The 72,089-nt window shown below is 35.3% G+C and overlaps 3 protein-coding genes and 2 pseudogenes across 3 annotated transcripts; 1 reads left to right on the plus strand and 4 right to left on the minus strand.

Moving 5' to 3' along the window:
- Positions 1-380: 380 nt before the first annotated feature.
- Positions 381-1,404, plus strand: LOC139074559 (olfactory receptor 5I1-like; annotated as a pseudogene).
- Positions 1,405-5,480: 4,076 nt separating this feature from the next.
- Positions 5,481-6,422, minus strand: LOC103544227 (olfactory receptor 5W2-like). The gene has a single exon (XM_008511079.2). It carries the CDS (start codon positions 6,420-6,422, stop codon positions 5,481-5,483), a length of 942 nt encoding a protein of 313 aa, XP_008509301.2.
- A 10,192-nt stretch (positions 6,423-16,614) lies between these two features.
- LOC139074621 (olfactory receptor-like protein OLF2) lies at positions 16,615-18,387 on the minus strand (annotated as a pseudogene).
- A 16,549-nt stretch (positions 18,388-34,936) lies between these two features.
- LOC103543870 (olfactory receptor-like protein OLF2) lies at positions 34,937-35,872 on the minus strand. The gene has a single exon (XM_070565997.1). It carries the CDS (start codon positions 35,870-35,872, stop codon positions 34,937-34,939), a length of 936 nt encoding a protein of 311 aa, XP_070422098.1.
- Positions 35,873-52,063: 16,191 nt separating this feature from the next.
- On the minus strand, positions 52,064-53,026 carry LOC103545713 (olfactory receptor-like protein OLF1). Its single transcript, XM_008512285.2, has one exon. It carries the CDS (start codon positions 53,024-53,026, stop codon positions 52,064-52,066), a length of 963 nt encoding a protein of 320 aa, XP_008510507.2.
- Positions 53,027-72,089: the final 19,063 nt, after the last annotated feature.

Raw genomic sequence — 72,089 nt, forward strand, 5'->3', positions numbered from 1 at the left:
TATACAAGTCTTTGCCTGGAATACCAGTGCTTTTATCTGTTGTGGAAATGAACAAAAACAACACAGATGGGAACAGAGGTTATTTACTAAGTGTTTGCTGTTTAGAAATATGGTTAACCACTATCATCTGACACTGGTGGAAGATGAGAAAGTTGAAGAAAGTAAAAGTGAAGCTCAGGATTAGAGTTCAGCAACCGGTTTAATGGTGGTGTCATTTAAAGTGAAAAACAATAGCTTTAAGTAATAGAAGTAGTGAATTATCAATACAATTTTAAAAAGTGAAAATCTATGCCTTACACTATACGAACTGCAGATATGCCTAGGTGCTATCAGGATGCCCAAGTTGATTTAGAAGTACTGTTTTATTTATTTTGATCTTTCTCTTTTTTATTTTTCGTTAATGCTGAGGTTAGTATTAATATTGCCACCATCACTCTGTCACAACTTCAAAGTCCAGGAGCACTGCAGAGAATGGAGGTGAAGAATAGCACTGTGAATACTGAGTTCTTTCTCCTGAGATTTCGTGACCATCCAGAAGTTCAGAGTGTTCTTTTAGCTGTGTTTTTTTTTTTTTTTTTTTTAATCTATTCTGTTATCCTTATGGGGAAACTTGGGATGATTTTATTAATCATGATCGGTTCCCACTTGCACATCCATATATACTTTTTCCTCTGCATATTGTCCTTCATAGATACATGCTACTTTTCTGTCATTGCCCCAAAATTACTTGTGGTCTTGGTTTCCAATAAGAAGACCATTTCTTACAAAGTCTGTGTTGCACACTTCTATTTTTTCTGCTCTCTGGTTGACACAGAATCTTTCCCCTTGGCTGCCATGGCTTATGACCAGTACATAACAACTGAATCCACTGCTTTATACTGTTATAACGTCCAAGAGGATTTGCTGACAGCTTACAATTGGAATATTTGGGGGGGTGACACCATGAGCTGAATTATTAACACTACTAATACTTTACAGCTATCTTTGTGCTCCAAAGAAATTAACTGTTACTTTTGTTGTGTCTCCCCACTCTTCTCTCTGTCTTGCACAGACGCTTACATGCATGACATGGTTCTGGTGGTCTTTGCTAGTTTGGTGGAGGCTAACTGCCTTCTAACAGTTCGTCTCTGCATCAGAGCAGCTATTGTTACAAGTTCTGCTGAGGGAAGAAGAAAAGGATTCTCCACTTGTGCTTCCTGGAAACCAGACTGTGGTCACTATTTTCCATGGAACCTCAATCTTTATTTGTGCTCCAGGACTGATCATTCCTTGAATATGGACAAAGAGACCTCTGTGATCTATACATTTATAGAACTTATGTTGAACCCTTTAATTTGCAGTCTAAGGAACAAAGATGTCAAAAATTCCTTTAGGAAAGTGATTAGACAAAAATTGCTTTCTTAAGAAAAGATGTAACTGAGTTTGACAATATTTAAACCCGTCTGTTTCTTGAATTTTGATTCTAACTGATGGAAAAGTCAGTTTAATACGGATGTTCCCTAATTCTGTGCATAATGAGGCCTCAACCACAGAACAGGGTCAGAGTCTAACCTCAGAACCAGGTCCTCTTACACCACTTGTATTATGTTTAATGCTTTATTGTTTTAAAGTTGACATTTTTATCACTCTTCTTCAATGTTGCTGGATGTGTAATTAGTATTGTATATTGAGGATAACTTGACATTTTCTACGGAGGATAATCCATCTAACAAAGGAAAATCAAATATGCTTGCACCATTTAAATCTTTAATTCCACTTTTAAGAATTGAACCTATAAAAGTTCACCACTTTCAAAAGTATCCATTGCATCATAGTTTGCAGTAGAAAATGATTGAAAATAAACTAAATGTCTATTAACAGTGGACAGGTTAAAAAATAAAGTCGAATTTTTCAAATATTTATTCCAGGGCCAGATTTACCCTGCACATAATGTTCTAAATCTCATATTCTTACTCCTTTTTTCTCTCCATCCTAATTTATTTTTTTGATGAGGAAGATTAGTTCTGAGCTAACACCTGTGCCAAACTTCCTCCATTTTGTATGTGGCACGCTGCCACAGCATGGCTTGATGAGCACTGCATAAGTCTGTGCCCAGAGTCTGAACACACACATTCGGGGCACCAAGGCAGAGCATGAGAACTCAACCACGACCCCACTGGCCTAGACTCCCAATCTAAATTTTTAACAAAGTTACTCCCAATACTGGATAAGCCATTGACATATCACAACCTTCTTTCTGTGACAGAAAATAGATGCAGTTGACTGAGATGCTTTTTCAATTAATTATTCCATGTGAATACATGCACCTTGTAGCTTAGCTGTTCAAATTGTACTCACTCTAAAAAACCTTCCTCAAATACTAACTCCTATATAATTTTTCTGACCACACTTCAATTATAGATAACAGCTCAAGTTCTAAACCTCACTAGAATCTTAAATGTGCTTCTTTTAAGACTGTGAGCTTTTTCTGTCTAATCATAAGTTATTTGTGTCTGTTCTAACCCTCTACTAAATATATTCATTAATTTTTATCCTTTATTTGATCCTTTGTCTCTTTATAACAGTATCTTCCCTAGTGTAGATAATGAGTAAATTTTTATGAAATAAGTAAGAGTAAGTTTACTTTGAATTATTTATAATTTAGATTATATGCCTAGAATAGGCCTAGTGTATATATGTCTCCTGCAGTTTTTTTGGTTCATCCTCCAGAGGAGTATTCTATGCACACATGACTATTACCTAATATTATGAAGTATAGTGAGATTTTTTAAAACTATTTGCATTTATCAACTAAATAAAAGTCTAGCCCTTAAAATATTTTCTCAAGAATATATTCAGAGTGAAGTCTCTTGATTGGTAGGCCAAATGTCTGTGAAAATGTCTGAGGGAGACTATCATCTGAGAGCCAGAGGTTGGAAGTGAAACCAACAAATGGTGGGATGATAGCTTGGTCAGCTTCTGGGGCATGACCCATAGAAAAGGTATGGATGGAAAGACCAAAGTAAGTCTTAACATAAAGATGAGGCTGAATAGTGAGAGAGAGAATGAACTAGAGATTAAAGCCTTCCGATGATAATAATGTATGTTGGCTTCTAAACCTAGACCATAGTTCCATTCACCACGATGGAACTAACTTTAGAAGAAGAGTTTTGTCCATACAGATCAGTAGTGAGGCAGGGCTCTGGAAAATATGGGCTTTCAGTAAGGAAAAATGGAATGGTAGCTTGAGAAGGATAAGAACCAAGTGTTTCTACCTAAACACTGAGCAGGAAATATACTTTGAAGTACATGGGTTTATCACAACAGATAGATATTGGATCATTTGCAGCTAACTGTGCCATTTCAGCCATGGCCTTGGAATAAGAACACACAAAATGATATAAGATGAAGTACTCTCATGTCATGAAGCTCCAAACATGACATGAGGCTAGGATGGAATCTGACAGACTGGGTGAGCAGGCTCTAAAGTTAACATAGATGGATCCTGGAGACTCCCTTTCATCGCATGATGCCATGAATGATACCATGTTTTCCTTCAGCACTAGGAGTTTTGTACCTGATGGGGAGTTAGTTTTGTAAGGTCTGAGAGCTAACAAATAAATTATATTATAAGCATTTAAACTGAGGACAGTCTTACTTCAAAGTCTCTCCCATCTTTATTATTTTCTTAAAATGAATACAAAACAAACCCAAAAAACCTTTGTTTCCTGACCATTTATAAAGGCTATTAAGTCAAAGTCTTTAAAGGAAAAAGTAAAGAAAAAAAGGAATATTGTTTTCTTACACATTTATGTGAAACATGGTCAGTGAAGTTAATTTAACATAACCATAATAGGTTTAACTTTTATAGATATGATTATATTTAATACAGTTTTAATAAAAGATGTTGAGTTGGAAAGAGGCTTGGACAGTGATTGATAGCCCTCATTTGTGATATATTCTATGAATAACAAATATATTATTGATATTGTGAAAGAAATTTTTATGAGATAATGAAATGTTCTTGCTAATACTGTTCACTTCATAATGCAAGAAAATAACCTGTTGAAAATTGCATGTTTTTAATACGTTGTTTCACTCCTTATGTTTTTCACAAGTGGATTAATTACTAATCTGAACAGCATATGTGATTAACTTAATTAGGTTTTTGGAATAGATTACAGAATTACCTAACATCCAACCACTCAGTGATGACCACTATTAAAATTTTGCTTAGAAAATGGCCCCAGTTTATTTCACAGATACAGAGACAGCCAATATAAGTCATTACAGATGGAATTCTATTAAATATTGCTTTTCACATTTTTTCCCCAAGGAACCTGTATTTATGTCAATAACTCATTTACCTCAATAACTCTTCCTTTAAAACTTAAACTGTATCAATAAAGCATTTCATTTTTTTTGAACTAGTATAATACTTCAAACACATCGAGGAGATGCAATTCCGTTTTCCAGCGGCTTTTGGAGAAAGTCCAAGTCCTTTTTCCCCAACTTCTGTTCACACAGTTTCTATATCATTTTCAATACCAACATATTTTTTCTCCAGGGTGAGGGCAAGAAGGGAAATCCGCAGGCTGAAGTGAACTCTGTGGAGTGCAATATAAATCTAGAACTGATAATCCTGGGGATGTCCTTTGATATAACTGAGGCAGAATGTTGAGGAACAGTCTGAGAATATTTTTACAGCAACTAATCCCTGTCCTAGATTCTGATTTCAGCCTAGGCCAAAAGACAACAAGTGCAGATGTATTTCATCTAAAATGAACATAGTTGAATAAAATTAAAGAAGGGAGTTCTTTTTCAGTAAATTTACAGAGGTTTATTTTTGCATCAGATCTTCAGGCCACAACATTCATTGATTCAATAGATAGTTTTGAATGGCATACTGTAGCTGAGCATTATAAATAATAATGCAAAACAAATGGTAAACAAGACAGCCAAGTGCTATCTGGAACTTATAGTCCAGGGAAGGAGATTTCTTTTATACCTATTTATTCATTTACTACTTACTGAATTCTAAGTATTATGATGGAAGATTTACAGGGTGATACTAGTATATAGGAGAGATACAAACAAACATAAATTAATCCAGTAACACTCCCTTCTGGCTGAGCAAGTCGATTAAACACATTGTTTAAAAAATATATATTGAAGCCTAATGGAGGGCAAATTGAATTGACATGAGGGTTGTAATTTTTTTGCCCATTCTATCTCACTGGGACATACCCATGAACACAGAAGGGAAGTATAAAATGATCCTCTTTGCAAAACAGCAAAGTAAACCTATTAGTACTCTTCCTTAGTGTTGAGAGATAATTTAGATAAATAACGACCGCTCCCTACACTTGATCTAGGCACAAAGATAACTAAAAATAGTTATCTATAAGGTGTATCTTTGAGACTACACGAATGTATGTCGAAGTACCTGAACTTTAGCTTTCAGAATCTTTAAATGTATATTTTTGGATGAAAATACAGTTTCACCCAGAACATACTTTAGTGTTAATTGCTTTTTTCAGGACACCTTTCACATCCTTGTTCCTTAAGCTGTAGATCAGTGGGTTTAACATAGGGATGACAACTGTGTAGAAAACAGAGGCCATTTTGTCTGTGCCCATGGAGTATCTTGAACTGGGTCGGAAATACATGAACAGGAGTGTTCCATAAAATATAGCAACAGCGGTTAAGTGGGAGGCACACGTAGAAAAGGCTTTTTGTCTCCCTTCAGCTGAGTTCATTCTAAGGATAGTAGTTATGATGTAGCTGTAGGAGAGCAGGACAGTGACAATGCTGGACCCTACAACACAGCCAATGAAAGTGAACATTATTATCTCATTGATGGATGTATCTGAGTTGGACAGGGCTAGTAAGGGTGGGATGTCACAGAAAAAGTGATTGATTATATTAGAATTGCAGAATGGCAATTGAAATGTGCAACAGGTATGGATTGCTGAATCTACCAAACCAACAATATAGGCAATGGCCACTAGCTGGGTACCGACTCTCCTGGACATGGCAACTGTATAAAGAAGTGGATTGCAAATGGCTACATAACGGTCATATGCCATGGCAGCCAACATGAGACATTCCACATCTGCAAAGGCCCCGAAAGAATACATCTGAATAGCACATAAACTATATGGAATTCTCTTTTGCTCAGATAAGAAATCAGTCAGCATCTTGGGAGAGACAGTGGAGGAGTAGCAGACATCACAGAATGACAGATTGCTCAGGAAATAATACATGGGTGTGTGGAGTCTGGCGTCCACATTGACCAGCAAGATCATCCCTAGATTGGCAATCAAAGTTGTGCCATAAACCAGCAGAAAGAGCACAAAGAGCCCCTGCTGCACGTCCTGTCTGTCAGAAAGACCTAGGAATATGAAGTCAGTAAACACGGTGCAGTTCTCAACAGCCATCATTCAGGTCTGGAAATCCCTGGATGTGAAAGAAATAAAAGGATGTGGAGGGTAACATCATCTTACTATCTTACTAGTTAAACTGCTGGTGCTTTCTATTTTTCAGTAACTACAAAAAGCGGCAAATCATGCTAAGTCTATTTTAGGTAAACTGACTCTCCTGGAAATATATCCAATTTAGTATAAATCAATAAAATAATTATAATAACATTGCCTGCGTTTGTATAGCACCGTAGAGAGTTTGTGGGAAAATTTCATCAAAATTAAATCAGTATGTTTCCGTACTAACCTAAGTATTATGTATGATCATTTTTGCTATTTTTATCTAATGTTAAGATTTGATGTCCTCAGGGTCCAGACAATGGTTCTTGCAATTGATCCGTCCAGACAGCACACATCTTATGACAAGTTTGTTATTTTTTTCAGTGGCATAGGAATGTTGTTATATACTGTAATAGAGAAGTATATTTAAGTGAGAGGTGCAGGTAGTAAATATATTCCTTTGTTATTCCCTCATAATCCAATATTATAGAGTAGGCATGTCTATGGCAGGTTCCTAGATAAAATATGACTCCACTTGTCTACTAAACTCTCAGGTCTTAGGCGGTCTCAATATACAAGGGATAGAGACAGTCTATGACCAGAAGCCAGTGAACCTATTCATCAGCAGATTACATGTGTAGGACACATGATAAAAGTCCTTATGTGTCCATAGTCCCATGATGTCAGAGAGAGTCATATCTGAACTGTGTCCCACCCCAATCCCTAGAAATTGTGATATTGTTATATCGTTTTCTTTAATCATCATTTCCCTTACGTGTTTCTGAAATCTGCCTTCCTTTGGTTTCAAAGAGATGGTGGTCCTTGGGAGGCCAAGTGAATTCTATGTTCCATTGCTATATTTTACCCAAACAAATTATGTTGTATATAATGTCATACATGACCTTCTCTGTTCTATGAGGATATAAGAAAAGTGGAGTTGAGGGTAGACGAAGAACAGAAAAAGAATATATGAATAATGATCTAGCAATCATTGTGCAAGTCTCCAAACCTTTGGCCTAAATTCACTTTAATATCTGTCCCTGAAGATGCAGCATTCAACAATTGCTTTCCTTTAAAACTAAAAATATTTTTAAAACTATATAAAAGTGCAGGGAAAATATTTAAAATGATAAAAATGTCCAACCGTTTTCAGAAACCATACTTACATTTTATCATCTCCCTGCTGTCTATGTATATATGAATATAATATAAATAGATCAAAAAAAGTAATTGAAATAAAAGTTGTAGAATATTCCATACCCTCATTTTCTTTTATAACATGCTTACAGTCAAGAAAGGATAAAAGAACTAAGGAACTATAACATATAAATCAGAGAATCAACAAAAAACATTAGTACCTGGCTCAGAACTACTCTTTTGTTGCATGCAGTTCTGTCTATGGGAGGGTTTAGCATTGTCTCCTGACTGACCTGAGTTATATAACCATCTTTGATCTGGTCCCTGGGTGTTGAACACTTGCTCTCTCAGGAATAAGTGACAGATATACTAATATGGCTTATCATCTGATCTTTCATACAGTGAGGGTGATTATGAAAGAAATACAGAAGATTTTGAAAAATTTTTCTTCTGTCCCTCTCTGCCTTAGTGCCTAATACTGTGCTTATTTTCCAATAATAAAATGACTCCAGTCAATAGTGCATTTTATTTCTAGCTCACCAACTCCTTTGTAAGCATTATCTTTTAATTCCATAAGTTACAAAACAAATACACAACCCACTCATGCTCATAAACTTACACAGACAAACATACACAAACACTCTCCATGAAACACAAAAAAAGTTTTTTGTAAATAAAATTTATGTTGTAAATAAAAACTTTTACAAACAAAATTTTGTAAAAACAGTAAAAAGACTGACTGTATTCACACTGCCTAGGGATAACTTGACTTTTTCCTATATTATTTAATTTTTACTTTTTTGGATTTTTGAGGAAGATTAGCCCTGATCTAACATCTGCCACCAATCCTCCCCTATTTGCTCAGGAAGACTGGCCCTGAGTTTACATCTATGCCTATCTTCCTCTACTTTATATGGGGTATGCCTGCTAGAGCATGGCTTGACAAGTGGTGCGTAGGTCTGCACCCAGGGTCCGAATCAGTGAACCCCGGGCTGCCAAAGTGGAACATGTGAACTTAACTGCTGCACCAGCAGGCTGCCCCGATTTTTACTTTTTAAATAAAAATGATTCCAGAAAAAAAAACATATTCATATACATATACATACTGATGCTAATAGCCACTTGGTTTATATACAGTTCTTCATACCATAAAAATTCTGATATGTGTATAATTATACCTAATTAATTTATCGTAGCCAGGTGTTTCTTTAAAATGGATTCTAACAAATGGCCTTACAGAGCAAAGAGATTTGAATTTAAATAAAGGCATTTTTGACCTTTTTACCATTCTCAGTTGTTTTATATCATCTAATTATCACCACACATTATCATGTTTACATATAGTATCTCATGCGTTCTGAGTTGTCTCTAACAATCTCATACTATGAAACAGAAGTTGGAATGCAGGGTGATATGGAAACTTCTAGTCCCATACACATTGTTTACTTGAATCCATAGAAATTGCTAACAATAGATTCCTGAATATAGTGCAATGAAACAATTTGTCTTAAAGATAGCTCTCTTAAATAATCTCATGCAATGCTAAAGTGTATTTATGTTAAAGTGACATTTGAAAATTAACAAAATTAATGACCCAAGAACTCCTATATTTATGGAAGAACTGAGAGAGCACTCAATTCCCACTTCTAAACCAAGGCAGAATCACAAAAGTGACTGAGGATAAAAGGGTTGGCATATTGGGAGTTAAGCCGTTTTATTTTTCTTTAGCTGGGCATTTGAAAATAATGTCGGTGGGACAAGAAAGTGAAGAGGGCAGCTGCATTGCACAGTTCCAGAAACCAAATAGAAAATCAAGAAATTGGTGCTCTTTTATGTTGTGCAACCTGGAAGCTGTGGCCACAATCTCTGTATTGTCCATTTATTGAGTAATACTTTATCCTGTGTGTGAATCATTGCTCTACTTTTACCAGTGCCGGTTGGATGTGTTCTTTAAATGCCTACAGTTGATTGATATTTCAAGAAAGTGTATAATAATCATGAACATTAAGCTGTACAACTTGAGTCTTAATACAGTTAATTTATTACCACAAAATCTGTAAATACAAAATTTGTGTAAAAAACAACAGAAGTAAGGTGTGCAAGACGTAAGAGGTTATGCATTTAAATCTTTCAGGTAGTTTCATATTTCTTCTGAAACCTCACCTGGAATAAACAGAAACATAGATTTTGCAGTTATTTTTGTTTCCAAATCATGCCTTTGCCTAATTTGTTGTTATGGAGTTTACTGCTGCTTTCTATAAAGACAGATTACTCTTCAGGCAAAATCCAATGAAATTAATGTCTTTTTAATTTTTGGAAAAGTGATAATTGTTAATGCCTTTTCATAATGTGTTGCTGTTATTTATGTAATGACTCCAATACTAAAATGCCGAATGTAATCCTGTGGGAGATATTGTCGATGCAAGTCTCAAACCACCTAACTAATTGCCGATAATTTTCCATCAGGTAAACCTAAGAAAATGACATATTTCTGGTACCTAAGAGCTTTACTACCATTGCCCACTTCTCTGGTGCAAATTTGAAAGAGACAGAGTCATCTTTGGTCACCTTCTTCTGATTCCTTTCCATACTCATTTTCCCTCAGGTCTTTCGTGGCTCCAGGGATGCCAAATTTCTTCAGGCTACACTCTGTTTAGGCAGGATTCAGACTTTATTTTCATAAACATGGTTTCCCCTGCAGACCACGTAGTCTAACTCTCACTCCCGATTAAATCTAGAGCATGAGTAGAAATGTACTGCTGAAAATTGGATAACCTAACTTACTTCCCAAAGAATTTATGTTTTAATAGAGAATAGCTGGTGCCACTGATAACTCTAAACATAATGCTACATGGGTATCTATCTACTTATAAACTCTTTCCTTCAGAAAATAGTCGTATAGCCCTGAGTCACGGGCCATTATGAATATGTTCAGTTCTGATAATGGTATCGAAGAAAACCAGGTTCACTAAATCTCCTTATTCTTACAAACAATATTAGAAGCGCTCATGGCTTGAAGAAGACATCTTTGATTTTAAAAAAAGCAGCAAGTTCTAATAACAAAAGAGATAGTTATTCTACGAAATATTTTATGAAAGTTGCTCCTTTTATTTTACAAAAATATCCTGAAATTTAATATAAGACATTACTACAGTTGAAATTTTGTAATAAGAAAGATCTGAAGTTTCTTATAAACTAATAGTGTATAAATTTTGCTTTTGAAAAAACTTTTTGATATCTAATGCACGTATAGAGAGTGGTTAAATAAGTATACAGCTAGATAAGTTTTCCACAAAAAGAAATACCCCTGTAACCAGGACCCAGACCAAGAAACAGAATATTACTAGAATCTACAATGCCTTCTACGTCATTCTCTTGTCACTGATCTCCTACTCTAAAGGAGTACTTTCTTTCTTGACTTTTACCATGATAGATTAGTTCCTATTTTCTTACCCACACAAAAGTGGATGTATACAGTATGCACTGCTTCATTCCACGCCAAACACTTGTGCTGTCCATTCATGTTGAATGGATGCAATTGCAATACATTCGATCTCACTGTTGTATAGTGTTCTTTTGTACAAATATATCATTATTTATTTACCTACTTTCATGTTGATAGGCAGTTGTTTTTCCTTTTCCTGTTACCAATAATTTTAGTGTGAACATTCTTGTACATGTCTTTTAATAAAGATAGACACTCGTTTATCTTGCTTATAAAATAAGGAGTTGAAATTATTTATGAGTACCAGTGTACACAAAATTTTGATTTAGTAAATATTTAGTCATACAGTTTTCTACGAAGTATGCCAATCTACACTTTCACTATCACACTTTCAGTGTGTGAGTCTTCTGGCTTTTAAACATCTTCACCAACACTTAATGTTGTCTTCCACTTTAATTTTAGCCATTATGTATAGTATTTTACTTCCCTGGTGACTAATAATGTTGGATATCCACTTTTGTTTTTTTGAGGAAAATTAGCCCTGAGATAGCATCTGCCGCCAATCCTCATCTTTTTGCTGAAGATGACTGGCCCTGAGCTAACATCCATGCCCATCTTCCCCTACTTTATATGTGGGATGCCTACCACAGCATGAGTCGACAAGTCGTGTGTAGATTTGCACCTGGGATCTGAACGAGCAAGCCATGGGCCACGAAAGCAGAAAGAGCAAACTTAACCACTGCACTACTTGGCCAGTCCTCGATATCCTCTTTTATGAGATGTCTTGTAATGTCAAAATGCAGAATAGAAAGGCAGTTAAATGAGTTCAGCTTGATGGTTCTGAGGGTCCTGCAACTCATGCTCAACCTATAAGCCATCATTGCCACCTCTATTTGGGGTCAAATGGCCTAGAGATGTAATGTTTTCCATTGATATGAATATATCCCCACCCATCTGCTATTTTTTAATCACCCCAAATAGAAATGAGTATATGCATTGATAGATTTATATTAACATAGGTATAGAATATGATAGCTAGATGTTTAATAAAGAACATTTATTTAGAGCCTCGCTTTCGACAAAGTGGAAACTGAGGCCCAAAGAGGAAAAGTGATTTGTTGAAGGTCACAGTTACAGTGAGTTGAGAGTAGTCATTCAGACCCAATTTTGCTGTCATTGCTTCTCCAGTTCATAGATGTTTCTACAGAAGATTTCAACCTAGGTTAAATTTTCTGCCTCATCAGAAAGAGCCACATACTTATTGATTTAGTAAGAATTATTACTGTTTTATTTTTAAAACGTTGCTAAGGAGCTTTTCACCAGTATGGAGCTAGTTGCTTGTTTCATTATACATAGATCTAGTTGTCATCACTGGTTGAGTTTATGTTTAGGGATATCAATGCCTGAGCAGAAATAAGGAGCAATGATAAAAAACTGATCTATAACACTGAATCATTACACGAATTACTGAGGGATGCTATATATTGAGTGCCAGAGATGGGAAATGGAATCTACAAATGGTAGGATGATAGTTTGGTCAGTGACTGGGGCCTGACACATAGAGAATATCTGGCTATAAAATCTAGAGCAAGTGCTAAATCTGAAAGTGACGTAGAGTAGCAAGACAGAGTATAAACCAGTGAGGAAGACCTTGTAATACTGAAAGTGTTCGCTGGTTTATGAATTGAAATCACAGTTCCATTTACTGCAGTGAATACTATCTTTAAAGTTTTGCCTACGCAGATCTGTGGTGAGGTAGGGCTCTGGCCAACCTAAGCTTTCAATAGGGAAAAACAGAATGGCAGCCTGAGGGTGACGAGAACCAAATGCTTCTTCCCAAATACTGAGCAGGTAATGTTCTAGAAAGTGCATGGCTTCAGCACAACACATAGATATTGGTTTCTTCGCAGCTAAGTGTGCCATTTCAGCCATGGTCTTGGGATAGGGCTACACAGAATAAAATAAAATATGGTACACTGGGTTTCATCATCTAAACTCATTTCTTGGCCATGTGGGTTCTGGGACTTAGATTAGTAGAGCAGTTTCAAGCATCTGGCTTGGACATGAGAATGGTATGGCTAGCATGGGAATCCATGAAGTAACCTCTAGTCAACTCGAAGAGTGAAGGCAGGGTCAGGAAAAGTATGTCCTAAGGTCGCTGGGTAGAGAGCTTGTAATATGACTTGAGGCTAGGATCTGCAACTAGAATCTGACGGATTAGGTGGGCAGACTCTAAAGTCAACAAGGATCCATACTGGAGACTTCTTTTCATGACAAAAATGTCATGAACGATACCACCTTTTTACAGCAGCAAGGATTTTACCCCTGATGGGGAATTAATAGACTTTGTATGATCTTAAAGCTTTCTTCATTAACCTCAGATATATATATATATTTCCTTATAATGCATATGTTAATCCCATATTAAAGAGATGGGGAAACAGACTCAATAAGATTAACTAATCTAAGATCACATAGCTAACAAGTAAATGATAGTGCAGGTTTCCCCTGCTATCCAAAGGATCACTTTAGGCCACTTTGCTTTTACGAAAGACCTATATTAGTACCTATTTACACTAACTTGAAGGAAATTGAAGGGGATTTTTACTTTAATGAAAAAAGGCAAAAAGCAAAAACAGCGTTCAGCACTTGTATTGCGGGGAGCCATTATGGAGGCGGCAGGCACCCAGAGCAGCGAGAGCGGCGCCGCCATCTCCTTCCCAAGGAACTACTCTTGACACGTCAGCATCAAGCGTTATAGCTTTGAGCTGTGTCTGTGAGTATCTGTGCTTTATCTTGAGTATTTTGTTGGGTTACTATTTTGGGTCTGAGAACGCTCAAAAAAGTTTCCCACATAAATTAATGATAAATAATTCTTCTATTAATGCCATTTCGCCTTACAAAAATTTCACAGGAACACTCTACATCAGATCGCGGTGGAAACTGGTGTACAGATTTGAGCTCAAGTCTGTCTGAATTCAAAGTCCAACTTTTGTTTTGAACTCTCTCCCTTCTTGATTATTTTCTTAAACAAAAACGAAACAGAAGCAAACACAAAAATATCCTGCTGTTCTGACCATTTTAAAGTCTATTAAATCCGTGTTTTTAAAGAAAAACTTATAGAAAAAATAGTAAAGGATATTGTTTTTTCCTTAAACATATATATGGAAGATGGCCAGTGAATCCAATTTTACATAACATGAATAGGTTTAGTTTTGTTTTTTTTTTTAAAGATTTTATTTTTTTCCTTTTTCTCCCGAAAGTCCCCCAGTACATAGTTGTATATTCTTCATTGTGGGTCCTTCTAGTTGTGGCATGTGGGACCCTGCCTCAGCGTGGTTTGATGAGCAGTGCCATGTAGGCGCCCAGGATTCAAACCAACGAAACACTGGGCCGCCTGCAGCGGAGCGCACAAACTTAACCACTCGGCCACGGGGCCAGCCCCATAGGTTTAGTTTTAGAGATATGAATATATTTACTGTATTTTAAGAAAGTAGATCAAGCGTAGAAGGGCTTTGGTTCGTGATATAGAGGTCTTAATGTATGAAATCGTCTATGAACAACAAGCACATTATTTGAGATTATAAAGGAAGATATCTAAGAGTAAGAAATATTTTTATTTGTCTTAAAACTCTGTTCAATTAGTAATTGAAGATAGTTAACTTATTGAAAATTGCTTCTTTTTATTTTTTTATTTATTTAGTTTTTTTGAGGAAGATTAGCCCTGAGCTAACTGCTGCCAATCCTCCTCTTTTTGCTGAAGAAGGCTGGCCCTGAGCTAACATCCGTGCCCATCTTCTTCTACTTTATATGTGGAATGCCTACCACAGCATGGCTTGTCAAGCGGTGCCTTGTCCGCACCCCAGATCAGAACTGTTGAAACCCGGACCGCCAAAGCAGGAATGTACGCACTTAACCGCTGTGCCACCAGGCCGGCCCCAAATTGCTTCTTTTTATTGTGTTGTTTCCTTCTTATGATGTCTGATGTATATAACACTCAGCACATTTTATGCACTAAAGGGATATATAAAATTAGAGAAGGGGATCTAAATGAAAAACCTGTATAACCCATTACACTCTCCTCTCAGGAAGAAAAAAAGAGTGTCTCTATGTTCCTTTCTTGACAACGACCTAAAATAAAGTGAATAATTCTGTCAACCTGAAGTATTGTTATGGTTTTCATAATTGGATTAATTGTTGATGACAATGAGAAAAATGTAAACATTTAACTTAAGTTATTAGCACATATATTAAGATAATCTAACATTCAGCTACTCAGCAATGACCACTATTAAAATTGTGTTTAGAATAGGATTACATTTAATTTCACAGATATAGAGAGCCAATATAAATCATTACAAATGGAATACTAATGTAAATACTGCTTTATTCTTTGCATTTTTTTTAACTGAATACATATAAGTTAATAACTCTTCCTTTCAACTTTAATTGTATCAATTGGGCATTAAAGCTGCTTTTTTTTTAAACTTTAAAAAGTTTAATGCTATGAACCCTACAAGAGAGATGGAGCTCTCTTCTCCAGGCCTTTTGAGAAAGAAGGTCCAGCTACATACCGCTAACTTGCATTCATGAAGTTTCTGTACATTTGTCAATTGCCCCATATCTGCTCTCCAGAGTGAGGGCAAGAAAAACATCCACAACTTGATGTGAAGTCTGTGAAGTGCAATATAAATCTAGAGTGGCTGATCCTGGGGATGACTACTGATAATAGTGGGGCAGAATGATGAGGAATAGAGGATCCAAGAAGTTCCCTACATTAAATGATCCCTGTTACTGATACTTATTCAATCTGACCAAAAGACAAGAAGCACAGAGGGATATCATCTAAGATGAACACACTAGAATAAAACAAAATAAAATAAAGGGAGTTGGGTTTTTTTTTTTTTGTAAATGTGCAGAGGCTTTTTTGCATCAGTTTTATAAGGGACACTCATTCGTTTAGTCAATATTTTTAATGGCATCCTGGAGCCAAACATTGTAAATAGCAAAGTAAAAATATTGGTGAACATGATAGACAATGACCTTGCATTTGTGGAAATTTGAGTTAGGGCAGAAGTTTTTAACTTATTCATATGTATTCATTTAGTACTTGTATACTTCTAAGTGTTATGACAGAACATTTATAGAGTGATATTAGTACTTAGGAAGGATACAAACAAACCTAATTTAATCCAGTAAGGGCCCCTTCTGTCTGAGTAAGTTTACTAAACTTTATAGTTTAAAGGGATAATTGGAGCCTTAACAGGGTAAGTTGAATTGACATGCATGGAGGGGTTGCTCTGCCTATGCTATCTCAGTGGGATACAACCAAGAACAGAGAAGGGAGGTCTAAAAGGACCCTCTTTGCAAGCTAATTTATTACTACTCTTTCTTAGCTTGGAGAGATGATTAAGATCAGAAATGACTACTCCCTACACTCAATTTAAGCACAAAAATAGAGAATGCAAAAGAACTAAAAGATGTATTGGCGACACTGCAGGAATCTATGTCAAAGTAACTGAATTTAACTCTCAGAATCTCTAAGCAAATTTTTTTAGTGAAAACTCAATTTCACCCAGAAGATAATTTAGTGCTAATTGTTTTTTTCAGGGCACTTTTCATATCATTATTCCTTAAGCTGTAGGTCAGTGGGTTTAACATAGTGATGACAACCATGTAGAAAACAGAGACCATTTTGTCTGTGTCCATGGAGTAACTCAAGCTGGGTCGCAATGCATGAACAGGAGTGTGCCATGCAATATAGCCACAGGGGTTAAGTGGGAAGCATAGGTGGAGAAGGCTTGGCGTTTCCCCTCAGCTAAGTTCATTATAAGGATGGTAGTTATGATGTAGCTATAGGAGATGAGGACTGTAATGATGCTGCAACCCAGAGCACAGCTACTATAAGTGAACATCACTATTTCATTGGTAGTTGTATATGAAGTGGACAGGGCTAGTAAGGGGGGGACGTCACAGAAAAAGTGATTGACGGTATTAGAATTGCAGAATGACAACTTAATCGTGCAAACAGTGAAGATTGCCGAATACATCAAGCTTTCAATGTACACAGTGGCCACTAGCTAGGTACAGTTTCCTGGACATGACAATTATATAAAGAAGTGGATTGCAAATGGCTCCATAACAGTCATATGCTATGACAGCCAACATGAGGCATTCTACACCTGCAAAGACCCCAAATAAATACACCTGAATTGGACATAAATTATATGGAATTGCCTTTTGCTTAGATAAGAAATCAGCCAGCATCTTGGGAGAGACAACAGTGGAATAGCAGGCATCAAAGAACGACATATTCCTCAGAAAGTAATACATGGTTCAGTGAAGTCTGGAGTTCATCTTGATCAGCAGGTCTTCCCTAGATTGGCAATCACTGTTATGTCATAAACCAGCAGAAAGAGCACAAACTGGCCCTGCTGCACATCCTGTCTGTTAGAAAGCGCTAGGAATAGGAAGTCAATAAACACAGTGCAGTTGTCAACAGCCAACACTCAGGTCTGGAAATCCCTGGTTGCGAAAGAAAGAAATGGAAGTGGAGGGTAACATCATCTTACCATTTTAATAGTTAAACTGCTGGTGTTTTCTATATTTCAGTAATTATTAAAAGAGATAAACAATGTTAAGACTGCATGAGATAAACTAACTTTTTGGAAATATATCCAATTTAATGTAAATTGACAATGATAATGATAATATCACTTTTATTTAACATTGTACAGAGTTTGTATCACAGTTTCATTCAAATTAAATTATGCTCTTTCCACACCAACCTATGTAGTATTGATGATATGCTTTGCTACTTCTAGCATACTGAGAAATTGATGTCTCTGAGTTGAGGCAATACTTCTCAATTTAATTGGTCCACAAAACCCTCATCTTCTGACACACTTGTTATTTTTTTTTTTTCAAAATTGCACAAATTTTGTTATATCCTGTAATAGAGAGGCATAGTTAAATAAGAGATGTAGGTAACGAACACATTTCTTTGTTTTTCCCTTATCATCCACAACTGTGGAGCAGGCAGATCTCTGGCAGATTCCTGGATATAACAGGCCTTGGATATATCCAGCCTCAATTAACAAGGGATAGAGATAGATGTCATCCAGGACTCACTGGAGCGGGGAGGATTGTAGTTGTTGGACAACAGAGTGGGAGGGTCTCCATGAGTGACGCACTACAGTGCACAGACAAGCATGTGCCAGGCCTATCCTGGCTCGTACAAAATCTATTCACCAGCAGAACAGATGTGTAAGACACATGATAAAAGTTCTCTTGTGTCCACAGTCCCATGATATCAGAAAGAGTCATATCTGAAGTGTACCCCATCCCAATCCCTAGAAGTTTTAATATTGATTTACTTTTTCTTTGATGTCTATTTCTCTTAAATATCTCTGAAATTTGTCCCCCTTTCGTGTAAAAGAGCTGATGGTCGTTGGAAGGCTAATTAAATTATATGGCCCACTGTTTATATTTTACCCAAGTCAAATATGTTATATATAATATTGTCTATGACCTCCTCTGTTCTCTACAAATATAAGAAAAGTGGAACTGAAGGTAGATTAAGAACAGAAAAAGAGTATCTAAATAATGCTCTAGTGATCATTGTGCAGGTCTCCAAACCCTTGGTCTGAACTCGTCTGAATATCTGTCTCTGTATAAAGATTTAAAAAATCCCTTCCTTAAAAAGAAAACATATTTAAAAAATGTTAAATACAGGTAAGATTAAAAGCAAAAACTGGCCACATACACGATCCATACTTGTATTTTATAGTATTGTCTGCTGTCTATGTATATATGTATTTAAAATAAATAGCCTGATGAAAGTGATTAAAATAGGTTTGTATAATATTTTATACCTTCCTTTACTTTTGTAACACAGTTTCAGCATAAAAAGTGTAAAGTAAATAAACAAATCTAAACTATAAATAATAAAAACAACAATACGTTTTTATATGTATTCCAGAACTACTGACACATTTGTTTCATGCAATTCTACCTTCAGAAGGGTTCAGCATTGTCTCCTCGTTGATCTGGATTATATAACCATCCCTGGTCTGGTCCCTGCATGTTAAACACTTGGTCTCGGAGGATTAAGTGACAAATATGATAATATGATTTATCATCTGTTATTTCCTACAGGATGGGTGACTGAGAAAGAAATAAGGACTTTTTTAAAATGTTACTTTTGTACCTCTCTACCTTACTGTAGCCCAATATCATACTTATTTAACAATAGTAAAATGACTACGGTCAATTTGTGAGCATGCTTATTTCTAGCTCAACAATCCTTATAAAGGCATTTTTTTAAATTCCAAAATTAAGGAAAGAAATGCAAACCCACTTATGCTCACACACTTACACAAACACACCTACACAAACATTCTCCCATTAAACTTATTCACAAAATAAACATTTTTGTAAATACAGACAAAAAACTGACTATAATCACAGTGCATACAAATAACTAGACTCTGTTGCCTATGTAAGCAGATTTTTGATTTTTAAACAAAAATTATGTCAGAATAAACATATTTTATATATTTAAATGAGTGTTTTGAATAGAGGCAATGCATTCCTTTCTATTGATGCATGTTAATTTATGCAACCTATCCTCTGCTAATGGTCACTTAGATTATAGACAATCTTAGTATCATAAAAACTCTGATATGAATAAAATTATACTTACATAGTGTTTCCTAGTCATTTCTTTCTGTAAAATAAATTCTAAGAAATGACCTTTAATAACAAAGAGAGTTAACAGTAAAAAAGGAGAATGGAGGCCTTTTTAGGATAGATGTTTTATATTATTTAATTATCACCACATCTCATATATTTTATATTATCATTTATGTCTTCAGTTGTCTCTGACAAATTCATTATATAATACAGAAATTGAAACCCAGAGCTGATAAGTCTACTTGTAGTGTCTCTGAGACCGTAATCTACCTTGACTTCATAGAAATTGCTCACAATAGATTCCTGAATACAGTGCAATGAAACAAATTTGACTTAAAACATAACTCTCTTAAATACTCTTATGGAATGTTAAAGTGTGTTATGTTAAAGTGATACTTGAAAATTCAAAAACTTAGTGACCCATAGACTCCTAGATTTCTGAGAGAACTGAAAGACCATTCAATTTCCACTTCTAAACCAAGGTAGGATCTCAACAGGGATTAAGGGCAGAAGGGTTGCCACATTGCGATATAATCTGTTTTATTTATGTCAGCTGGGCACTTGAACTTTATTAACTTGATGTGAAGTGAAAAAGATGCTCCATTCTAAGAAACAAATAGAAAATAAAGAAGTTGATGTCCTTTGACATTGTAGAACCTGGCAGCTTAGAGGGATAATCTCCATAATGTCTGTTTACTGAGTAATATTTTAGTATGTGTGTGAATCATTGCTACACAATTACAAGCATAGGTTGCTATGTGTTCTTTAAATGCCTACAGTTACTTAATGTTCAAAAAATGTACAACAACCACAAACATTAGCTCTACATTTTCAGTCTTAATGTAGTTAACTTAACTGCCACAAACCCATAAGTAAAAAATTTGTGTAAACAACAAAGAAGTAAGATGTGCAATTCATGTACCAGATTATACGTTCTAATATGTTTCATATTAATTTCACATTTCTCCTGAAAAATCACCCTAATTAAACAGAAACACACATTTTTATTTATTTTTGTTTACTTATTTGTCTGGTTTGTATTCTGGAGTTTCTTCCTGCTTTTTATAAAGCTAGAATGCTCTTCAGGGAAATTCATTTAAATTGGTATCTTTTTAATTTTGGGCAAAGTGATTTTAATGACAATTTTTAATGTCTTTTCATAATGTGGTGTTATTATTTGTGTGATGATCCCGATACTAAAATATCAAATTTAATCCTGTGGGAGATATTGCCGAGGAAAATCTCAAACCATCAAAGTAATTGCTAGTAATTTTCCATCAGGTAAATGTAAGATAATGATATGTTTGTGATATCTAAGAGCTCTACGACCTTCTCTACTCCTCTGGAGCATATTTGAAGAAGAAGAAGTCTTTGATCACTTTCCTCTGATTCCTTTACACAGTCATTTTCCCTCAGGTCTTCCCTGTCTGCAGCGATGTCAATTTCCTCAGTCTGTACTCAGTTTATCAGGATTAAGAATCCATCTTTATAAACATGACTTCCCTTCCAGATCATGAAGTCTAACTCTAACTGACCATTAATTCTGAAGCATGGGCAATAGTACCTCCTACAAAATAGGATAATCTAAATTACTTCCCAAAGGATTTGTTTTTTAATAGAATGACTTTCTTTAGCTATGGGAGGAAGAGAATTAAGGTAGACTTTAAAGCACCAGAGAAAAACAAGTGAGAAAAAATTCTAAATCTGCATGGCTTTTCTGGTATTGCTGATGCCCCTAAACATAATACTATGTAAGCAACTGTCTGCTTATAAACTTCTTCCAGAAAATGGTTGCCTGGTCCTGAGAATTCAGTGCATGATAGTGCTACCGAGGAAAACCAGTTTCACTAAGTCCACCTATTTCAGGAAATAAGAAAAGCAGTGCCTGTGGGTTACTGAAAACATCTCTGTTCTATAACCAAGGTTGCACTTTTTACTAACATAAAGGATAATCATGGGGCTGGCCCGGTGATGCAGCAGTTAAGTGCAAACGTTCCGATTTAGGGGCCGGGGTTCGCAGGTTCAGATCCCAGGTCAGGATATGGCACCGCTTGGCACGCCATGCTGTGGTAGGCGTCCTACATATAAAGTAAAGGAAGGTGGGCACAGATGTTAGCTCAGGGCCAGTCTTCCTCAGCAAAAAGAGGAGGATTGGCAGTAGTTAGCTTAGGGCCATCTTCCTCAAAACAAAAAGAAAAAAGGATAATCATTTAATGAAATACACTGTGAATGCTGTATCCTATATCAACTTTACCAGAATATCTTGAAAACATGTTTTATATAAGAAACTTGTCAAGATTTAAAAATTAATAATAAAATCCTTTAGTTGATTACAATATGATAGCCAATCATGTTTGTTTTTAGAGAACTTCTTAAAGTTTTGTATCTATATAAACTACGTATATATTTTTTTAAACAGGTGAATTTTTGAAAATTAAAAGTCTTTGTATCCAAACTCTAACCATCTGACCATAAAACAGAATAAAATGAGCATTTCACAGTCTTTCCGTGAGGCCTAGCAAAAATTGATGCTTTATAGGATAGATAGTTTGACATATATTTTAAAAAGTATAGAGAAATGAAATCATTAGGTTTTTATCCTTTAATATCTAGATTCTTTCATTCAATAGCATGTATAAGTTAGTGCCTAAAAACATAGGTTTCCTACCTGTCCCACAAGATGGGCCAAATAAAAATTGGAACCCCAGGCTTATGGCAAGGAAAGGATTTTTATTTTGGGTGATATCAGCCAGGAGATGAGAGTGAGCCCTCAATTTGTCTCATTTCTTCTCATATCCCCAAAATATGGGAGGCCTGGGGTTTTAGTTTTGTGAGGAATGTGGCTGCTTGTAGGAAGGGTAGGGGGAGTCAGTGGCCTTGATGGTCAGAGCTTTCCCACCAGCCTGCATTCTGCCTTGGGATGCTGCTGGTAGAAAAGAGGAGGAGATAATAAGGAATCCAGCTGGCTGTCCTTTCCTGTCTGTCTGCATGGTAGATAATGATTCTGGAGCCAGGAAGCCAGGGAAGAAGTAGGGAATGAGTGCTTGGGTTTTAACTCCATACATACTGGGTTTAATGTAGAGGAAGTGATGTCAGCACCAGTATCATATATAATATTCCTCCATGCTGTTGCATGTGATAATAGTTCATTCTTTCTCTTTGCTGTGAAGTGTCCCAATGAACAAATGTATTATAGATTATTTCTCAAATTCCAAATAATGCTACATTGATCATTTTTTCCACAAGCTTTGGGTGTACATACTCACTTATTTCTATTGGATATAAAACTAGGAATGGAATTTTAGGGCCAGCTGTGATAGATACTGTCTTGCAGTTTTCCAAAGCTGAATGTCAATTCTGACTTCTGCTGTTAATGTGTGAGAGCTGTAGTTGTTCCACAGCCACACAAGCACTCGATATTAATATTGTGAATCGCTTTTATTTTAGCTACTCCTCAGGTGAGTCATAGTACTGTACTATGATTTTAATTTTTATTTTCCTGAACCCTAATAAAGTGTATAACCATTCTGTGTAGTGTCTGTTAAAGTCTGAATACAGAATGGGTGGTCAGTTAAAAGAGCTGTGTTTAAGAGTATTTGAAATTCCACAATTCACACTCTAGCCGATATCATTATTGCCACTGAAGTGAAATCAGCCTAAAGATACAATTCAGTTCTTTGTATGAAGATGAAGCCACTGTTTGTTTTGTTTTGTTTGTTTGTTTGTAAATATTCCCAATAATGGGAATATGTTTACACAGCATTAGAACCACAGATATATAAGGATGGATTATAGCAACTGGAAAAAACTTAGATATACTGTAGTGTGTAACCCTACTTTACAGAGAGAAGGGGACAGAGGTATAGTGAGGAAGAGCGATTTGTGAAACACCATGGTATTTATAATTGCATTGGGTGCCTCATTCACAGCATATTTCTGGAGTTGAATTTGCAGAGAGGTTAAATTTTCTGCCTCTTGCTTTAACAGAAATTCACATATACTGGGTTATATAGCTTACTACTGCTGTATTCTAACAAATGTAGTTATACAGCCTATCACTAGTATGTATTTATCTGTTTACCGTGTTACAGGTTGTTATATTTGGGCATATGGCCCTAATCTACCATCACTATGTCATTATTATCTTTAGAGATTTCAGTGCAAAGGCCATAAGAAAGGAGTCCATATACAGAAACAGGCTTAAACATTACCCACTTCACAAAGTCATTGGCAATATCCTGTTTGAAGAAAAATATTTTCCATCACTTCCTGGTGGATGTGTGAAAACAGTGTTATGTAATAATGTTAAGAGTGGAAGAGGGGCCGGCCCAGTGGTACAGCGATTATGTTCACATGTTACGCTTCTCGGCTCATGGTTCGCCGGTTCAGATCCCAGGTGTGGACATGGCACCACTTGGCAAGCCATGCTGTGGCAGGTGTCCTACATATAAAAAGTAGAGGAAGATGGGCATGGATGTTAGCTCAGGGCCAGTCTTCCTCAGCAAAAAGAGGAGGATTGGCAGCAGTTAGCTCAAGGCTAATCTTCCTCCAAAAAAAAAATGTGAATGGGATGGATGTGTATTAACTTAGATGACCTAGAATACACCAAAGATTTTGATATTATGTTTTCTATATTTCTGTAGAATTCCAACATGGAAGGGTTAGTTTAAGCCATTGGCCCCAAGTTTCTATTTAGTCATGAATGAGAAGGAACAGAATACATGACCCCAAAATATGCCACTTTGTTATTTGGATTATTTAGAGCAGAAGACAAGCAAGGCCCACTCACGAAGAACTGTTTACCTTCCCATTAACTGCCTAAAAGAATGTATGAGGGGCCTGAACCAGGAGACAACTAATACCAAAATATTGATCAGAAAGACTGTAACCGAAAGTTCGGTCTCTGAACCCGATGCCAATCGAAATAACGAGAACAGAGTCTTGAGTGGAAGAGGAAAAGTTTTTACTATGCCAGGCACAGGGAGCAAAGCAAGGGCTCCTGCCTCAAAAATTGCTAGCTCCCCGATGCGGAATAGGTAGGGATTTTTATTTGGGGTTTGGGGGAGGGGAGGGGGGAACATGTAGCTTGTGCAGCTGGGTGCTTTTCCACCAGCCTGCTTTTGGCCTTGAGAGGCTGCTTGCAGCCAGGCCGTGGAGGGGTGGGGGTTGGGGGGAGTGAGATAGGAGGATGGCAGGTGGGCGTCCTTCACCATTGTCTCATCTTCCTGTTTGATGTGGGTTCCAGCGCCCAGAGTTGAGGAGTTGAGGTCTGGGAAGCCTCCGCTCCTTGATATTCTTGAGACAGCAACTTTCCTGGCAAACTTCAAGGACACATGATTAGCTAAACTTTAGTGTGCCTCCAACTGCAGGCCACCTGGGCTTTTAACAATTTGTAACTCCCATTTAGTTGTAAAGCTCAAGGAGTCCAAGTTTAAAGAAACAGTTATTTACATATGAGTGGTGGAGCTGGAGAAGCAGGAAAGGGGGTGGTGGGTTTTAGTTTTAAGCCCGTATATGCTGGGTTCAATGTGGGGGAAGTGATATCAGGGCTGATGTTAAGAGCCTGTAACAAGACTTCTCTAGATGGCATGGCAAACATTGGTTTACCAAATATTTGCTCTTCTTACCTCCCTGTGAATTGTCTTCCCCCCCTTTGAAGCTCCAGACCCCTACCTCTTCTCCTTAGTTCTGGATGACATATAGGTAATTGACTGACTCTCTTTGGGTCTTACATCTTTGGGCTTCCCATATATATGAAATTTGTTTTTCTCCTGTTAATCTGTCCTACCTAGGTTGAATTATCAGAGATGCCAAAGAACCTAGTAGGAAAACAGTGAAGTTTTATTCCCCTCCATGAATCTGCTATACAGTAGTCCCAGCAAATGATTTTGCAAACTCAAATGGCATAAATTCAGGGAGATGAAATGAACAACTGATCCATTAGATTTCTTCCATTTTTAGACACATTTATTGAGCTTAAGATAGCACATTTAAGAGAATAAAATTTCCTTCTTGTTAGTTTTCACTCTTTACATGTTTGTAAAACAGCCGATATGAAGATCACATCAATCTTTACATGATATTAATGTCATATGTCACATGGAAGGAAGATGGCATGTGTATAACTTTGGAATAGTGGAAATCCACTGACTCTCTGATTGGTTGGACTTTAATATATTTCAAACAATATTTTCTGCTATATTGCTGTTATTGAGAAAGATTAACAAAAGAGTATGGGTAAGTTGAAACAATATGATATGGGGGGAAACCCTTAAAACTTTTCCTCAAAATAGCATTAACCATATATATTTTTTTCCATCGTCATATTTTTCACTAATCTGTCACTGTGTCTCCTTTCCTAGCAAAGGAGCCTCTGAGGCTTTACTTCCATTCCACAATTCTTCACATAAGACATTTACATTTACGTAAAGGGCAAATTCCAATGGATAATTAACAAGGCCAATGAATCTCCTATGGTCCTTCAAATATGAAGCCATATCCAAGTTTTCTCAAAAGCTGTACAAGTGTTTAACACCAGAAAGTTTGAGCAAAGCCAGATGATGCAGAGTACATCAAGAAAGTGCACAGGTGAATGCTTTTTACTTCCTGTGTAATTAATATGAATGTCTTTACAGATTAATTAACTTAGTAACCACAATAATTTTTTGTACTTCCTTAAAATCTATAAAATAAACATACAAGGCACATATCATACCCTCATTTAATTTATTTTGACCAACATTTAACAAACACTCAAAAATATTATTGAATATGTTGATTTTTATTAATTACTTTTTTTCTTTTTTGTGTCCCACACACAACACAGGTACTGGGATGACAGGGATAGAGCACTGTGTCCGTTAGTAAAGAATGCTCATGGTCATATATTGGAGTTAATTGCTTAATCAATACAGTAAGAGAGACGATGATGTCTTGAGTAGAGTATTATTAGCAAACCACAAAGATAGAATTCAACCACGACTGTGAAGAGGGAAGATGGGAAGAACTGACTGGAAGTTATTGGGTTGAGAATTTCAGAACAAGGATGTACTTTACCAGGACCCTCCACTTTGTTCTTTATCCTTCCCATGTTAGACTTCATATCCTCTAACATGGCCTTGTCTACCCACCTCAGGATCTCTAATTCCCTGCCTCTCTGTCTAGGATCCTTTCCTCTCACCACCATTCATTGAATCTCTATTCAGTTTATATCTGAACTAAATTTCAAAGAATCTTTTGTCTGCACCCTAGATTGAGACATTTTGCTTGAACTTAGAGTATCTTGCCTTTTTATTTCAAGTTGATATATACTTTATGATAAATTATTTGTAAGATTAGCTAATTTATGTTTCTGATTTCCAGTACATTATAGGATCCATTAGTTAAGAAACTACTGCAATCACCAGCAAATGCAAATCACCTAGAAGCACAACGGGTGAATTCTAAACACTAATAATCCTTAGTGTAATTAAATTAATACATAAAATAAACATCAAGCAAGTGAAAAGTTGGAACACTAAGATGGTGATTAGCAAGAAGGGTCATGCTCGTGGCTTCATTAAAGAAAAATAATTCATTTTATCACTGATATTATATTGCATATAAGTTAACAAATGAAGATTATTATAGTACTGCTTTTTGAATATGGCATCATTAGTCTCTATTGAGACACGAAACATGTTTTATAGAACTCCTCTATCACCCTTCCTCATTGGTTTGCTGTAGTGTTTATAACCCACTTGTTTTCCTGATCTTTACCAAATGACAAATCCCTTCCCATCCAAACACAAGTGATGAAAATAAGTGGAAAAAGCAGGCTACAATTTGTAAATTTGCATATTTTAGGATTATAAATTGACTTCTCCATTACAGTGAAAATAGAAAGAAGAATAAATGCTCCTGAGAGATATATGCTTCTGTCTTGTATTTCTGTATGCATTATGTATGTGTGTGTCTGTTGATAGAAGAAAATTTGAATGAGGGTGGTGGTATGATTTTTTATATTTTCCTAGACTTATAATATTATGGTAGGTGGTCCGTATGCACTTGGATTTACATATATTTGTATTTGTAATGTGTTATCTATATTATTATTTGAAAAAGACAAAAGCAAATATTGAATTTATGTATACAACGACATCACTTGCACAATGATCAAAAAGTAGAGATTTACTTATAAACCTTTATTAAAACATCAATAAATAAAATTTTTACTATCCTTATACAAACATCAAATGAGGTCAGTGAAATTCACACAGCTTTAACAAAGAAATATCATATTTGGCCATTAGATTACAGAGTTTATTTAACTGAATTGTTAAGTAAAAATGATTTATCTACAAAATCTTCAATACTTGATTTCCCAATTTGCAAAAATGTAAGTTTTTCTTCATTGCGTTCTTTAAATTTAACCATTTAGAAACCTACCTGTTGAGTAAGTCTTTCTGACCTTATCTCTGATACATAAACAATAGGCAGATTACATTCTATTGTGACCCTGTGACTGCTGGGAATTAAATCTCTAAAGTTTCTGCATTCTGTGTTATGAGAACATGATTAATTAGATTTCTGGTTCTATATTTTCCACTGTGAATGCTGCAACAACTCTAGCAAATCCTAAACTTTTAATTTTGACTCCATTCACCAAATTGATCAGTCATAAATTTACCATAATTTATTTTAAGGTTATGTTTCATGGCTACCATGAATCTATACCCTCCTCATGTGAGCCAGATGTCTAACAGAATTCGGATAGATCCTCTACTTAATGATTTCCATCTGCTGTTTCTGTTTTATACCGTTTCCTCCATTTCTGATATCTCGTTTGCCTCCCATTTAGAAATATTGTAATCTTACATTTTAGTTTTCATTAGTCATTGTCTGACTGTTTTTCCCCCCAGGTACATGTCAATTACCCTCATTTCTATAATGTGTTGACTATGTAGGGGCAGAAAAGTTTTCCCTTCTTCCTTCTAGGTTCTTTCACTGGCTTAATAATTAAATTGATTTAATAAGAGATTAAAAGGAGAAAAACAAATTTAATTTCATTTGCATAGGAGCCCCATAAAAATACAAGACCCAAAGAAGTGACCAAAGTTTTTAAAACTTGTAGGAAAAACAGACAGTAAATTTGTAAAAAAATTGACAAGACTAAAGGATTTGGGCTTCAGATAGTAAATTAGTGTAGAAGAAACAAGGTGTGTTTATGTAGCCTTCTTGGTCCTCAATTCCCTATCTCTGGTGATAAGGATGGCTTCTACCCTCCTGGTACAGCAAGCATAACTTTCACATGAGACATTTATTTCCTGCTTTTAGGGATGGATTTAAATATAGACAACTGCGGATATCTTACCAATTGTGGGACCAGCCCCGTGGCCAAATGGTTAAGTTCGTGTGCTCTACTTCGGTGGCCTAGGGTTTCGCTGGTTCAGATCATGGGCGTGGACGTGGCACCACTCATCCAGCCATGTTGAGGTGGCGTCCCACATAGCACAACCAGAAGGACCTATGACTAGAATACATGATTATGTACTTGGGGGATTTGGGAAGAAGAGGAAGAAGGAAAAACAAAACAGAAGATTGGCAAGAGATGTTAGCTCAGGTGTCATTCTTTTAAAAAAAATTAATATAGACCATTGTGAATATCTTACAAATATTTTTGTGTTTTCCCTATATTATTTAACTTTCCTCAACGCACAACATCATATATTTCAAATATTATCTTGTGTTGCCTGAGCTGTCTCTAACAACCTCATTATACTGGTAGTGAAAGTGAGATCTAGAAGTACTCAGCAAACTTCTGGAGTTTCATAGGCATTATGGTTTTGACTCAAATAAATTGTTCTTAATAGGTTCCTAGTACAGTGTAAGGAACATCGGAGCATTGTACTAAGTGAGATAAGTCAGGCAAAGAAAGACAAATACTGTACAATATGACTTAAATGGAATCTAAAAAAACCCGTCTTATGGAAACACAGTGTGGAATGGTGGTTCCCTGGGTCTCAGGGTAGGGGAGTTGAGGAGATGCTGATTGAAAGGTAAGCACTTGTAGTAATAAGAGGAATAAGCTCTGGAGATCCAATGCACAGCACTGTGATTATAGTTACCATACTGTATTATATACTTCAAAGTTGCTAACAAACTAGATCTTAAATGTTCTCACCACAAAAGGGAAATACCAATTATCTGATGAGGAGCAGGTGCTAGCTAATGATATGGTGGTAACTGTATTCCAGTATATAAAAGTATGAAATAAACTCTGTATTGAACAATTCCTAGAAGCACAAGAAAATAATTAAAATGGTGCTCCTGGAGTTGTGCAGCATGGTGGCCTTGGGGATACTCTCTGTATTGACCATGTTCTGAGTGACATTTTAAAATGTGTGAATCATTTCAGGATGCTGACAAGCACAAATTTCCATGTGTTCACTAACTTCTACTGCTGATTGCAATGTACAATAATACATCCCTGCTGTAGACTCTGCCGCGTGATTAACATTTCTTTATCACAAAAAAAGTAAATGCAAAATTTATATGTACACAAAGTAATTTACTAAATGATAAGTATGAACCAGAGTATACATTCAAATACTCCAGGAAATTTGTTTCTTCTTAAACCACACTGGGAACTGGATAGAGGCATAGACTTTTTTCAGGGTCCTATAAAGCTAGACTAGACCTTAGGCTAAAAGGTTAAAATAAAGTATTCTTGATATGGGGTAAGGGCATCTTAGTGATATATTTCAATGCTTTTATGCATTTTACTGTATCTATTTGTGTGATGATGTTGATGCAAATATACTTTATTCTTATATGAGATATTAAGAAGACAAAGCTCAAACTAAATAAGTGTAATAAATTGTCACCTGTTCAACTGAAGACACTAACGCATTTGTGTTACCTAAGAGCTTTAGTACCATTATCTACTTCTCTGATACATCTTTGAAGGAATGGAAATTGACCTTGGTCACTTTGTTCTGATTCCTTTCTAAACTCATTTTCCTGTCAGGTGCTTCTCTGTCTCCAGGGGTGACCAATCTCTTCAGATTTCACTTTGTTGAGGCAAGACCTAAATTTAGGTGCCTAAACATGACTTCCCCTGAAGACTATTTAGTATAACTTCCCTCCAACACTTTCCTTAAAACCTGAGCCTCAGTGACTACATTATAATCAGAAATTGGATAATTAACCTCCCAAAGAGATTTGTATTTAATTGGAGCTGACTTACTTATATCATGGAAGAAAATGACTTAATTGGAATTTAAGACATCAGAGACGAGCGAGAAAAAAAATCTGTGTCTAATATGTTCCTTGGTGCCACAGTGCATCTAAATGTAATACTATGTAGGCAACTGTTTACTTATAAACTCTTTCGTTTAGAAAATAGTTGTATGGCCCTGAATCATGGACCATTACGAGAAAGTTCAGTACATAATAGTGGTACCAAGGAAAACCAGGTTCACTAAGTCTCCTTGTTGCTGGAAATATTATTAGGAGTGCTTATGGGTTGAATAAGTCATCTTTGTTTTGTAATAGCAAAATGAAGAATTATCCGCTGGAATACTCTATGAAAGTTGCACTTTATTGTGTATAATGAATTTCTAGGGTTAAAAATTTATAATAATAAAATCCTAAAGCTCCCCATAATCTGGTTTCTTATAATCTGCTCTTGGAAAATATTTTTGATGTGAAAAGGAACAGAAAAAAACATTTCTGAATATATGAATCTGTAGAGAGAATCTTTACGATAATTATATACATAAATCAAAAACTACTTCTGTAACCAGAACTCAGACAGAAAAATAGTGCGTTACCAGTGTCAACAAGGCCTTGTATATGCTCCCTCCCGAGTTATTGATCTTTTACCACCAAGGAATATTTACTTTTTTGCACTTGATCATGAGAGATTAGTTTTATACTTTTTGAACCACATGTAAGTGGATGCTACAGTATGCACTGTTTCATTCAACATCATGCTTGTGCAATCCATTCTTACTGTCACACGCAGTTGCAGTACATTCATTCTAATTAATTCTAATTAATTCTAATGTGCAGTTAATTTCACACATTCCACTTCTGTGGCCTAAGGGTTTGCCAGTTCGGATCCCAGGTGCAGACATTGCTCTGCTTGGCAAGTCATGCTGTGGTAGGCGTCCCACAAATAAAGTAGAGGAAGATGGGCACGAATGTTAGTTCAAAGCAGTCCTCCTCAGCAAAAAGAGGAAGATTGGTGGCAGATGTTAGCTCAGGGCTAATAGTCGTCAAAAAAAAAAACAAAACAAGTGTTTCTTAAATTCAAAATGCAGAACATAAGGTCAGTTAAATGGGTTCAGCTCTATGTTGTTGAGAGTCCTGCAACCTCTGCTGTTTATCTGTCATCATTACCACTTCTATTTCAGAGCAACTTGGCTTCAAAATGTAATTTATTTTTTTTGATGAATATATTCACACCCATCTGTCATTGTTTTTTAATCTCCCCAAATACAGAAGTAGATTTGTACATTACTCCTTGATAGTATCAAATCCATATAGAAACAGACTGTGGTAGCTGCAATGTGCAACAAAGATTATTCAGCTCAGACCCTTCTTTTGGTAGAGTGGAAATGAAAGCCCTAAGGGGAAAAGTGATGTGTTGAAGGTCACAGTTATTGAGAGTCAAGAGTAGATTCAGACCGATTTTGTTGTCGTTGTTTCTCTAGTTCATAGCACATTTCTAGAGTTGACATCAACCTGGATTAAATGTGTTGCCTCTAAAGAAACAGCCACACACTTATCAAAATAGTGAGAATTAGCATTGTTTGTTATAACACATTATGCTAACCAGCTTTTTGCCAATGTGTAGTTAATTTCTTGTATCATTCTATGTATAACTTAATCTGTCATCACTACTTGTGTTGATGTTTAACAATACCAGGACCTGGGCAGAAATAAGAAGCTATGATGAAGGAATTGACCTACAATATCGACTCATTATAAAGACATCGATAATATCTTACTCGACAATAATATTTGCCATCAATAAGTGGTAGGTATACTATGGCAAACATAAGAATTAGAGAAATAGAAAGTGAAGAAAATGGTTAGTATTGAATTAAATGAAGTAAAACATACTAAAATATTTCAATACTAGCTTCCCTTGACTTTCTTTGGAAAATCCACACAGAGATATCTTGCAGTCATAGTCCAAGACCCTAGTTGAATCATGAGTTTCCCAATGTTTCCATTAAGTGATTATTCATCCTTTGCTTTCACAAATTTAGACACAAGATCTCACAACTTATAAAAATCAGTCAATTCCACTTGGAGAAATCCTTTTATTGAACTTAAAATACATCATGTAATAGACAATGTTTCCTTCTCTTTAGTTCACACATTAGAATTATATCTGCTTATAGGAGCAAAGATCCAGATGAAATCTGATTTCAAATACAGTATAGCTGTCTTATCAGAGGGCAGTGTGCTAGTTGGATGGCATCTTCATACTTCTGAGACTGATGCCCAACTTTTCTTGGACTTTAGTGATTTGATCCCACTCCTGCCATGCTCTTGCTCAAGATAGAATAAAGCTCATAGGCAAAATTTCAAAAGCACATAACCCAAATTTCAAATGGGTTGATTGAGGAGATATTGTGACTAAAAGGAGCATCCCCCATCATTTTTTTCTACCTCTATACTTCCCCCTACCATGTCTCAAAATCCCAATAAAACTACCACCCTGGAGAGCAGAGGAGTCTCATTGTCCTTTGTTCTACTTGGGGTATACTGCACATTGGAAATGTTTTCACACAAAGACATTTAACAAGGGAACATAGATAGCCTTAGATATTGATGACTTTTAGTTTGTGTAATTGCAGCAAACATATGAGTGCCCTTGATTCTTGTATGGTCTTTCAGATGCATGTCCTTGCCTTGTTTCTAAACAAGGCACTTCTGGTGATTAAATTATCAGCAAACTAGAGCAGACCTGTGTAAAGTTATCAAATATCTTGTAAATGTTCAGATAAGAGCTCTTTGGTTTAAGTATTTTCCAAATAATTTATGTGTATGTCTTTAACTTTCCATTACCTGTAAGCATCCACAACCACTTTATGTTCTTACTTATAAGATACAAAAATGAATTCAAGGCACATACTAGATCCCCAGTGATTGTTTTAGCATTATAGGTAACAAATATTCAATAAAAATTAACTTTTTATAGTGTCTTTCTTTCAGATGCTATGCTGTTGCTTGAGTAAAGAGATAAAATGCAAAGCTCTAAATCTCAGAGTTAAAAACCCTACACTGATGTAAATAATTTAGGAAACAGAGCCATATAATCAACAATATTCTGAGGCACAGGGTGCTGTGTGAACCAAACTGAGAGTGCTGGAAGGGAAGAAAGCCCCACGGAGGAAGTGACTAAGTTTTAATTTGCAGCACATGGGTTGACTTGTCAGGTCAGTCCCCTTTGCTCTCTATATCCTAGCCACAGTGGTCTCCTTTAAATTCAAGAGAAATGCCATGCTTCTGCCCACATCAAGTTGTCTCTAATTGTTGATTCATCTCCCTAGAATTCTTTCTCTACCAGCTCTCAGTTAATTTCTACTTATCTTTTAGATCCCAGATTGACTCCATTTCCAGGAAGCACTTTTTAACTTTGTTCACTATATGTGAACAATTTCTTTTGGGTTTATAGTGACTAGTCTTTCTACATTATGGCAGAAATATAGTTTATTATAAATAATTTGAATGATTATTTGATTAATTTTTCACTTCCTTTAGGTGATAAGCTTCACTAGTACAAAAACCACTGGAATCACCATGAAATACACAACACGTAGAAGTGCAACAAACACTTAGAAAACTCTTAATAACTTTAAGAAAAGTAAATAAGTGCAAAAATAAAAGATTTAGAAAACAAAATTTTGACAAAATAGGAGTTTAGAAATTTTCCACAAATAGGGAGTACAAAATATTCAAGATATAAAATTAAACATGGCATATTTAGGGAATGACACATATTAGTGTGGCAGGAACACTGTATAAAAACTTATTGGATCACCCCACAGTAGCAAAAACAATTTTGATTTTCATGTATTATACTGCAATATTTGGAGAAAATGTATACATATATATACCTTTTCAGTGGAACCACTTTTTATTTTTAAACATTTTTATGTATTATAGTGTACGATTGAGAGAAAAACATACATCTAAATTTTCAATGGGACCACTTTTCATTTTTAAGTTTTTTCAGAGCTTCTTTCACATCTTTGTTCCGTACGCTATAAATCAGGGGGTTTAACATGGGACTCACAAGAGTGTAAAACAATGAGGTCATTTTGTCTTGATCTAGGGAGTAAGAAGAACTGGGCCTGAAATACATGAATAGTAGAGCTCCCTGGAAAATTGCAACAACAGATATGTGAGAGGTGCAGGTGGAGAAAGCTTTGAACCTCCCCTCAGCAGAGTGGATCTTTATCACCGCTAGGATGATATAACAATAAGACACAAAAAGTCCTGAAAGAGTAATGAGTTCAATCAAGCTAAAAATGGTAAATATCACTAACTCATTGTCCTGTGTATCTGAGCAAGACAGCAAAAGTAGAGGAGGGATATCACAGAAGAAATGGTTAATCTCATTTGACCCACAGAAACATAAGAGGAACGTTAATATTGTATTTATCAAAGCATCCATAATTCCCGTCATGTAAACCCGAAGCGTGAGCAGGGAGCAAACTCTGCTGGACATGTTGACTGTATAGAGCAAGGGGTTGCTAATGGCCTTGTACCGATCAAAGGCCATCACCACCAGCAGTAGACACTCAGAATCTACAAAAGTACAAAAGATGAACCATTGCAGAGCACAACCATAGAAGGAAATTGACTTGTTCTTGGCAATGAAGCCTACTAGGATCCTGGGTCCAACTGCTGTGGAATAGCAGAGGTCACTGAAGGAGAGGTGGCTGAGGAAGAAATACATTGGTGTATGCAGCTGGGAATCCATTCTAATTAAAATGATCATCCCAAGGTTCGCAACAAGAATAGTGAGATAAACTATTAGAAACGTGGCAAATAGGGTCACTTTCATCCCAGGGTTATTGCTAATTCCCAGGAGAAGGAATTCATTCAAGGAAGAGCAATTTTTCCCATCCATTCTTCTTTCTTCTTCTCAAATTCTACAGAAATGAAGAAGAAAAATGGTAGGTAAAAGTTTTAACTCTTCTTGACACAAAAATGTAATCTACAAGTCAGAAAGAATTTATTTCAGTACATTAAATTCTTTATTGTCAAGAATAGTACAGTTAAGTTTTATCGTTATGCTGTTCACAAAAGTAAAACTGTCTGGCATACGATTTTGAGAAACTCCAATTCTCAGTTTGGATGTCATCATGAGGTAGGTGGCTTGTGTGAAACTTCATTGCTCTAACTCAGCAGTCAGTCATGAACTGAGAGCTCATTAGAGGTCAAATATAATATGAAAGAAACACCTAAATTATAGACAAAGCTGGAATATATAGCCTTATATTTGAAAAATAAATATCCAATTAAGCGTTAAAGTGATTCCACTGAGTTCTTCAAGAATCATGATTTGGTTAAGAGTGTGTATTAAATTTAGACATAATGAATGTATCTCTCACTTTAAAATAATGAACAATATGATGGTACTCTTCTTACTCTATGTTGTTTTATTGTTTATTGAGACATTAGATATATTTTGATAAACTTGTCTCTAGAAATATATTACTGCTTTGACACATTATTATTACTTACATGCGGGAGTGTTCTGATGCCAAAGACCATGTCTCTTGACCAGCAAAAAGAAATCTTAAAAACAAGTGGAAACAGCAGAATTTAACACATATGTTTCTGTTTCTTAAATTTCAAACTTCACTTTTTTATTAAAAATAGACCTTGGAACAGAAATAATAAATATATCTTTGATATATAGGCTTCTGTGTGTATTTGTGTGTGTGTGTGTGTACATGTACCTATGTCCCTCTCTCTATCTAGATGAGAATTGGAATGTAAGTGATGATCTGATTTTGTTTTGATTTCGGTAAATATGGTATGCGGGTCATATCGGGTTGAATTTGCACAAATTAGTATTTGTATTGTGATATCAATTATTACTGATAAAAAACGGAAAAAATTCTTAAATTTGCATATATTCTTTCAACAGCGATTAAAAAACCCAGTGTTTTTATCTTAATTTTGACTGAGATAGAAGTAAAAATGTTAATTTACTAAACAAAATGAATCTGAATCATCCTGCTTTAATAAGAAATATCACTTTTTGTCATTAGATTTTAGACTACTAACCAAAGGAAATAAATTTAAAAATATATTCATTTACATTATTCTAAATATTTGATTCTTCATTTTTCCAAATGTAAGGTTTTTTTCCTTCATTCTTTAAATTTGGTGACTCAGGTGCCTACCTGTGATGAGCAAGTCTTTCTGTGCTTGTCTCCAGGAGCTGAACAGTACAAGCAGATCACGTTTTATTTTTACTTAGTGACATTTGGGACTTAAATCTCTGAAGCCTCTGTCCTCACATGTCTGTATTATGCAAACATGTGATTAATTAAATTTCTAAGTCTATATTCTCCCACATAAATGTTGCAATATTTTCAGCAAAACGTAACATTTAATTCTTCACACTTGCACCAAATTGATCAATGTCAGGAAGGTAAAATGATTTTTGCATGTGATTCATTGCTACCCTAAGTCTATACCATCTCCCTCCAGTCAAATCAGGCATGTAATGAAACTCAAGGAGACCCTTCACTTAATTATTTAATCTGTTGATTATTACTTGCCTTGTTAAAATTTTTAATTAATACGTTTATTAAATAATATGATTATTGTATGTTTATTATTTCTCTAATTATTTTCATCCTATGTATTTCATTTCAGAAACAATCCCCTCCAGCTTTCCAGTGAGAAATATAATTTTTCAAAGATTATATTAAATACTTTTTACTTTAATTAAAAATCTGTGATTCTACTCCTACAGCACATGTCATCCAATGGGATTTCAAATATTTCATGACTGTATAACATCCACTATACTAAGCACATTTTTTCTTGAATTATGTTTTTCCATTCATATATGTCTTTTACTACATTGTCAGCTTCTTAAAAATGATAGCAGCTTTTGACTAATTTCTATATACACTGCAACCTTAGCACCAGGACTTGCAAAATATTGTCTAGTCTAATATTTATATCTAAATATATATATATATTTTTTTTTTTTTGAGGAAGATTAGCCCTGAGCTAAGATCTGTTGCCAATCCTCCTCTTTTGGCTGAGGAAGACTGGCCCTTAGCTAACCTTCATACCCATCTTCCTCTACTTTATAGGTGGGATGCCTATCACAGCATGGCTTGATGAGTGGTGCCATGTTCACAGCTGGGATCCAAACTGGCAAACCCCGGGCCGCCAAAACTAACTTAACCACTGTGCCGCTGGGCCAGCCCCCTGTTCCTAAATATTTTAAGTATGTATACTGGTGGATAATAGACAAATAGTAGAAATACAGAGGTTTATTGGGACTGCTTCAACTAACAGATCATACATGCATGTGTGCATGGAAGAGGCTTTAATAAAAACCGGAAATGTATTTGCTTCTAAAATAATTTAGTTTGCTTTTATTAAATACAATTTTTAAAAGTTGAAAAATATTGGAGGTTAATTTTGTGTCCTTTCCAAATCCTTCCCAACAGCTATTATGCAATGCTCTGTGATCCCTCAACCTTTGCCTGGCTTTTTGGTCCCTGGTTTGATTGAGCTCCATCAGCAGGAACCAGAACTAATCAACCATTCGCACAGACCTGACTGGTATCAACTTTCTACTCTCCTTTTTGTAATTGAATTTTACATACCTTCTTAATATTGTTTTTTGCTCTCTGTGTGGATGCAAACAATAAGAAAAATTCACACACACCTTTATATATTTAATTTGAATACAGACAGGTCCCGACTTACATTGGTTCGACTTAAAACAAGCTTTTGATTTCAACATAGTGTGAAAGCTATACGTATTCAGTAGAAACCATAGTTTGAATTTTGAATTTTGATCTTCTTCCAGGCCAGCAATCTATGATACCATGCTCTCTCATGATGCTAAGCAGGGGCAGTGAGCAGCAGCTGCCAATCATATACGTGATCATGGGAATAATCAATCTATACTCTACAGTGTTCAAGTGTGTTCAAGGTGTACCACATAATGATTTAATATATGTATATATTGTAAAACTTATCATTACCACAATAAGTTTAGTTAATATCCATCATCTCATGTAGTTACAAATATTTGTGTGTGTGATGAAAATTTTAAGATCTACGGTCTCAGCAGCTTTCAAATAGAATATAGTATTGTTAACTATAGTTACCATGTGGAACAAAACATCGCAAGAACTTATTTATCTTATAACTTGAAGTTTGTACATTTTGACCATATTCACCTATTTCCCCTATTCTTCACCCGCAACTCTGGCAACCACCCATCTGTTCTGTTTCTATGAATTTAGTTTTTTTTAGGTTCAACACATAGGTGAGATTATACAGTATTTGTCTTTCTCTAACTTTTGTCAATTAGCATAATGCAGTCAGGGTTTATCCATGTTGTTGCAAATGGCAGGATTTCCTTATTTTCAATAGCTAAATAATATTCTATTTTGTGTGTCTGTGTGTGTACGTATATATACATATATAAACTCAAATTCTTTATTCGTTCATCTGTTGATGGAGACTTAGATTGTTTCCATATCTTGACTATCGTGAATCCTGCTTCAATGAACATGAGAGTGGAGATGTCTTTGATTTCCTGTTTTCATTTTCTTTGTATATAGACTGAGAAGTGGGATTGCTGGATCATATGATAGTTCTATTTTTAATATTTGAGGAACCTTCACACTGTTTTCCATAGTGTCTGTACCCATTTACATTCCCGACAACTGTGCACAAGGGTTCCCTTTTCTCTCAACCTTGGCAACACTTGTTGTCCCTTATCTTTTTGATGATAGCCATTTTAACAGGCGTGAGGTGATATCTTGTTGTGGTTTTGATTTGCATTACCTTGATTATTGGCGATGTTTAGCGCCTTTCTATGTACTCGTTGGCCATTTGAATATCTTTTTGGAAAAATGTTTATTCAGTTCTTTGGACCAACTTTTAAGAGGATTGCTTGTTTTTTTTGCTGTTGAATTGTGTGAGATCTTTATATATTTTAGATATTAACTTTTTATCTGATATATGAATTGCAAATATGTTCTTTCATTCCATAGATTGCCTTTTCATTTTGTTGACAGTTTCCTTTGCTGTGAAAAGGATTTTTAGTTTGGTGTAGTTCAACTGTTTATTTTTGCTTTTGTTGTCAAATTCAAAAAAGTACTAGCCAAGACCAATGGCAAGAACTTTACCTTCTATGTTTCATTTAGGAGCTTTATGGTTTCAGGTCTTACATTCAAGTCTTTAATTCATTTTGAGTTGATTTTTCTGTAGGGTGTGAGATAGGAGTCCAGTGTCATTCTTTTGCATGTGGCTGTCTAGTTGTTACAGCACCATTTATTAAAGAGACTCTCTTTCTTTATTGTATATTCCTGGATCTATTGTCATAAATTCATTGAGTGGATATGTATGAATGGATTTATTTCTGGGTTTTCTATTATGTTCCATTAATTGATGTGTCTGTTTTTATGCCATACCATACTCTTTTTTTTTTTTTTTTTTTTTTTTTGAGGAACATTAGCTCTCAGCCAACACCTGCTGCCAATCCTCTTTTTTGCTGAGGAAACAGGCCCTGAGCTAACCTCCATGTCCATCTTCCTCTATTTTATATGTGGCACCCCTGCCACAGCATGGCTTGACAAGCAGTGCTGAGATCCTCACCTGGGATCCAAACTGGCTAACCTTGGACCGCCGAAGCAGAATGTGGCAACTTAACTGCTGGGCCACTGGGCCAGCCCCCATACCATACTCTTTTCATTACTATAACTATGTGATGTAGTTTGAAATGAGAAAGTGTGATGCCTTCAGATTTGCTCTGCTTTCTCAAGATTGCTTGATTATTAGGAGTCTTTTTTAGTTCCATACAAATTTTAGGATTCTTTTTCCCATTTCTGTAAAAAATGTCATAGGAACAATGATAGGGATTGCATTAAATATGTAGATTGATTTGGGGAGTACAGACATTTCAACAATACTAATTCTTCAAATGCATTATCATGGAATATCTTTCCATTTATTTGCGTCTTCTTCAATTACTTTCATCAATTTTTTTATAGATTTCAGTGTCTAGGTCTCTCACCTCCTTGGATAAATTTTTTCCGAAGTAAATGGGAAATGGAATTTTTTTCTTTTTATTTCCAATAAATCATTATTAGTGTATAGAAATGCAGCTGGTTATTGTATGTTGACTTTGTGTCCAGAACTTTACTGGATTTGTTTAGTAGTTCCAACTGTTTTTTGGTGGAGTCTTTAGGGTTTTCTATAGATAGTATCATGTCATCTGCATATAGGGACTGTTTCACTTCTTTCTTCCCCATTTGGATGTCTTTTACTTCTTTTCTTGCCTAATTGTTCTGGATAGAACTTTCAGTATAATATTGAATAAAAGAACAAAGTTTAGGCATCCCTCACTTATTCCTCATCTTTCAGGAAAACATTTCACCTTTTCCCTGTTGAACATGATGTTAGCTGTGGGCTTGTCATATACGACCTTTATTTATATTGAGGTAAGTTTCCTCTATTCCTAGTTTGCTGAAAGTTTTATCGTGAAAGGATGTTGAATTTTGTCACACCTTTTTTCTGCATATATTGAGGTGGTCGTATGATTTTCTATTTCATTTTTTAATGTGGTGAATAAACTAATTGATTTGTAGATGTTGATCTATCCTTGCACTCCTGGAATAAATCACACTTATTCATGGTTTACTATCCACTTAATGTACCATTGAATTTGGTTTACAGACATTTTATTGAGAACTTTTGCATCTATGTTCATCAAGAACATTGGCCTTTCATTTTTTCTTTTTTTTTGTAAAAAGAAGAATCACTTTTTATTGTTTTTATAAAAATGATGCATGCTCATTTATAAAAATTCCACATAATACAAAAAGAAAGCAACAGTTTACTCAAAATCATTCTCTAAATATAATTAATGTTACATTTTTTTAATTGCAGTAACATTGGATTATAACATTATATAGCTTTCAGATGTACATTATAATATATTTCTAATTCTGTGTAGATTACACCATGTTCACTACCCAAAAACTAATTATAGTCCATCCCCTCACATGTGAGCCTAATCACCTCTTTTGGCTTCCCCCCGGCCTTTCATTTTCTTTCCTTGCAGTGTCTTAATCTGGTTTTAGTCTCAAGATAGTGATGGGTTCACATATTGCCTCCTCTTCTATTATTTTGGAAGAGTTTGAGAAGGATTGGTATTAATTCTTTAAATGCTTATTTTAGAATTCACCAATGAAGACATCAGGGCCTGAACTTTTCTGGAAATTTTGATCCTTTTTTTGTTTTTTTCTTTTGAGGATGATTAGCCCTGAACTAACTACTGCCAATCCTCCTCTTGTTGCTGAGGAAGACTGGCCTGGAGCTAACATCCATGCCCATCTTCCTCTACTTTATATGTGGGATGCCTGCCACAGCATGGCTTGACAAGTGGTTGTAGGTCCACACCGGTGATCTGAAACAGCCAACACTGGGCCGCTGAAGTGGAACATGAAAACTTAATCACTGTACCACCAAGACATCCCCGCTGAGAGTTTTCATATATCTCTTTCATTGCTATAAAATATCAAATATTTAATATATTATCTAATTTATTCTAAATGGTTGTTAGCAACCCTCTTATACAGATGCAGGCATTGACGTGTAGAATCCCACAGATATTGGCTTTTCTGGATGCAAATCACTTGTTCTCAATAGTTTCCTGATGAGAACATAATGAAATAAAATCCTTGTTAAGAGGGAACAATAATTCTCTTGGCTAAGCTCATGGAAGTCTCATTTGAAAATTTACAAAATCAGTGATCCACTGATCTTTAGAGTTCTAAGCAACTGAGAGATCATCTAAGTCTCACCTCTAAAAATGGCAGAATTTCAACCTTGGCGATTGATGACAGAAGGAAGCATAATAATAACAGTTGCCAGAAGTGGAAGTAGTGGTCTGTTGAATTTATTACAACTGAACACCACTAACATTTGTGGGAAAAGAAAGTCATGTGGAAGTGGCTACATTGCACAATTACAGGGGATAGAGAGAAAAAAAGAAAATTGGTGGCCCCTGAAATTGTTCAACATGGCAGCCCTGGGGATACTCTCTGTATTGGAAAAGTTCTGAGTAAGATTTTACAATATGCAGTCAAGACAGTGAACTTCCAAGCAGAGATTGCTATGTGTTCAATGAATGTCTACAGTTGATTAATATTTTAATATAATGTATGGTAAACATGCATATTTGCTGTATTTCTGAGGCTTAATACAGTAAGTTTAATTGCCACTAAGACAGTACATGCAAAACTTGAAGAGGGGAGTAAGATGTGTTAGGCATGTACTAGTTTACGCTCTAGAGAACTTCAGGAACTTTTCCGGTAATTCAGCAACCTCCCCTGGGAATTAGCAGAGACATATGTTTACTTCCTGATTTTTTTTTTCTGTTTGTTGTTTTTGTCCCTTGCTTTCTATAAAGCTAGAACACTCATCAGGCAAAATATAAGTACATTTTTAAATTTGGGAAATGGTTCTTAGTGATAATTTTTAAGCCCTTTATATGTTTCAGTGTCATTCTTTGTGAGATATTCACAGTACTAAGATACCAAATGTACTATTGTGGGAGATATTGTTGAGGCAAAGCCCAATCCATATAACGAATTGCTAAATATTGTCCACCAGTTAAAAGAAACTGATGTGTTGTTCAAGATGTTTACTATCACTGTTTACTTCTCTGGTCTATATTTTAAGGATGTAGGATTTTTCTTGGTCCTTTCTTTTGAGTCCATTCAAATTAATTTTGTCCCCCAACTACTCCCCTGTCTTTATGGATGCGAAAATCCCTCAGGTTACATTTTGATCAACCAGGACCTAATTTTAGCTTTCTAGACAGGGGTCTTCTTCCAGACCATGTGGAATAAATTCCCTTCAATCTACCCCTCCAACTCTTTAAACCTGAGCTGTGGAGCTACATTATTATGACAAATTGGATAACTTAATTTAATTCCCAATGGATTTCTGTTTTTTTTAAGGATAGAGTTATAAATAATTGAAAACATGTCTTTAGGAAAATGACATTTATACTTCAGATGCAAGCAAGTGAGAAAAAAAGCATGTATAGCATCTCAGAAATCATCCCCACATCTGTCGCAAATTGATGTTCCATATGATAAGTTAGTTTCTGAGTTTTTGAAGTATATAGAAGTAAAATCTAGGGCACTTACACTTTTTTTGTCTTGCTCATTTTACTAACATATGTTTGTGAGATTTCTCCGTGTTATTACCTGTGGAGGTAGTTCATTCATACTCATTGCTGTGTAGTTTTCCAATGTACAAACTTACCATAAATTTATTTATCTAATCTAGAACAGGGATCAGCAAACTATAGCGCATAAAATTTCACTGGACTGTGGATACACCATTTTATTTATATATGGCCGAGTGTTTTTTTTCTGACACATGGGTAATCCTAAGTAGTTGTGACAAAGAGTTTATGGCCTGTAAATCCTAAAATATACAAAATATAACCGTTTGAGAAAAAGTTTGTCAATTCCTATACTATTGTGTTAATAGAAATTTGAGTCTTTTTCCATTTTATACTATTGTAAATAATGCACTGGAGAATATCTTTGTCCATGTCTTTGAGCGGGCATAGTCACTCATTTCACTTTGATATAAACCTAGGAATAGAATTTGTAGGCCACAGGACACTTATTTGTCCAGCTATAGTAGACATAAGATTATAGTTTTACAAAATAAATGTCAATTTTCATCTCTACTCTCAATGTGTAAGAGCAACTGTTGTTTCACATATGCACCAATACATGATACTTCAATTGTTTACATCTTTGCCGTTCTCTAGATGAGTCATAATACTAAATTTATGTATTCACTTTTATTTTCTTGAATAGTAATAAAGTTGTATACCCACTTCTATGAAGTGTCTATGAAATTCTGAATTTGAATAACAGGCCACTACAAAAGGTCATATTTATAAGTATTTGGCATTCTGAAATCTGTACTATCTAGCTGGTGTCAAAATCAGGGAGAGGAAGCCCACAATTAGTTGAATCGGTCAATTTTATTTTTTGAGTTCCATTTATAGGGTTAAAATTTCCTATTCTTTAATTCACATCAACTAGATCTAATGAAACAGTCAATACGTACATCAAATCAGTCCTTAGATACTCTAATATATAGCTGTCATAAGGAGGGAGGAACATTAATAAGATTACATATTTACTTTCCCTGATTTAATAGCAATCCACCGACACTCTATTTTTCTTAGATTTATGTATTTAAAACAATGTTTTCTCCCATGCTGCTGCTCATAAGTAATAATTTCAAAAGAGTATCTGTTAATTGAGAAAATATTGTACAGACGGAAACCCTTAAAGCTTTTTTTTAAAAAAAATATATTGTTCGCTGGCAGGCCCAGTTAAGTCCACGTGCTCCGCTTGAGGGCCCGGGATTCACCGGTTCAGATCCAGGGCATGGACCTACACACTGCTTAGCGTACCACGCTATGGCAGGAGTTCCACATATAAAATAGGGGAAGATGGGCACAGATGTTAGCTCAGGGCCAATCTTGCTCAGCAAAAACAGGAGAATTGGCAGCAGATGCTAGCGCAGGGCTAATCTTCCTAAAAAAATATATATAAATATATAAATATATATATATATATATAGTTTTCACAATGACCTGAGATTGAAATGTCTGTCACTCTTCTTTCTATATGTGTGCTGTTCAAGTGTTACTTCATTCAGTGGCTTTGCTAAGTACGTGCACAGCAAAAAAATAAAAAGAGATCTCACACATGCACTCATGAATTTAACTAAAAATGTAAAATCTATTAATAAAAGAATCTGGCATATGAAATTTGGAATCCTACAATTGGCTGATGATAGTTGGGGCAGATTAAACATGACTCTACACATCTGCAAACACTTTCCTTATAGAGAGAGTGCCTATTTATTATGCTTTTGAATTTTTGTTGTCTTTTAACTGCTTTGATCAACAGAATATACTTAGCACCATTAGTTATTAGGTAAATGTGAATCAAAGCAATAATGAGAAACTATGACATACTTATTAGATGGGCTAAAATTAAAAATATTGCTTATACCAAGTATTAAGGAAGAATTTGCAGAGGCTAAACTCACATGAACTGCTATTGGGTGCGTAATATGCTATATCACTTTGAAAAGCTATTTGGCATTTTCAAAGAAAGTTATACACACACTTGCTCTGTGATCCAATCATCTTTTTCTTGAGTATTTACCCAGTAGCATTTAAATCATATGTTCATATAATGTGTTGTACATGAATGTTTATAGCTTATTTATTTGTGGCAGCCAGAAAACTGGTAACAACTTAAATATTTTTCAATAGATTAATGGTTACACAAATTGGGGTGTATCAATTCACCAGAATAGTCCTCATAAATAATACAGAACAATCTATTGAAGCAAGAAACAACATGCATGAATTTCAAAATAATTATGGTGAATGGAGGGAATGATGTAAGAGAGAGTATATACTGTACAATTCCACTTATACAAAATTATATAAAATGCAAGCTAATCTGTAGTGACAAAATGCATAGCAGTACGTGCTTGACATGGAGGGAAAAAGAGAGATGAAAAAGGAGCACAAGGAAATTTCAAGGAGTGACAGATATTTTCATTGTGGTTATGGTGTAACAAAGGATATTTGGCAGAAAGAGAAAAAACTAGTACCTTCTGTTAACTAATAGCTGCATATTCATCAAATTATACCATACTGTTCTCTAAATCGACCCTCTGGAAAGGAAGAAAGCCTGTTTCTAAACTCAATTCTTTGTCCAACTAACTTTAAGTGTTTGATTCATCCAATTCTCAGTTGCTTAGTTTCCTTATCAGAAATAATTCGTCTAGATGATTCACAAGAATACTTCCAGTACTGAAAGACTGTGAAGGAATCCCAAAAGCAATAAATTGTAACTGAAAATTCAGTTCCTGAACCCAATGCCAATCCAAATAATGAGAACAGAGTCTTGAGTGGAAGGAAAGGCTGTACTTTCTTGTTGGGCAGAGAGAGCAAAGCAACAGCAAGTGCCTTAAGAATTACTAGCTCTCTGTTAGGAAATAGGTAGGGTTTCTTAAGCCTGGGAATGTGTCTGTTTGTAGAGGAGGCCAACTTAAGTGCCTTAAGAATTACTAGCTCTCTGTTAGGAAATAGGTAGGGTTTCTTAAGCCTGGGAATGTGTCTGTTTGTGGCCTTGCCTGTCAGCATTTTCCCATAGGCCTGTGTCTGGGGCTGCTTCCAGTGGAGGAGACAAAGGATTCCACAGATGGGTATCTTTGGCTGTTTATCTCCATGGTGGATGGTAGACTCTGGCATCAGGAAACTGAGGAGTTGGGGTCAGAGAAGCTTTAGTTTCTTGATATTTTCTGGACATTATGTTCCCTATAATATACTTCAGGGACCTGTGATTAGTTACAACTTCATTGGGAGCCCTGCGTGAGGCCATCTGGGCTTTTATCAATTTGTGACTTCTGTGTGTTTGTTGAGGGCGTCAGAGGTTAAAGAAACAAATATTTACATATGAGACTAGCTAAAGAAGCAGTGAAAGGAGGGTGTGTGCTTTTGGTTTCAACCCCATATATGCTGTGTTCACTATAGGGGAATCAACATCAGGGCTGGTATTAATCAAGAGCCTGCAACAACATGATGGGCTAACAGATTCAGAAGTAAGCATCTGAAATTAATTATGCCTTCTAGAGGTGAAAATTTTGATAATAGGAAATTTGTTTTTCTTTTAAAAATGTGCATATATGTGTGTGTGTATTTCAACTACACAAATATATGCTATACATATATATTCAAAAATTATCAGGACAATACTTCCTGTATCTCATTAATTCCTCTATGTACCCTATATACCAGTCAGAAGAAAGGTCATTCACCATTTTCCAATTATGTTATGTAGCTTCGTGTATTTTCATGATTTTCCTCAATTTGCTCTTACCTTATGAAAGCTCTCCTTTGCCTTTCCCTATTTTTCTAGTTCTATTTCTACCACTATTAAGTTATTTAAAAAACAAAAAAATCCTACTCATGAAGAAATCCCTAGATTCAGATAGCTTCATAGTCTGATTAGAAAATTACTTCACACAATCAATAAATGAGTAACATCATTCTTGCCTAAACCCTTCAGAGAATTGCAAAACGTGAACACATTTCAAGCTTTTGCGATGAGGCTAAAATGATCCTGGCAGCAGGAGTGGAGAATGTGCATGGACTCAGTAGCATGAGCTTTCACTCACCAAGGCTGCTGTGGCCACAGCCACTCTCCAGTGCCTAACCTACCAACAGTGGATACAAGCATCAGACCTCATGGCACAGTCCCTGAGGGTCCAGCCAGCCTCTCACAGATTGATTGCATTTGACTTCATTCTCCTGGAGGAATCAGTACTTTGTTCTCAATAGAAGATGAGTTGCTCTTGATGTGCATTTATCATTATTGCTCAAAATTCTTTTGTCAAAACTACTATCTATGGATTTATGGAATTCTTTTTGCATCATCTTATTCTTTCGTACAACATTGCTTCAAACCAAGTAGCTCATTTCACAGCACAGGAAATGGGACAATGTACTTATGCTTAAAAATTCATTAGTCTTACAACATTCTCCATATCCTAAAGTATGTGAATTGATTGAAGATATTTTTAAAGCTTCAGTATATGGTTGTGTATGCTAGTTGTTAGTTTTTAGTTCTCTATGTGAGTTGACACCACAGCATGACAACTGACAGATGGGTAGTATGGTTCCACAACTGGAAAATGAACCCAGACCCTGGCAATGAGAGCCCCCAAATCTGAACTACTAGCCCACCAGGGCTAGTTCTTGATTGAATATTTTAAAGGGTTTTTTAGACTCCATTATGCCATCAGTTCGGTGCCAACACTTTCTGGGGTGGGATCATGTTCTTCAGAGTACAGCAAATGCTTTAAATCAGTAGTATATTTACGAAGCTTTTTTCCCCCCTTACTAGGATTTTGAGTCTGGGCACCAAAGGGTGGAAAATGAGGCAGCATCTCTCACTATTATTCTTAATGGCCCGTTAACAGGGATTTTGCTTCATATCCTCAAAATTTAAGGTTTTATGCTCCATGTTCCTAGAAAGAAAGAAAGAAAAAAGTAATTCTTACAATAGGGAACACAAAAATGGTTCCATTGAAACAGATGCCAAGACTGCTGCCTGGTCACCTGCTGCCTGGTCACTTTGAGACTCTCATGCTACTTAGTCAACAAGCAAAAAAGGGAGTTCTCTACTGGTCATGTAACCAGTAACTGAAACCAAAGCTGCAGGATTTATGGGTATATTTTTCTTTTGCTTTGATGTGAATATATTTGTAAATATATTCCACTCCTCTCCCATCTCCCTCCTTCCCAACACAAGATACAATAAGAAGGCCTCAACTTCTATCTCAATATTTTACCAAGTTATAGGATATAAAAGGTGGTATGTGAATTAGTTGAAGAGTACTAAATTATCCATATGGATAAAATGACATATGCTACTTTCTATATCCTCTATTTCTTTTTTTTTTTTTTTTTTTTTTTTTTTTTAAAGATTTTATTTTTTCCTTTTTCTCCCCAAAGCCCCCCGGTACATAGTTGTATATTCTTCGTTGTGGGTTCTTCTAGTTGTGGCATGTGGGACGCTGCCTCAGCGTGGTCTGATGAGCAGTGCCATGTCCGCGCCCAGGATTCGAACTCACGAAACACTGGGCCGCATGCAGCGGAGCGCGGGAACTTAACCACTCGGCCACGGGGCCAGCCCATATATCCTCTATTTCTTTAAGTTATATTCATCTATTAAAAATAAGTGGACTTTTGCTGCTGTCTTTTTTGAAAGATAAATATGGTAAAACAAGATGTGTGTGAGTGGCAAGTTGAAAAGTGGTGGGTTGTTTGGGATCTTATTGATAACTTGGTTATGACTGGGAACTGAATTGCCCAAAGCATCTTCCCAGTAAGGTTTCAGAATTAGTAAGTTAGTAAAATTAGCAGAGTTAGTAAAAAGAAGGATTTGCATGAAATTTGGACATATATCTCCTATATCCACAATATTTATAGTGGTTCTGCTTCTATTACTGAAATGACATTTAAGTGGGCTTGAATAATAGCACAGAGACCCTACAAGCTTCAGCAAAAACCACAGGAAAGGCCTTACTCAAATTGTAGGTAAAGGAGTGTCCTCAGAAAATCCTGACAGTGCTATTTCTAAAATACAATTTCAGGCCTTGCTATCTACCATAGAATGATGAAAATTTGGCAAGATTCGGTGAGCTCAGGGTGATGAAATATAGTATGCTACCTGTGGAATGAAAGGTATAGGCCATCTGGGAAGATCAGCAGATGATAGCAGCCTTCAGAGCCTTTACTAAGCCCGCACAACTGAGTCAAGATTTCATATACCTCAATGCTTCTCCGACTTGTATATTGGAATCACCAGTGAATACTAAAAAGATAGATATGCTCTACTTTTAGCTATTCCATTACTTGGAAAGAGCTATATTTTCCCATAAGTGATATAATAATTTGTGATATAATTATTGAGTATCAAAAGATAGTGGTGTAGCAAAAATAAGATTTTCATATGCAGCTGAATATTACAATGTAGCTGTAATATTACAATGTAGACATTATCATTAACAGACGTTGGCATTTGGCATATGATGAGAGATTATGGGGCGTGAAAAGCTGTACTGCATCTGATACTGCTGTGTGATTCTCTATAAGCTTAACCAAGTAAACCTTGGCTAAGTAAATTTGAAACATAATTTAATATTACAGAATGTTGGTGTGCTCATGTAGCCATGACTGTGTTCTCATCTTACCAAATGAAACAACAGAAATGCTCAGAAGAGCCATTTTTGGTCAGAAAACCAAAGAAAAGATTCTTAGGAAAGTTTAAAACTGACAGCGATTTGGACTGTGTCTTGTGAATTTTTACAACAAATAGAACATGTGGTTAAACATACTTTTAAACTTTGATATTCTCAGGTGAAATCTTGTAAATGTTTATTATCACAGTAAAAACTAACAATAACAAATGAGGTACAGCAAAAATGTCAGCTACTGAGAAACATTTTTTAATGATACACATTCTCCAATTTTCATCTTCAAATGCACATTTCCAATGTGGTATTCTACCATGGCATAGGGAATGATCTTCCCATGAGGATACAGATGATACATTACATAGCCGATTGTGTTTCTGAGATGCCAGAGAATGTCTCATACTCTCAGCAATACTTGGTGTATAAAAAATAAAAGAGAAAAAACCAAATATTTTGTCTTGCAATTAACCTATATTCTTTAAGCAGATACTTAGAAAAATTTTCCAAATTACTTGAAGTAGCATGGGTGTAGAATGTTATCAACATATTATTAAAATGCACTTAATGTATTTGATTTGTCTTATTACTTTCCTAACATTCTTGACTCTCACCATCTTAGTGTAGAATATACACTTTAATTATTAGATAGTATATAAATATATAATTAACACCTGTCAAGTGCTCAAAATGGTGCAGGCACTATTCTCAGCATTTACTCAGTTAACCATCCAACAATCAGTACTGTAGGTTCTATATTCTTCCATTTTACAGATAAGTTAACTGAGACATAGAAAAATTGAGTAACTTATTCAAAGTACCACTGACTAGCTAGGTACAGAGCTGGCATATGAACAAAGGGTATCTGGCTTCTTCCCTCATCCAGTAATCTACCCTTATGAATGAGATATTCTACACATGAACACACACACACGCCCTTCTGAGGTATTTACTATATCTCTTAAGAAAACCTGATGCAACCTATTTTAGCATTAACTCCAAGCTAGTAATCATTGAACAACAGTGTGTTATTTAGCAGCAGTTTTGAAAATTTTAAATGTTTTCTTATATCATGGAGTAATGAAATGCATTTGGCTGTGTAAAAATCCAATTGTTTGATAAAATCTCTTTTGTAAGAAGTCGTGTGTTCCGGTAAGGTTGTTGCAGGTTTCCAATTAGAGTTTGTAATTGGGGATTCCGATGAATCTTGGAATGCTGTATCTCACAACGAAGCTACCTTTGATTTTATGGCTTTCTTAGCCGCATCTTTCACATCCTTATTTCTCAAACTATAAATCAATGGATTCAGCACTGGGATGATAATGGTGTAGAACACTGAGATAATTTTATCCATGTTGGGAGAATAGAGGTAGCTAGGCCGTGAGTAAATGAAGAGAAGTGTCCCCTGATAGATCACCACAGAAGTCAGGTGAGAGGCACACGTAGAGAAGGTTTTCCTCCTCCCACTGGACAATCGGATCTTTAAGATTGAGAGAAGAATGAAAAAGTAGGAAATGACGATGATGATGAAACAGATAATTTCTACTGAGCTGCCATATGTGGAGAGAAGCAACTCATTAATTGATGTGTCTGTACAGGATAGCTTAAGTAGCGGAGGGAGGTCACAGAAAAAGTGGTTGATGACATTTTTATCACAGTATTTCAGAATAAAAGCAAAAGATGTGTGGACCAGGGAACTCATGTTGCCCCCAATGTATGACAAGACAATCAGCCATATACAGATACTCCGAGACATCACAACTGTATAGAGTAAAGGGTTACAGAGAGCAACATAGCGATCATAGGCCATGACAGCCAAGATAAAGGATTCTGTGTCTGCAAAAGTACAGAAAAAATTAAACTGCAGGGTGCAACCATAATAGGAAATAGATTTGTTAACTGAGAGGAAATTGACCAGCATTTTGGGAACGGTGACTGAGGAATAGCAAAGGTCTACAAAGGATAGATTGCTAAGGAAAAAATACATAGGGGTTTGAAGGTGTGGATTGATCCTGATTAACATCATCAATCCAATGTTCCCCATTAAAATCAAACCATATAATGTCAGAAACACAAGGAATAGGACAATCTGCAGTTCAGGGCGAGTTGGAAACCCTAATAGAATAAACTCAGTCACCAAGGTGTAGTTTCCTTCTATGAATTCCGTAGTCTGTGTTGTTTTCATTTCATAAGATTTCTAACATCCTAAAATGTTATATTGATGGACAGAGAAAAATAATTAGATATAATGATAAGGTTATCTTATTGTTTCAATAAATATACAAAAAAGCAATCAAATAAAAATTCCAAGCCCAAACTTCCTTTCAAACATGACCTCTGAGAAATATATTTCAGAATTTAGCAGAGGTCAGATTTCATGGTTGTTAGTTTTATTTTATTTTTTTTTTTGATTAATGATTATTTCTTCCATTGGAGAGTTAGCTCCCTGCATGCAAGGATCATGTCTGATTTTGCTTATCATTATTTTTACCACAAATATAGCACAATAGCTGGCCCAGAAGATTAAAAGAAGTAAGTTAATTAATGGACTGGTGACGATATGAAGAAAAGAAAAAAATATATATATGATAAAAATAAAGTAAGCTACAGAATACGCCTTAGAATGATAATCATAGAACATTTTGCTCTTTCTGTCCAGGTTTAATAGACAGTGGTATGCCATTCCTTTGGCAGAGCAGATGGAGTGGTGTGATGAAACATATGCCAGTTAATTATTTAAAAATGTAATGGAAAAGTGATATTAATTAATTAATAACAAATGTGAGTAAACATCAGCACTGAGTACAGTTATGATAGGAAAGAGTTTACGATAATTTTATAAATCTTAATCAAGATACTAAAATAAGATGATTAAATTAATCAACTGGTTCTTTCTCTATCTTTGGCATTTATTGTAATTCTTGGCCTCTAGTAAGTGCTCAGTGATTATTAGTTGACTAACTAAAGAAGGCAAAATATTTAGTCATAAGTTGACTTCTAACTAAATAAAATTATTCTATATGGCCTCCTCACTGATTATGTTATAGACAAACAAAAATAGTTAACTGCCATTGATTTTTACCTACTATAATTTAGAGTTTTGAGTCTAAAAAGTCTGTCAATTCCTGCTTCTGGAGTCTCCAAATTTCTCCAGAAAAAGGAGCAATTTGAACCTGCCTTTGAAGTACAAAATATTTTATCTTAACCTTAGAGGATGGACATGGAAGTATATAAAACAAACAAGCAAAGCATCCATTGAGCTGTGTTACTCTCACCATAGTGGGCCAGGAAGGAACAAAATGGTCTTGGGGCAGTCTCTCAATTATAAAAGTGACAGTATTAAGAACTTCATTTTGTATATCACCTAATCATTGAAACCACCGAATGACATAGGCACAGAGAAGCCTAAGGGAATCACGAGGGTTAATGTGCTGTCTTATGTCATTGCCTCAGAGAGTGTGAATGAGATGTGACACTACATTAAGACAGTGGTTAATTTATTCTTATGTCGCCTGTTTTGAAAGTAATCAAGGGGCCGGCCTGGTGGTGCAGCAGTTAAGTGCGCAGGTTCTGCTTCGGTGGCCCAGGGTTCGCTGGTTTAGATCCCGGGTACAGACATGGCACCGCATGGCAAGCCATGCTGTGGTAGGCGTCCCACATATAAAGTGGAGGAAGATGGGCATGGATGTTAGCTCAGGGCCAGTCTTCCTCAGAAAAGAAGAGGAGGATTTGCAAATGTTAGCTTAGGGCTAATCTTCCTCAGAAAAAAAATAAAGTAATCAAGGCATTTTAAAAAGATAAGACCTTACTTTAGAGTTGGTAAGAATTTGTTTAGAATCTCATTTTGGCCACACGTGGGCTGTGTGACTTGCACAATTTAATATGGATACATCTTAAACTGTAGAATAAGAATGACAATAAATATCTCACAAGGTTTCTGTGTGGGTTAAATTAGAAAAATTACCTATTTATTATCTATTTATTTACCTACCTATTTATCATTCCATGTGGTCACATTTTAGACAGACTGGCACATAGTAAAGCAAACAAGAAAGATTAGTTTCAATTGTTCCACCACTTTCTTTTATCCTTAGCTTTTGACTGGCACTGTGTGGCAAAGTTTTATGAATAATAGCTATCATTTATATAATGATTATTACATGCAATGCAATATTCTAAATACTTTACATATAATTCATTTAATTGTCACAAAAAACTAATGATGCAGTTACTGTCACTATCACCTTTCTTTTACACATGAGGGAACTAAGGCACAGAGAAATTAACAGCCACGATGTAATAGCAACAGAATTGAAACCCAGGCTCCTGACTCCAAGTTTTATTATACATTGTCTCACTATAAGATATATCTTTATTATTAATTTCATATTTTGGATAGGAACTTTGAGGCTTAGAATAATATCCCAAGTCATTCAGCTGGTAATTAACAGGTACAATTCAAACTCAGGTGGGTTTGAAGACAAAGTTCATAGGAAGAAATATGAAGGTGGTTAGAATATTAATAGTGTGGCCACTGTGAGACAGGTTGAGGTGCAAAGCAGTGCTGAAGGGAGGAAGGAACATCTCATTTACTTACTAAAGAAGCAAGACGCGTTCTTGAGAACTTCACATTGATCATCCTTTCTGATAGTTGAATAATTCCATTTAGAGAAATGTGAGAGGGAAGAGAGGAAGCCATTGAAGGTAAAGGCAAGAGAAGACAGACAGTTTTGGATCCTTGCTTTAAAATATAATGGACAGGGTCTGGCCCGTGGTGTAGTGGTTAAGGTTGGCATGCTCTGCTTCAGTGGCCCAGGTTCGTGGGTTCGGATCCTAGGCACAAACTTACACCACTTGTGAGCCACGCTGAGGCACCAAGCCACATGCAAAATACAGGAAGATTGGCACAGATGTTAGCTCAGGGCCAGTTTTCCTTAAGCAAAAAGAAAGGAGGTTTGGCAACAGATGTGAGCTCAGGGGGAATCTTCCTAACTAAAAAAAAAACAAAAAAAAACAAAGAATGGACAAAAAGACCCAATCAAAATGCTATGATTCACTAAATTCTTCTCAAATATATACATACAACAAAAACTGTCTTAGGATAGAAAATAAATTAATTCAGATTATCAAGTAGCCAGCCATGGTTTAGTTCTTTATTCTGTAAGAAAAAAGCTCATTTAAACAAAAGTGTTTCATGCCCTTGTAGAAGCTACATAAGAAACAGTGACACAAGATAAATGAATTTATGGGTACAATGCTAATATGTGGTTTCCCAATTCTTTGGACACAATCAGTGGTTCTTGCCCTCAGACCCACAGAAGCCAATTTTTGCAACATTAAAGCCAGGCTAGAAACCACAGAAGCTACTTACCTAGGAAGGAGCTGTTTTCCAATTACCTAGATGAATAATTTTGCCAATAGGACCAGGGACTTTTATGTGTATTCTCATGGCATTAGGGACCCGATAATTGAAGAATTCCAAACAGGCTCATTTCCAAGGGACACCTAGGGAACAATTAACAGGGTTATTGCCATTGTGAATTTTTTCCTAAAATACAATTACACATTGGTAATATTAATTGGTATAATTAAACATTGGTGATTATAATAGAAATATGTTTAGTTATTTGAATAGGCAATCTTCACTTTCAGTAATGTTGAGGTTGTTTTTAATGACTCCTGGAATCCTGCAAAGGTTCCTCTTTATTGTGGATGCCCTTTGGAAATTGTTCAAATATTTAAAAATATAACTATTGGGACAATGTCTATTCATATTCTCTTCCCATTTTGTGATTGAGTTGTTCATTACTGTTGTTCAGTTGTATGAGTTCCTTATATATTTTGGAAATTAACCCCTTCTCAAATATATGAGTTGTAAATATTTTCTCCCAGTTGGTGGGTCGCCTTTTCATTTTGCTCATGATTTCTTTCACTGTGCAGAAGCTTTTAAGTCTGATGTAGCCCCATTTGTTTATTTTTTCTTTTGTTTCCCTCGTTTGGGTAGACATGGTATTAAAAAAGATACTGCTAAGACTGATGGCAGAGAGTGTACTGCCTATATTTTATTAGGAGTCTTAAGATTTCAGGTCTTACATTCAAGTCTTAAATCCACTTTCAGTTATTTTTGGTGCATGGTGTAAGATAGTGGTCTACTTTCATTCTTTTGCAAGTAGTTGTCCAGTTTTCCCGGACCGTTGATTGAAGAGACTTTCCTTTCTCCATCGAATGTTCTTGCCTTGTTTGTCAAAAAAATAGCTGTCCATAGATGTGTGGTATTATTTCTGGGTTTTCAATTCTGTTCCATTGATGTGTGTCTGTTTTCGTACCAGCATCATGCTGTTTTGATTACTATAGCCTTGTAGTATATTTTGAAGTCAGGAATTTTGATACTTTCAGCTGTATTCTTTTTTCAAGGAAATGCTTTGGCTGTTCAAGATCTTTTGTTGTTCCATGTAAATTTTAGGATTCTTTGTTTTATTTGTATGAAGAATGCCGTTGGGATTCTGATTGGGATTGCATTGAATCTGTAGATTGCTTTAGGTAATATGGACATTTTAACTATGTTTATTCTTCTAATGCACGAGCATGAACTATCTTTCCATTTCTTTACTTCTTTGATTTCTTTCAAGAATGTCTTATAGTTTTCAGTGTACTACTCTTTCACCTCCTTGGTTAAATTTATTCCTAGATATTTTATTCCTTTTGTTGTAATTGTAAACGGGATTACCTTCCTGGATACTCTTTCTGCTAGTTCGTTGTTAGCATATAGAAATGCAACTGATTTTTGTATGTGATTCTGTGAAGATACACAGATGGCCAACAGACACATGAAAAAATATCCAACATCACTAACTATTAGGGAAATACAAGTCAAAACTACAATGAGATATCACCTCCAACATATCAGAATGGCTGTGATTAACAAGACCAGAAATAACAAGTGTTGGGGAGAATGTGGAGAAAAGGAAATCCTTATACACTGCTGGTGGGAATGCAAACTGGTGCAGCTACTATGGAGAACAGTATGGAGATTTCTCAAAAATTAGAAATACCATATGATCCACCTATTCCGTGACTGGGTATTTATCCAAAGAACAGAAATCAATAATTCAAAAATATATATGCACCCCTATGTTCATCACAGGATTATTCACAATAACCAAGACGTGGAAGCAACCCAACTGCCCATTAATGGATGAATAGATAAAGAAAATGGAATACTACTCAGCTACAAAAAGATAAAATTCTGCCATTTGCAACAACATGGATGGACCTTGAGGGTACTATGCTGGGCAAAATAAGTCAGGCAGAGAAAGACAAATAGCATATGATTTCACTCATATATAGAAGATAAACAAATACATAGATAAGGAGAGGAGATTAGAAGTTATCAGAGTAGAAGGGGGTTGGGGAGGGCGAAAGAGGTAAAGGGGCACCTGTATATGGTGATGGATACAAACAGGACTGTTGGTGGTGAACACAACACAATCTATACAGAAACTGAAATATGGTGATGTAAGCTTGAAATTTGCAGTATTATTATTATATTTTCATTGCAGTAATATTTGTTTATTACATTACATAAATTTCAGGTGTACAGCATTATATTTCAATTTCTGTGTAGATTACATCATGTTCACCACTCAAAGACTAATTATCATCTATCACCACACACATGTGCCTAAGCAACCCTTTCACTCTCCTACCTCCCTGACTCCCCTCTGGTAACAACCAATCTAATCTCTCTCTCAAAGTGTGTGTTTGTTGTTGTTTTTAACTTCTGTTTATGAGTGAGATCATATGGTATTTGACTTTCTCCCTTTGCTTCTTCACATCTGAAGTTTACACAATGTTGTAAGCCAATGTGACCTCAATAAAGTAATTAAAAATAAATAATTAAATAAAACTATTGCTATTTAAATAATTTCAAAAACCACATGGAAACTCAAAAAGTTACCTGTTAGTATCAGTACTAAAAATTGATATTTTTTTAATGACATTGAAGAGTGAGCCCAGTGGAGGTTTCTGTAGAATTTAGTATCAGCGGGTGTTTTCTGAGAAGATGGAAGGGCTTATAGACAACCATTTTATGCCAGAGAACTAAATACAGGATCTCATGATCAAGTTAATTAGTCTTACATACACTATGCACGACAGTTTCACTAAAACAATGATATTTGCGGGCTAGTTGTTATTAGCGGAACTCCACTAATTACATTACAGACTAAATTTGTTTCACAGCATAAAATGCATTTGTTGACTCCTATATCTACAGAATCTTAGTGGAATTCTTGTTAAAACTTACATCCAATGCAAAGATTCACTTCTAAATCAAGACTGAAAAATTATCAGATATCTTCAGTTTAACTGTTTCTAAGGGTGAAATTTTCACAACTTCAATCACTGTGGAAGTTCTAGCTGTTTAAAAAAATCCCCATTATGGTGAGCTTGAATCAGAATTTATTTCTCCTTTTCATTTGTATCGTGATGTTTCTACCTATAGGCGCAGATTAAACTTATTTTGTGATTTGAGACAGTTTAGTGACAGAGTTAGTAAACTGCAAGTTAACTCTTTAAGGAAAAATAGAAGTTAGTGGGGCTGGTCCATTGGCACCGTGGTTAAATTCTCCCGTTATACTTTGGCAGCCTGGGATTCACCAGTTCAGATCTCTGTGTGGACCTATGCACTGCTTGTCAAGCCATGCTGTGGTAGGCCTCCCACATAAAATACAGGAAGTTGGGCATGGATGCTAGCTCAGGGCCGGTCTTCCTCAGCAAAAAGAGGAGGATTTGCAGCAGATGTTAGCTCAGAGCTAATCCTGCCCCCTGCCACCAAAAAAGGGGAAGATAGTTGCTTTAGCATAATATGGCCATACTGGGAATGTAACAAAAATTTTATTTATTGTGATAATGATGGTAGTGAAAGAATTTGAGAAATGTTTTAAAAATTTACTAAATAAAATGAATTTTCTGAACATGCTTTCATTACAAATGGACATCTTATGAAATGCAATTTAGAATTTCACCCATTAAAAAATGAAAAAAACCCATTCTCTTGTCCTATTCCTACTCTTCAGAGAGGAAAGGGATAAGCTAACACTAATTGAGTGATCAATTAGAACCTGAAGGCAGAGGTCCAAGCCTTTAGGACTGTTGTAAAAAGGGACCATTGTCTCCAGTAAGAATACTGTTGCTTCTGTAGAACAGCACTTGCAATCACTGCATAATTACGGGGACTCTGCATTGCTCTATTGTGATTCCAAATGTCCCTGACATGAGAGTCCAGGAGAGACAGATAGCAAGGGGGGGATAAAGGGAACCTTTCTGGTAAGGGTAAGCTAATTGTACTCATTTTTCAAGTGTTCTAGAAAAGCACAATTGTTAGACACATAGACAGAGTTGAAATTTAACTTTTTAACATCAAATCAGCTGATACATGGCATGTATGAATTACTAAGAGAATTACATACATAATTCAATAGGCTTTGTTATTTTCATAAAAATCTTTTAAAAACTTGTAAGCCTTCTACTTGAGGTAAGATGTGATAATTCATCGTTTTTTGCTCCCATTGATAACTTTTGGGAAAAAAGAAAGGTAAATTACAAATATAGAGAACAGAAACTGTCTGCTGCCACTGTACTCAACCTGGACACTCGGAACTAAAACCATACTTTAACATCTACATTAACAAGACATTGCTGTTCCTCTGTCTTCTTTAGCATGACAATTCTCCCAGGTGTTTTTTTCTCAGGCAAAAGTTTTGAATGCTTATTACAGAAATTTCCTAATAACCCAGGGACTCTTTAGGGGCAAACATCAACAGACAGTTTACTCCCTAAATTGTCTGAATCTCTTGCTACAAAATGCTTTTCTTGTTTCCACCAACCTGGACTGTTTTCTTTGATCTCTAGCTAATCCTAATCAAACCCCTGTTTTGAAAGACCCACCTTAAACCAAAATTCTCATTCTTATTAAATTCTTTCCTTTCTTCCTTTTCCCGTAGAAACTGCCAAAGCACTGTGAGGTGGTATTTTCCATTACTAATTACAAATAAAAATGGCAAGCAATAGGATATATTGGAGTATATGAGAAAGCCATTTAGTATAAACCTAATTCGGCCTTACTTTGTTTTTTCCAAAAGGGCCTGACTGTGGCTGTTGAGCACACATTGCATATCTGCTTTAAAACATTTACTATGGCAAGAACAAATGGCCTTAAGATAAAGGTGCAACTTCCCCCTACATTGGCATTTCCGTAGGGATAAGCATCTTACCTTAGGCTAGGAACTGATTGCTGCACTCACCTTTGACCACCCAGCTCAGCTGTGACCACCTGGTTCAAGACAACAGACTGCCACCCTGCTGTGTTCAATGAAACAGCAGACCTACCTGCTATTTCAATCAATCGCTGTGCCAACAGAGCAGTCGTCCGAGTATTGTCAAAGGGACATTTCAATCCTATGTGAAACATCCTCTCTGGGGGTATATAACCTCTCTGTGCACCCCACTTTGTTGGTGCCCTTTCTTGCTTCAGGAAGAAAGGCTCCAGGCCATGGTCCTCAGATTTCAGCTCAGAATAAACTCACGCAAATTTTCATTTATAGATTGGTTATGGATTATTTTCATCAGCACAAAGATAAAGCAATAAACTCAACTTTGTCTTATTAATTGGTTATATTGGTGAGATTTGGGGAAGCATCTTTTGCATTGTATGTATAAACTCATGAATATGGACTAGAGTGAGTATAATCCAAGAAAGGTTACTAACTATTCAGAGGTGAGCTAAAGACGTGAAGATGTCCCTGTAAGAGTTTACCAATTATGAGTATGGGTGAGAGACTGAGAATATGGGCTTTTCCAGAGATTTTGGCAGTTACAGTGCTGGAATGTCAAAACTGGAAGTGAGAGGAATCTCAAACAAATGGTAGATTTCCTATTCCAGATATTTTCTAAATTCAAAGCTTCAGCATGCAGTAGATCAAAAGCACTAACAATTTTGGAAAAGCAAAGTAGAATTTCCCACAATTTTTTTTAATGCTTAAGATACAAAGACCTGCTATGAGTTTGGGTTTTGAGAATAAAAAACTGTAAAACCCTGGAGAAATTTGTCTTTTGACACTGACAATCACAAACTGCATTTCTCTAGGCAGATATAGCATTGAAGAATATGGGAAAAAGTCTTCAGCTGGGCTCAAGAAAATTTTCAGAACTTTCGGTAATTGAACAGGATTAGAATACCAAATCTGGAGACTCGTGTGGCCTCAAACACACAGTGAACTCCCTTTCATGACATTTGCCAAATTCTGAAGTTGCTTAGGGGTGGGAGATTAAAGAGATAAGCCAGAAACCACCAAAATATGAGAGTGGAAATTCTCACATTCTCTTCTTGCTGAAGAGATAAAGGGAGTCCTAGCCCTTAAGTGGAAGCCCTGGAGTGCCATTCCCTAGAAATAGGTGTGAATTGGAGTTACGCTGCATCTTGCCAAAACCAGAAGGAAGATCCAACCCAGGTAAGTTTCTAAGTGGATTGAGCTTATCAGCCTTCACTTCGTCAGAGGACTGATTGAACACTTTTTGGTGGGAGAAATCATCTGGGATATCTTTCTCTATAGTCACTATGTGGCATGTAATAAACAAATTACTGAACATGAGAACAAGCCAGACCTTATGACCAAAAAACAAGAGAAAAAATGCTGAAAATGAATGCATGCTGAACTACGAATTGGAGCTAGCAAAAGAGGACTTTAAGATAACTATAATAATATCTTTAAAAAAATTTTTAAAAATTGAAAAAGACAAGAGTGAAGAAATTCCCCAAAGAATCAGAATCTATAGAAAATAATCACATTGAATTGAATAATGCAATATCAAGAATGAGCAAATTATTGAATAAATTTAATGGCATATTGAATATTAGAAAACAGAGATTGAGTGGAAAGTGACAAGGTCAGGAGGGTTTATATTCGGGATCTTTTGCTTGGAACTTGCAACTAATGTGGTATAGAAAGTCATCAGAAAAATATATGCTGCTGTCACCCAAATACCTAGAATATCCACCTTGAACCAGCCTGAAATCTGACTTTCCCAGCAAATGATCATTCATCTTGGGACTGCTTAAGAATGAATGAATTCAAAATGTTTTCCTTTTGCCAGAGAACGTGCAGAGTTCTTAAATCTTCCATACACTAGATGGCACCAGAGACAATTATGTAATCACCTAATTAGTAACTGAATCTATAAATCCTAGAAAATTCCCTAAACTTTCAGCGTTCCTGGAGATCTTTGGTGCAATTGGGATCTCTCATTAGGCTTCACAGTATTCAGTGTTTCATCCTGTATATATGTTTCCCAGATTTGTTTATTTCCTTTTAAGAAACTCTTCTGTTATTTTACTAAGTTGATATCACTCTTCTCTCTGCACATGATACCCTGACATTCAGGTTCCAGGAAGTCAGCATAAAAGAAAAAGCCCTGAATCTATGCTTCCCCACCCTTGGTATCAATACTTCAGTAGGTTGGGTTAATTTTATGGCATGTCAGTTAAAATACAATTGAATTAAAACTGAACTCATGTTCTAGAAGAAGTATCAAACTAACAAAGGCTAATGGTCATTTAACCATAAATTAGTCCTTGAGAAACTGTCAGAGGAAGGGGAAATGTAGTTTACATGAATTAGCAAATATCTTGTAAAAGGGGCAACTCTTCTTTTGGGAATATGACAGCCTGAGAAATTCAGAACAACTCTTACTGGAAACCAAGAAAATGTTAAAGAGCTATTTTAAATCCACACAAAAGCATCAAAGAACCAACACAAAATTCCATGTTCGCCAGACCAAGAGCAGGAGAAGGACAAGTCTCATCACTTTACTATGTATAAATAATAGAAATATTTAGAGTTAATGGGAAAATGGATGAAATTAAAGCTGCAACAAAGCCTAGAACAAGTTTAACTATAGATTTGATTGATTCAGCCCTTCTTCCCATCAGCTCCTCAGAGAAAAGTTCGTGATTCTCAGGGCAAATAATATCAACCCGAGTCTCTACTGTTCTTTTATGCAAAATGTCAAGGATAAAATGAAAAAAAAAAACCCAAGATATATGTAGAAGCAGGAAAATGTGATCCCCAATAAAGAAAAATAAAACATAAAAACACAGAAGCACTTCATTCAACACAGATCTAGATTTCTTAGTGAATATAAATCATAATGAGTGCAAAGTGAATCACATCACTATGTATAAAGTGCTCATATTAGGAGCAAGTTTATTAAATCAAATTGAACATGGGAAATAAAAATCAGAAATTTGTGAATGCAATTTTGAAGACCTTCTTTCAGGAGAAGTCTCTGAAGATAAAAGTAAAAACAGAGAATATCTTTCCAGTATTTTCAGATTCACTTATCATGGAACTTAGCTTTTTACAAATAAGGAATCCCATTGATACTAATAAAACCCATTTCAATAAACTCCATTCACCCTCTTGCTCCTTAGTTATGAATAACAAAATTTTTACTAAATACAGCTTCCAGGTTTAATATATGCAAACTACTTAAATACACGCTTAGCACATAGCAATGACTTAATAAATCTCAGCACTCAAGATGATGATAATGATGATTATGAGGATGATGATGATCGTGATATCAGTAACTTTGGTATATTGGCCCATAATATTACAAGGTACTTAGTATTTTCTCACTGATGTTATAGTAATGAGAGTCAGAAGAGCAAAAAGTCTATCTGAATCAATGTTTTGAAATAAAAAAAAACAATAACCACACAGGATTTCTTTTTAAATTTTCTGTACATTAGTGCTCTTTGTTGATGCTTAAAAACTACAGATATTTGTAAAACTAAATTTGGTATTGGACAAAAATAAGTCATGCTTACCTGTTTGGATTGAGGTTAAACTTAATGCTTACCTTTATTGATTGAGTTTAAAGACAGAGAAAATGGGAAAAAAGCTGATGGCTAATTTACTTTTATTTGAAACAAAGCTTAACCACCTTCTGAAATATATTCTATGGTCCTTGGGGCTGGGCCAATGGCATGGTGGTGAAGTTCACACATTCCTCTTTGGCAGCCTGAGGTTTGCCAATTTGGATCCCCAGTGCGGACCTACTCGCTGTATATCGAGGAATGATGTGGCAGGCGTCCCACATAAAGTAGAAGAAGATGGGCACAGATGTTAGCTCAGGGCCAGTCTTCCTCAGCAAAAAGAGGAGGATTCATGGTAGATGTTAGCTCAGGGCTAATCTTCCTCAGGAAAAAAAAGAGACTTAAAGTAAAGCAATCTATGAAATAAATTTACAAGCATTGTGGAATCAAAAAACATTTATTTTAAATAAGATACATATGGAATTAAGGACTGTAATATAAAGAATATATTTTAAGTTCAACATTGTCTTTTAAATTAATTTCAACGTTTAAGTTGCCAATTTATAACAAATATTCAAATATAGCTGAAGCCGGGTAGCTTTTGAGGTCTACCTGAATTAGAATATTGTTACACATTTCCTGAATCATTTAGATTTATTCAGGGAATGGAGGCATGAATTTAAACAAAAACGATTAGAACAGAAAGTTTTATTGATTAATAAGAACTTAAATATTTTAGAATAAAGACTAATATAGATAATTTTGTTAGAGTACTCTAAGTAAAAATCTACCCATTTTATTTTGTTCCCTTCTTGAGAAAAACATACACAAATCTTACATATTTCATGTAAGATATTGGTGATATCATCACCAATAAATTGGGTTTGCACAATTATAAACTATATTTTATCTAGTACTGGAAGTAATTTTATTCAAGTAATGAGTGAAATCACTTATATCAAATCCTGCCAATCACAAAAGTGGGAATTGCAATTTTATTCTCTTGCATGTTAATCCTTTTCTCCCTTTTAAGAGTGAAGATTTCATTTAAAAAGTGTCTATTGTTTTACCTCATTTCAGAATCAAATACTGATTCTATATAGTGTGCAAGCATTTTCTAAGATCTTTATTGATCCCAAGAGGGATAGTCCTTACCTGTCAGATCATTTAATGTTAGAGAAAGAAAAAGAATATAAAAGCAATTTGCCAAATGGCTACACTATGGGCTGAACAGTGATGCATACTCTAGGTATTAGGCCCATAGAGTAGAGATAATAACATAAACAAAAATATTGGCAGAGAATTCATGGAGAATTTGCATCTTAAGTGTTTGTTATTTTTATAACATTTTGATGATTGCTGTAAGATCTCATTTCATTCTCACATTAACCAGATGATACAAATAAAAAGTAAATTAGAGAAATCTTTTCATGCTGCTTCGAACAGAGAGTAAAATTTAGTGGGGTAAAATTTAATTTTTAAAAACAACATAATATTTATCTTTATAGAGACGTTTATGAATGGCTAGACTTCTTTGAGTTGTTTTACTCAAAACATATGCACTCATGTGCCACATAATGACATTTTGGTCAATGACTGATCGCATCATGTAGATGGTGGTCCCATGAGATTAGTAATATAGCCTATGTGTGTAGTAAGCTAGAAGATCTAGGTTTATGTAAGTACACCCAATGGTGTTTGAAGAATGAAATTGCCTAATGATGCACTTCAGAATGTATCCGCTGAGCCATGACTGTATTAAATGGATTACTTAATAGAATAATCCCAAATGTTGGTACAATTGTAATCCAGTTTTATAGATGAGTAAACTATGGCACAGGGAGATTAAGCAATTTACCTGAGGTCACACAGCTAGCAGGTGGTGGAGCCATAATTCAAATCCAAACCCTCTTGGTAGAACTGTATTCCTTATTCATAACACTATATTTATGCTATGTTTGGTGGACAAATTAGAAACATATCAGGATGAAGAAATGAAAGACAGGGCTGAGAACGATCTTGAATCAAGAGATGCCTGGGGTGCAATATCTAAGGAGGCACACACTTTCAGGATTGTGGAATGCAGAATCAACTCTGAGAATGAGTGACTCCACCTGAAATTTTGTACCTGAGGAGCCTCACTCACCTTGCCCTTGCCCTGGCCCCGATAAAAGGAAAGAATGGAAAAAGGAATTCAATAACTTAAAAGTAACTCAGTGAAAATCAACTCAATAACTCTATTAAATACTGTTTTGCTTGGTGATTTGTTACTACCCTGAGGACTAAAGACTTAAGAACATAACATCATATTCATAATTAAATCTATAAAACCATAACAATAAATAATCAGATTAAAATTGATAGCAAATTCTGCTATCATCACATTTAATCATCACAAATAAGGAAGCAAATCTTAGAAAATTTAAAGAATTGCTTAATATCACCCAGATGCTGCATATTAGGATTCAAATTTAAGCCCGATTAAAAAAAATAGGTACTGACGATCAGAAAACTGTGTGCGAGTGATCAAATTATCCTTTAGTAGTAAGTCTCAATATCTGTATTGCTAAGGAAAAATGAATTTAGAAATGGTTATCTGGAATGTTGTTTTTTGAGGAACAACAAAGATAGTGGAGGTGCACACAGTACACAGGGTAAAATATTACAGCCAGTGTTTTCCCTTCCCTTTCCCAGACACCTGCACACAGGTAAGGAACACACTCCAGGCCATTCTTGTTTTCCCAGGGTTACCTTCTTTCTTGTTTCTAACCTGTGTCTGTGTTCTCATGCAACATTTCCCAAATAAAACTCCCTTATATTACCCACTTAGTATCCTACAAAAACATACTTGTTTCATTCTGGTATGTGCATAAAATAAAATTTTCTCTCTCTCTCTCTTTTTTTTTTTTTTGTTACGCTGCCTAATAATATGAACTAAATAGTAAGGACACATATGCTCAAGAAAATCAAGTGCTGGAAGAGTAATGTAGGGTTGAAATAAGCAGTTGAAAATATCTGGGGAAGACAATTTGAGATATAGTTTTATTAAAGTGTAATAGAGAAACATCGTAGAGAAAGTGTAAGTCATTAAAAGTGAGATCATATAGCAAAGTTATGAGTCTATCTCTGCAGTTGCTAATTTTTCCAAGGTCTGTGCTGAGCAGGGCATAGTTTGGTTTATCTGGGCTGTATTCAGAATGTATATGGAATGGTCTCAAAAGAAATTTAAAAGGAGTTTGTATGCTGCTAATCCATAGGATTTAAACTAAGAAAGTGGGAAATACGCAAATAGTAACACTATTAATTTAGAAGCAATTATAGGGACCATGAAAATCAATCTTGATGTTCTGATGCAATTCAAAGAGCAGGCACCAGTTCATGAAGGTGAAATGAAAAGCGCTTAACCGCTGCACCGCCGGGCCAGCCCCTAAATCTCTTAAAATATGGAGCTAAATACACAGATATAACACTTACTTGTTACAGTATGCTGGCTCAAAATGAGGTTTTCCTGTAACATTTCCTATACCTAGAATAAATACTTCTATTAGTGGAGTTTTTAGTATTTCAAAAGGATTTAATATTCTGATTTATAACCATTATTTCGTTGTAAATTATATATAATAGAATCAGAAATATAGAGGAAGTGCTTTCATAAAATGACTCCTTTGCAACTCTATGTTAAATATTAAGTTTTAATTTAAAAATAACTTTGAACCAAAGGTTAATATCGGTATAAATTAGTTCATGTTTACCTTTCTTATTTGGAATGTTCCTGATTTTTCTCACTATTAAGGGTTTATTTATTTAAATTACTGTAGATGAAATCATTTGTTTCATCAAAGAGTGTCAAGCCATGTTTAAAATATTCTGTTCCTTCTAAACATAAGTTGGTCTTTAAATAAAAGTAGCTATCTTTACCCCAGGGATGTCTTCCAACTGACACATTTAAATTTCTAATTAAAAACAGCTCTTTGCCATTCTTTGTTTTGGTATTTATGTTATTTTTTACCGATAGCTCTCACTCTACCCAGAATACGTTCCCCTCAGCCTCTGTGTGGACAGCACCTTTTATTTCTTAGACATGTACAGGATGCTGAGCAATACTATTTGAGACAATCTAAAATTGACACAATCCAATTCTTACGTTATCTATTATGAATCCTCCATATGGAGCCTCTGTTCCTATCACGCTGAGCTCTTGAGTGTGTTTTTCTTATACTCTCCACTATAACAGGTCCCTTGATCCCAATTGGAGGATGGCCTGTGTAATAAATATTCTGATGACAAATATTTTTATGTACAAAACTAATGTGTTTTTGGTTTCTTCATGACCACTTGAGATTTAGCGCTTGAATGTATGAAACATAGTTCAAAAAATTTAAAAAATTACCCAAAATTAATTGAAATAAGGGGAAAATTTTCCATTCTTTTACAGCATATCATCATCTTTTTCTAATTTTATTTTACATCTTTAAGGTGTGAATACCTTCAAATTTCACTTACAATAAAGTAAAATGAGAATCTGGAATAAGTCTTGCTGAGATAATGAGAAAGATGCCAAGCAAACAGCCTGTGCATTCTAGACTTCAATTCTGGGAAAGGCAATTTTTTTCAACACTTAGATTGTTTAAGAGTTTTGGCTTAGAACTAGATTCTCATGATAAAAATAGGATACTGCTTCCTATTATTAAGTAAATAGTGGCTTCTAAGGGTTTATGTTAATGAAAAGAAAATACTTACCAGAGACGGAGCTCATATAGTACTATCATAACAGAGAGTGATTCAGAAAGTCAATTACGATACATCAGAAGCCGTGTGCCAGAAACAATGTAAAGCCAGTGAGGGGCAGTGGTGACAGAAGCTTCACAGGGGACCAGATGTGACAGAGCACAGCAAAGGAGTGACAGGCCAGCTGGGTCTGAGCGCAGATGGATTCACATCCAAGAAGAACCTATTATGAAAAGGAACTCTAAAACCTCATAATTTTCACAGTGTAGAATTATGCACGGATAAGGAGATATTCTGATGACATAAAATAGAAATCCCAGCAAAGGGCTCAAATACAAATGACAATTTGTCATTTAATAAAGATAGGCTACCAAATTGGTGAAATATGTCCTTTTAATCTAAATAAATTCACTCATTAATTAAATAAAATGATGTCCAGTGCTAAAGAAAACTAACTTACAATTATACAAATTCAACTTTTGCTGATTAACTTATCAATTTATAGTATGAAATACATAAGATTTGTGCATTTTTTCTCAAGCAGAAAACTAAGTAGAAAGAGGAAATGGTCAATCTGTGCTGTCATAAAATTATCTATACTACTCTACTTTCTTTTAAGTGTTTAAGTACTTAATATTCTAGGGAAATAATAACTTAATGATCTAAAAGTTCTATTTTAAATTCAAGTAACAATCATCTAGAAAAATCCAAATGATTAACAGAACCTGTAACAATATTCTAAATCAGCTAGATATTAGTCACTATTAACCTCTCTACGTAAGCTTCAGCTATGCTTGTACAGTTAATATAAATTAGCTACGTAAACCCTGAAATTTATTCTAAAACCAATATTGAACTAAAAACTCACTTTCATTATTTTACATCTTTAACTTTACAAAATATTTATTTTTCTTTTAATAGATGTTCTTTGGAGTTCCTAAAGGTTATAGTTTTATCAACAACAGAAAAATGAGGTAAACAGATAAATATTTAACAGAAAAGGCAGGGAAATAATCCTTTAAACATATACGAAGATTTTCTACTTGATCATGAAAAATGAATGAAATTTAAACTGTACAGAGGTTTACTTTTACAACAATCTAACATTTTCTATGCAGTTTCATGGGAAACTATGTTTTATACACAGATTATGAGAGAGTAAGTGGCACAAGCCCTGTGGAGAGGAAACGAGAACTGAGCAATATCACAGTTATATTTATTCTTTGAAACAAGGAATCATGCACACATATGAATTTATGCAGTTTTTCATTTGGGGGCATTGTTTGCATTTGCAAAAACTTATAAGCCAACCAAATGTGAATGATCAGGTGAGTTGTCCCTCTCTGACTTAATAAACCTTAATTTTGATATCGTCATCTATTCTTTTTTCTTCCTCAGTTATATGATGACTCAAAAATAGGAGTTTTATAATTTATCCAAATTTGTGTATTGGTTTCAGCAGGAAGATTGACTTGCTGTGACCCAGTACTTCATAACCAGAAGTGGAAATTATTTCTTACTTTGTTTTAAATGTTGGAAATTATATGCAGCTTGTTTTTAAATTTCTCCATTCATAAAAGTTTTCATGCATTTATCTACAGCAGCTTGGTAGTATCACTCAAGTTGGATCATGATTTTTTTTGTTGTTGACTTTGTTTGTTTTGAGGAAAAAGCAATTGATTTGACTGATTTGGTCTCAGCCTAAAACAGAATCATGACATTAAAAGAATAAAGAACATTAGGTTTTTGTTTTCATTATAAGCATGAAATATTCATTAAAGAAAATTTAGACAAGAGAGAAAACTAAGCTACAAAATTCTGTCTCATGAGTGAACATTTTGATGTATTCCTTTCTGTATTTTCTAAATATAGTTTTTTTTATTTAAATTCTATGCCCTAAAGAAAAGTCTATGAATTGTGAGCTATGCAAATCATTATATAGCAAGCATCCCTGTAACCAACGCTCAAATCAGCTGTAGAATAGGAAGGAGGACACAGATGCCCCATTCATTCCTCTTCCCAGTAAGAGTCATTAAATCAGTAGGCATTCCTAACTACTGTCTTTTCACCTTATCTAAAGGACACGTACCATATGTTTATGGCTTGTTTTGCTCAACAATATGCTTCATTCATGTTGTATGTACTTGTGTTTTGTTCATTTTGATCACTCTCTTCCTTTACAGTAAATTACCACAATCATTTAACATTCTAATAAGATAAATCCTTGCTATTATAAATGATGCTAGGTGAATATTGTTGGAGGTGTCCCTTGGCAGACACATGCATGCAGTTCTATTGGACATATACCTAGGAGTAAAACTCTCTAGATGAGTGTAGTCCGTTTTCTAAAAGGGGACACAATTTTCATATCAGCATGCAATGAGAGTAACCATGCTTCTACAATTTTCATATACTTTCCATGGTCAGCTTTTTTTTAACTTTTCATTTTTCTGATATGTGTATCATGGGTCTCATTTGGTTACTCTTTCAATGTTTACTGCTTACTAATGAGTTATTTGTTTGTCGTTGTTTTCTGGCCATTTGGATTATTCTTTTTTTAAAATCCCTGTATGTGTTTCTTGTCAATTTTTCTTCTAAGTTTTCCGTGTTTTTTATTCAGAGCACATATTAAAATATGATGTGA

This window comes from Equus przewalskii, chromosome 11 (genome assembly GCF_037783145.1).
Source record: "Equus przewalskii isolate Varuska chromosome 11, EquPr2, whole genome shotgun sequence".
NCBI classification, from domain to species: domain Eukaryota; kingdom Metazoa; phylum Chordata; class Mammalia; order Perissodactyla; family Equidae; genus Equus; species Equus przewalskii.

What these genes read in the sequence shown, in the direction of transcription:
- LOC103545713 (XM_008512285.2), bottom strand. Translation starts at nt 53,026, where the DNA reads ATGAAAACAACACAGACTACGGAATTCATAGAAGGAAACTACACCTTG.
- LOC103544227 (XM_008511079.2), bottom strand. Translation starts at nt 6,422, where the DNA reads ATGATGGCTGTTGAGAACTGCACCGTGTTTACTGACTTCATATTCCTA.
- LOC103543870 (XM_070565997.1), bottom strand. Translation starts at nt 35,872, where the DNA reads ATGGATGGGAAAAATTGCTCTTCCTTGAATGAATTCCTTCTCCTGGGA.